Source organism: Carica papaya, chromosome 7 (genome assembly GCF_054855325.1).
Source record: "Carica papaya isolate Zhongbai chromosome 7, ASM5485532v1, whole genome shotgun sequence".
NCBI lineage: Eukaryota > Viridiplantae > Streptophyta > Magnoliopsida > Brassicales > Caricaceae > Carica > Carica papaya.
The window spans coordinates 2359605-2423405 of record NC_142315.1 but is presented as its reverse complement, the minus strand read 5'-3'; the positions used below and the strand labels follow the sequence as shown (position 1 = coordinate 2423405).

Below are 63801 nucleotides of genomic sequence, written 5' to 3'. Positions count from 1 at the left end.
CACCTACAAACTCGTGGGAGAGGTAGGTCGCTGGTGGCAGCTTAAGTAAGCTACCCTGCCCATTCTAGTCACTTTAGAACAGTTCCTGATGGCCTTCAATACAGAGTACCTCTCAAAGTACCTCCGGTATTCGAAGGAAATGGTGTTTGCACAACTAGTCCAGAGTGACATGATTGTGTCAGAGTATGCCCGGAAGTTCTTAGAACTTGGCTGACATTCACCCGAGAGTATGATGGATGAAGGCAGAAAGGCAAGAAAATTCGAGTGGGGCCTCCATTTGGAGATCAAATAACAGTTGTACGTATTTGAGTTCAGCACCTACTCAACTATTTTGGCCAAGGCACAACTAGTAGAGAAGAACATCCGTATCTTCCCTCCAGTAGTAGGGAATCCCAGACCCCCAGTCTCACACCGCATACTAACACCCACAATACTGGTTCAGCAGAATAAGATGTCTAGGCCAGCAACTCAGGCTCCTCCTTTAGCTCTAGCAACAGGACGCAGTAGGACTTGTCAGCACTATGGTAAGAATTATGGGGATCGATCCTGCTATCATCTCAATAATACCTGCCACATATGTGGGAGTGCCCAATATTACGCGAGAGAGTGCCCACAAAATTAGAATAAGGTTATACCTTCTATCCAGGGTAGAGCTTACAATCTCACCCAGCAAGATGTTGAAGCCAACCCGGAAGTGATACAGGGTACATACACTATTTGTAATCATCTTGCACATATTTTGATTTATATTGGTGTTTTACATTCATTTATTTCACATATTTTTGCATAAAACTTGAATGTATTATTCGATAAACTTGATTCTGAACTGTTTGTGACTACCCCTAGGAGTAAGATACTACTATGGGAGGTTATATACCAAGCTTGTATCATAGACATAGCAGATAAAAAACTGAGTGTAGACTTGATAGAGATTGGCATGGGGGACTTTGATGTAATTCTGGGAATGAACTGGTTAGCGACATATCACACCACCGTAGATTATTTCCACAAGAAACTTGTATTCAACCCTCCTAACGAAGTGTCATTTACAAGTTAATAAAAGTTTTAAAAATTATTCCTTCATGGAAATTTTCTTATTACATAGCACTTTAACTCGGTTGTCTTCTCTATATAGGTAAACCTAATAAAGAAGTTTGCATTCAAGAGATCCCGTTGGTTTGAGACTTTTCGAATGTATCTTCCGATGAACTACCCAGATTATTAGTGGATAGAGAAGTTGAGTTCACCATAAATCTTTAACCTGACACCCAGCCTATCTCGGTTGCCCCTTACCGTATGAGTCATATTGAGATAGAAGAGCTGAGAAAATATATCAATGAATTACAGGATAGTGGATTCATCTGACATGATATGTCTTTTTGGGGTGCTAGAATCACATTTGGAAGGAAAGGGGATGAGATATTAAGATTATATATAGACTACAAGAGATTGAACAAAGTCACGTTCAAGAATAAGTACCCCCTCCCCAAAACTGATGACTTTTTTGACCAGTTGTAGGGTGTTCAGGTCTTCTCCAAAATAGACTTACGTTCGGGTTACCATCAGGTAAAGATCATAACAGAGGACATTCCCAAGACAACCTTCATAAACATATACTAACACTACGAGTACTTGGTCATACCATTTGGATGCACCAGTCATTTTTATGGACTTGATGAACGTGATTTTCAGATAATTTCTGGATCAATTCATTATTGTGTTTATCAATGATATTCTGGTCTATTCAAAGAGTATAGAGAAATACGCTCACTACCTAACTTAGGTTTTGTAGGTTCTCAGGAAAGGGAAATTATATGCAAAATTGAGCAAGTATGGATTCTGACTCGAGCAGATTATTTTCGTAGTATCAAAATGTGGGACCCCAATTTTGGTGGAGTGAGATGAAAAAAAAGATAGCTCACTTTGCTCTAGGTGTCTGGTATGTTAACAGATTAAGGTAGAGCATCAACGCCCAAGCGGGGTACTTTAGCCATTACCGATCCCAAAGTGAAAGTGGGAATATATCACAATAGATTTCGTGACAGGGTTACCTAAGACACGTTCAGGGCATAATGATATATGGGCAATTGTCAGTAGGTTTGGCAACAGGGAAAAGTTAAATCCCCAGTTCATTTGGCTCTTTGAAATTTTAGATAGGATTGGTATGTCCACCTACAGACTAGCACTACCTTCAAAGCTATCTAGCGTCCATAATGTGTTTCATGTGTCCATGCTACGCAAGTATAACTCGAACCCCTCACGCATCTTGTCCCCCAAGCCCCTTTTACTCCAAGAAGATCTATCCAATGATGAGGTACTGGTAGACATTATGAACTGGAATAGCAAAGTGCTTCGCAATAGAGAGATTTCTTTCATCAAAGTCTTATGGCAGAATCACATGCAGGGAAATGCCACTTGGGAACTAGAATTAGACTTCAAAGCACAGTACCCCCACTTATTTAATTAAGAGAGAATGTGACAAATTTGAGGGACCAAATTTTCTTAAAGAATGGAGAGTTGTAATACCCGGACCTGAAAATCAGCACGAGATAATCTTTTTTATTTATAAAAATTATATAAATAATTAATGTAATTTTATTTCAATATAATTTTGTTGAATTTTGAGGAAAAAAATAGATTATTGACAAAATTGAAAATAATTTTAGAAAAAATGGGCAAAATTTTAAATCTGAGGGCATTTTTGAAAGAAAATTTAAAAACAAGGGGCTGAATAATAAAAAGAAAAAGTTTGGCTGTGTGGGACAATCTAGTCAGAAACCCAAGGGAAGTAGAGCATACAGCGTGACAGACAGTTTGACATCGGCTCCACGCGTGCCTAGGCGATCCGACGACCCAGATCGCATCCTGGGCATGCGAACGGCCTAGATGCATTCCCTCTTTAGATGCGATCCGACGAACGAGATTGATCGCGCTGGACGGTCCAGATTCGTCCACACAATCAGCCTAAATAAGAAATCATCGAGCGAGCCCCCTCTTTCCACGTCCCCGAACGGATGGTCAAAATCGACACGGGATGGTATTTAAACATCACATCATTGGAGAGCCTAACCCTGGCCAACCAGCCCGTATCGAAAAAGAAAAACCAGATGCCGGAGAAGGAGGCTGATCTCTGACCACTGACGCACCGGAGCCACCGCCGAATATCAAAAAGGTAAATTTTTCCCTCCCTATGGCCATATCAGAGCAAAAAGGACGGTGGATGAACCAAAAACTGTTGTCAAAGCGCGACGGACCCGCCACAGCCGAAACACTAAACTGTCTCCAATGAACCCCTTCCTGTTTTCCGTTTCACAATATTTTTCAACCATTGTATTCACTGTCCTTTTCTATGCAAGTTAGCTGAAGAAGAAACCCCATCTGCGAAGGAGAACCGGCGGAGCCGCCGCACCTGGAGCGCCCCCCCCCCCCCCCCGCGGTATGCCGCCATTATGGTACTTTTGTCGTAATTTAAAAAATTTTATTTATGAGATATATATAAATTTATAGTAATCATAATTAATAACTTAGGTTTATTTTACCGTAAGAAATTATTTTTTACCAATTAAATCCAAAGAGCAAACAGGTTTACCAAGTAAATACAAAGTCTATTTATGAAATGACTCAGCTTTCAAATATAACGCATGCAAAACAACATTGGTGTTACTTGCTTATCTCGATCTACCACTACCTGCCACATCAGCGCGTTGCTGATTCTTGGAATTTTATAATGATTATTTACTCCAGAAAAGACAAAACCAGCAGTAGAATTTTGTATCCCTAAGAGCTTAAAAAAAAATTTCAAAAAACATTAAATTTTATTTCGTAACCGGTGTAGTAGATGATGGAGATAAATATATATCGCATGTAGTACCCCTTTTGTGATTCCTCACATTTTCTCTTCTTGCTAAATCTAAGTATATCTAGTAGAATTTTTGTAATATTCACCTAAGAAAAAATAAAAATAAAATAATAAAATTAGAGTTTGGATGTAAATGAAAAAAAAAATTAAAATTTGGGGCTTTTAATTAATTTCAGAGATATAAATGAAAGTGGGTAAGAAAAAAAAAGTAAAAACATAAATAAAGAGAAGTGGAAAGGGGGGGGGAATCAAGAGAATGGACGACCCATATCGAACCACTTGAGGAGATCGGATTGAGGAGATTTAAAAGAAAGCAAATGGCCCAGATCAAGTCATGAAAATCCAACAGTTGAGGGAACAGGTATAAAACGGAAAGAGATAAAGGTTTTTTTCATTTTGAGAGAAGCTAAAAAGAGGGAGGGAGAAAAAGAGAGAGACGTGATCAAGGAGAGGAGGAAGTCGCACGAGGGAACCGAGAGATAGAAAAGAGAGAGGAAAGAAGAGAGAAGCCAGAAGGGAAGAAGGGAAGGGAAAATAAAGGAGAGAAAAGGGAAAAGAAAGGGAGTGGCCAAGCAGAAGGAAGGGAAGCTGAGAACGGCCACGTAAAGGGAGATGAGAGAGAGAGAATTGTGGAGGAGGAAGAAGAAAAAAGGGAATTACGGCCGAAGAGCACCGTGTGACGAAAAAATTTAAAACCGAGGCTTTTCGGGTTTTCAAGCACTGTACTCCAGTTAAGTGTATACCGTTTCTTCTTTCGATTTATGTTTTTGACCAAACGAGTGTTCATGTGTGTGAGTGTGCAGGTTTGGGAAATGAAGGATTGCGGAGTGACCAAGAAGACACGATCGGGAGCCAAGTCGAGGCCAAATTGCCCACACCAAAAGGTAAAAAGTTTTTTTCACATTTTAGGGTGGTTGAGCGATGGTGGGGCGGGGCTGGTGTCGGGTTGGTCATGGTGGCTCAGCCAGGCCACCCACTTACACGGGAACCGAGGAGATTTCCCTGAGAATGGGGAAAATTGATCCATTCAGGAAACCAAAAGGTCTTCCCCGAGCATGGGAACCTGATCCACCATTTTGAGGTTCTGATTTTTCGTTCGGAAAGCTGATAAGTCTTCCTCGAAAAATGGAAATCTAATTTACTGTCCAGGAAGCTAAAAAGTTTTTCTCAAAAAATGAGAATCTGATTCGTTGAACAGGGAGCCAAAAGGTTTTCTGGATATGGATCTCGATAATTTTGAGTATTTCGTTGGGTGGTCGTTGGAACCTGTAATTTGATTAAATTAATTTTTAGTATTTTAATTAATTATGTCGTGTGTAGACGAAATTTTGGACATTCAAGTGGATCCAGGAATATACATAGCAGTGTGAGTATTTCTAAATCTCAATTGGGTTTGAATTTCAAAAAGTGCATTCATTTTATAAAAATTATGAATTTTAAAATTTGAACGAAAATTGTCTTAATTTCGATGGAAAAACAGAACCCAAATTATGATCACTAAACCTAAGCAATTGGAACCCTATGAAGAGATGAAATCAAAAAATAGATCTAATAGACTGAGAGTTATTTGAACTGAGTTATTTGGATTGATGAAATATGAAATTGAAAAGGAAAATTTCTAATTAAGGAAAAATTAAAAAAGAAAAAGATGTAAAATAAAAAGGTAAAAATATAAAGGAAAATAAATAATTAAGGTTAAGAAATAATCATTTAAATAAATTAAGAATTTTGGAATGAAAGGGTAAGAGTGAATAGGGCAGGGACCCTAAATACCTTTTTGTTTAGTCTGAATCGAGGAGGGGAGTGTGTGTGTGTGGCTGAAGTTTAGCGAGCATGATGAACCTGCACATGGCTAGAGTCTGAAACCTAATCCATATGTTGATAGGCATTTGTGTGATTGTAGGTCACCAGCAAACATACATGTTGTGGCCATTGTGCGATATGTGTGTGTGTGCTATCTATGCGGTGGGGGGATCCATTTCATATTTTCTCAATGATGATATAAACGACATCGCACGATAAAACTATAGAAATGACCTTTCGAGTATATTTATGATCTTTTGTATATGTGTGATTATATTTCGAGATGATGAATGATATTCGAGTGTATCTGACTTTTGAGAGTATGAAAATATACATTTGATGTTTGTATATAATATTCGAGAGAATTCATAAGATCGATCAGGAACATCTGAAATAGTAAAAATAAGAACATGAATTTTGCACTGAAACATTTTTATTGCTTTTATTTCTTATCACGTATTTTGCATGAAATTTTATTTGGGTTGAGAGAACAAAAATACTTATTGAGTTGATAAAGCTCATTAAATTTTACCCTGATATTTTTCAGAGGAGAATGAAGAGTCATCACTGCTGTTAGACAAGTAAAACCTATAAAAAGGGTTCTTGTTTTTTGTATATTTTGTGCATATTCGAAAAATTTTATTTTGTTCTGTTAGACTCTAAATTCTGATCTCATGTTTTGTATATATAGTTACTGTATATATCACATGGGATGGTAGGTTGCATTATATTTTTTTGACCTACGCATGTATATATTTTATGGGTCCACTGAATGAAATGGTATGAGCAGGAATTACGCCTCATATCCCTTGTGCATGAGGTTTTAGAGTTTAAATATAATATTTTGTAACTATTTGGGTGTTGAAAAGTAGGAAATGTTATTTTGAAATGTTCTAATTCATTCTTTTCTAAATGAATGGTTGTAAGATGAGACGTGGATGGACTCCACCAGAGTAACCTCCTGATTACATGTCCTTACAAGAGCATGTTGACCAGTTATACCACATGGTAGAGGAGCTTGTTAACCAGCCTAGAGAAGGGATACCTAGCCCTCCTCTAGTACCGACTCCACACAATTCAGAACCAGTCATTATGGATCTAGACTGTCACAGAAAGTTCCTAAGACTCCATCCTCCTACATTTGTTGGTACCAAGAATTTTATTGAAGCTGAAGGATGGTTGAAAGAAATTGAAAAGGCATTCCAAGTTTTGGGAGTGACTTCTGAATAGAAAGTGATTCTGGTTACATACCTGCTTGTGGGTGAATATGACCGTTGGTGGGAATTTAGACAGACCATTTTACCTATTCCCCTCACTTGGGAGAGATTTCTAGGGGCGTTCAATGTCGATTACTTTCCAGCGTGACTCCAACACCAAAAAGAGTTGGAGTTCATATAACTCACTCAAGGGAACCTGTAAGTCGTTGAAAATGCTCGAAGATTCACTGAGTTAACCTATTTTGCTCCAATCATTTTGACTAATGAAGGGTTGAGGGCGAGAAAATTCTAGTGGGGGCTACACCCAGAGATCTAGGATGCTCTTACAGTTCTTGAATTGAAGACCTATGATGAGGTTTTGGTGAAAGTAGAAATAGTAAAAAGTAGACTAAGGGGTTCATCCTTCGAAGCATGCAATTCTAGACCCCCAATACCTCCAAGAAGACATATTCCAGGGTTTAGTTCACAAGATAAGAGGCCCAGAATGGTAACAGAGGTATCTCCTAGACCACCATCAACTCCTGGTAGGGCATCAACCTACTGTACTTGTGGAAAGAATCATGGTAATCAGTCATGCCATCGTGTCACTCGATCTTATTTTAAGTGTGGTAGTCACATTTTGATCCATAATTGCCCACTTATAAAGGAACAGTTAGAAGCTCAAAGATGAGGACGAGTGTACACACTTATTGCAACAGATGTTGAAGCAAACCCAGATGTAGTTCAAGATATATATCCTATCTCAATGAACCTATCTAAGGTATTTGTAGATCCTGGTTTCGTACACTCATTCGTGTCACACATTTTTGCACCACGATTAGGTGTTACACCTATTTATTTGGGGCATATCTTGATGATATCCACACCAAACATGAAGGTATTACTTTCTGATGTTATCTATAAAAATTATATAATAGAGATAACTGGTAGGGAATTAAAAATAGATTTGGTACTTTTAGATGTGGGAGATTTTGATGTAATTATAGGAACGGACTGGTTAGTAGCTCATTATGCGACTTTAGATTGTCGTAACAAGAATGTTGTATTTAATATCCCTAATAAAGAAACTTTTACTTCATAATTAAACGGTGTTATTTATCATATAGTATGGTTATTTAAGTTATATAATTTATTGAGTCTAACATGTAAAGGTTGACGTGGTAGATGATAAAGATAAGAAGATTGATTTTTAGGATGTGTTGGTAATCTGTGAGTATGCAGATGTATTCCCTAACGAACTTCCATGATTACCTCCGGATTGTGAAATAGAATTTTTCATTGATTTACAACCAGGCACCCAACCAATCTCCATTGCTCCTTACAGACTGGTGAGAGTTGAAATGGAAGAATTAAAGAAGCAATTAACATAACTCCAAGAGGAAAGATTTATTCACCTTAGTGTTTCTCCTTGGGGTGCTCCTGTAAAATTTATCAATAAGAAAGATGAAATCAAGCAAATGTGTATTGATTATAGATAACTAAATCGAGTTACCATCAAGAATAAATATCATTTGCCCAGAATTGATGACCTATTTGAACAATTACAAGGGATGTAGATCTTTTCCAATATCGATTTATGATTCGGTTACCATTAGGTGAAGATTAAACCCGATGATATTTTAAAGACTACCTTTAGAACCGGGTATGACCATTATAAATTCTTAGTCTTACCTTTTGGATTGACAAATGCCCCAGCAGTATTTATGGACTTGATGAATCAGATGTTTGAGCCTTGGTTAGATCAATTTTTTATTGTGTTCATTTATGATATATTGATTTACTCAAAGAGTCGAGAAAAACATGTTGAACACTTAAGGCAAGTTTTGGAAACTCTCAGAAAAGAAGAGTTGTATATAAAATGAAGTGTGCATTCTGCCTCAAACAGATCACTTTTTTGGGTCATGTAGTTTTTAAAGACGGAGTATCTGTAGATCCAATAAAAGTTGAGTCTATCATGGGATTGGAAAATCCCACTATGGTAAAAGGTGTCCGAAAATTTTTGGATATGGTTGGGTACTATCGCTGATTTGTGAAAGAATTCTCTAAGATTGTAACCCCTCTTACCAAACTTACTAAGAAGGATGTTAAGTTTGAATGGACCCCCAGACTGTGAAAATAACTTTAGAGAACTCAAAGATCGACTTATGACGGCTCCAATCCTAACACAACCAAGTGGATCAAGGGGTTATGTAGTATATACTAATGCGTCAGGTCAGGGTTTAGGATGTGTGTTAATGCAAAATTATAGAGTCATCACCTACGGGTCCAGACAATTAAAGAATCATGAATGAAATTACCTTACCCATGACTTAAAATTAGTTGCAATTGTACATGCCCTTAAGATCTAGCGTCATTATCGGTATGGAGAGACATTTGAGATCTATACTGATCACAAGAGTCTTAAATATCTCTTCACGCGAAATGAACTGAACATGCACCAGCGTAGATGGATGAATCTTCTTAAGGACTATGATTACAAAATATCCTACCATCTGGTGAAAAGAAATGTGGTGGCTGATACACTGAGTCGCAGTACCCTAGCACGATTATAAAACTAGTAGCTTTTGAATGTAAGACTTTAGAGACCTTACAAGAATTACAATGGAGTATTCATAAACGGGGAATGTATATAGCCAGCTTGAGAATCGACCCAATATTAATTCAGAAAATTAAAGATGCTCAAGAAACTGACATTGCTATAGGGATGTAACGAAAGAAACTGAACAGGGTTTAAGGTTTGACTTCAGAGTTCACGATGATGGGTTGGTTCGATTCAGAAGAAGATTGTGTGTTCTTGATGACCCTAACTTGAAGAGACTCACATTAGAGGAAGTACATAATTCTATGTTTACCATACACCCAGGCATCACCAAAATGTATCAGATTTTACAACCTCGGTATTGGTGGATTGGGATGAAGAAAGATATCTCCGAATTTGTTAGTAAATGTCTCACATGTCAGAGGATTAAAGTCGAACACCAAAAGCCAGGGGGATTACTCCGGCCTCAACCAATTCCAGAGTGGAAGTGGAAACACATCAGTATGGACTTTGTGATGGGTTTGCCTAAAACTAGATTGAACCACGATATTATTTCGGTGATAGTTAACCGATTAATGAAATCAGCTCACTTCCTACCAATATAAGCTACAGATCCTCTAAATAAACTTTTCAGATTATATATTAAGGAAGTTATTAAACTTCATAGAATCCTGGTATCAGTAGTTTCATATCAAGATATTCGTTTCATCTCTAGGTTTTGGACGAGCCTTCAACAAGCCTTAGGCACCACTTTATCATTCAGCACAGTTTTTCACTCACAAACGGATGACCAAACAAAGAGAACCATCCAGACATTAGAAGATATGTGTAGGGCTTGTGCGCTAAAGATGGGAGGAAATTGGGACAACCATCTACCATTGATTGAATTCGCATATAATAATAGCTATCAGTCCAGTATTACTGCAGCTCCATATGAAGTACTTTATGGTAGACCCTATAGATCTCCTGTGTGTTAGGAAGAAATTGGAGAAAGGAAATTAATTGGACCCGAATTAATTAAAAAAACTACCTCCAAGATTGTCCTAATTAAGAAAAACCTTCAAACCGGCCAAAGTAGACATAAGAGTTATGTAGATAACCATAGAAGGAATTTGAAATTTGAAACAAGAAATCATGTGTTCTTGAAAGTGTCACCAATGAAGGGCATTATGGAATTTAGGAAGAAAAGCAAATTGAACCCTCTCTTCATTGGACCATTCAAAATACTGGAGACAATTGGATCTACTGCTTACCGATTGACATTGCCACTAGAGTTGGCTAACATTCACGATGTATTTCATGTATCCATGTTACGTAAATACCATCCTGATCCATCACATATAATTCAGTATGAAGAGGTTCCTATTGAAGAAGATATGTCTTATAAGGAAACCCATAAAAATATTGGACAAACAGGAGCGAGTATTGAGGAATAAGACTATTCTGATAGTTAAGGTACTCTAACGACACCATTCACCAACAGAAGTTACTTGAAAAACTGAAGATTCGATACGAGCTCAATTTCCTTACTTGCTTTAGAGACATATCAAATTTGAAGGACCAAATTTTTATAAGGATGGGAGAATTATAATATCCACATAAAAAATAAATAAAATAAAACTTGAGTTTGGATGTGAATGAAAGGAATTTTTAAAATTTGGGACTTTTAATTAATTTTAGGGACCTAAATGAAAGTGGGTAAACATAAATAAAGAGAAGTGGAAGGAGGCAAAGGAAATCAGGAGAATGGACGGCCTAGATCGAACTGCTTGAAGAGATCGAATGGAGGAGATTTAAAAAAACCAACAAACAGCCCAGATCGAGTCATAAAGATCCAACGGTTAAGGGAACGGGTATAAAAGGGGAAGATATTTGGGTTTTTTTTCATTTTAAGAGGAGAAGCCGAAAAGAAGAAAGGAGAAAGAAAGAGAGAGATCGAGGAGAGGAAGAAGAAGACATTCACGCAGGGAAGCAGAGAGAGAGAAAAGAGAAAGGAACGAAGAGAGAGGCCAAAAGGGAACATGGGAAGGGAAAAGAAAGGAGAGAAAAGGGAAGAGAAAAGGAGTGGTCAAGTGGGAGAAAGAAAAGTCGAGAACGGCCACGCAAAGGGAGAGGAGAGAGAGAATCGCGGAGGAGGAAGAAGAAGAAAGGGAATCGCAGTCGAGGACCGCTGTGTGGCGACGTAATCCAAAACTGAGGCTATTCAGGTTTTCGAGCACCGCACTCGAGTTAGTTCGTTCATTTTCTTCTTTCAGTTTGTGTTTTTGACCAAATGAGTGTTAATGTTGTGTGTGTGTGTGCAGGTTTGGGAGCTAAAAGACCGCGGAGTGAGCAAGGTGAGGCAAGCGAGAGCCAAGCTAAGGCTAAATCGCCCACCCCGAAAGGTCAAACGATTTTTTTTTAAGTTTTGGGGGTGGTTGAGCGGCGATGGGGCAGGGCTGGTGTCGGGTTGGCCGAGCCACCCACCCGTGCAGGAACTGGGGTTTCTTCAGGAATGGGGAAAATTGACCCATTTGGGAAGCCAAAGTGTCTTCCTCGAGCATGGGAACCCGATCCACCATTTTTGGAGTTCTGATTCACCGTTCATAAAGCTGAAAAGTCTTTCTTGGGAAATAAAAATTCGGTTTGCCATCTGAGAAACTAAAAAGTTTTTCTCGAAAAACAAGAATCTGATTTTCTAAACAGAGAGCTGAAAGGTTTTCAGATACGAATCCCGATAATTTCGGGTATTCCATTGGGTGGTTGTTGAAATGTGTAATTTGGTTAAATTAATTTTTAGTATTTTAAAATATTTTAATTAATTATGTCATGTGTACAAGAAAATTAGGACATTCAGACGGATCGGGGAAGACATGTAGGAGTGTAAGTATTTCTAAATCTCAACTGGGTTTGAATTTTGAAAAGTGCATTCATTTTATCAAAATTATGAATTTTGAAATTTGAACGTACATTGGCCAATTTTAATGGAAAAACAGAACCGAAATTATTATCAGTAAACCTAAGCAATTGGAACCCTATGAGGAGACGAAACTAGAAAATAGACCCAATAGACTGAGAGTTATTTGGACTAATGAAATATGAAATTGAAAAGAAAAATTTCTAATTAAGGAAAAATTAAAAAAGAAAAAGAAATAAAATAAAAAGATAAAAATAGAAAGAAAAAGAAATAATTAAGGTTAAGAAATGATCATTTAAATAAATTAAGAATTTTGGAATAAAAGAGTAGGAGCGAATAGGGTAGGGACCCTGAATACCTTCTCGCTTAGTCTGAATCGAGGAGGGGAGTGAGTGTGTGTGTGTGGCTGAAATTCAGCTGGCATAGTGAACCTTCACATGGATAGAGTCTGAAACCTAATTCAGACGTGGATCGGCATTTGTGTGAGTGTGGGTCACCTAGCAACCGTATCTATTGTGGCCATTGTGTGATGTGTGATGTGTGATGTGTGTGTGTGTGTGCTATCCATGAGGTGGGGGAATCCATTTTGCCTTTCTTCGATAATGACATAAACGGCATTGCGCGATAAAACTATAGAAATAACCTTTCGAGTGTATATGTAATCTTTTGTATGTGTAATTATGTTTCGAGATGATAAATGACATTCAAGTGTATCTATAACTTTCGAGAGTATGGGAATATACATTTGAGATTTGTATATGATATTCGAGAGAATTCATAAGATCGACGAAGAACTTATGAAATAGTGAAAATAAGAACATGAATTTTGCACTGAAACATTTTTATTATTATTTTTCTTATTGTGTGTTTGCATGAAATTTTATTTGGGTTAAGAGAAGATGAATACTTATTGAGTTGGTAAAACTCATTAAATTTCACCCTGATATTTTTTAGAGGAGAATGAAGAGTCAGCACCGCTGTCAGGCAAGTAGAACCTGTAACAAGGATTCTTATTTTTTGTATATTTTGTGCATATTCGAAAAATTTTATTTTATTCTATTATACTCTAAATTCTGATATCATGTTTTGTATATATAATTACTGTATATATCACATGAGATGTTAGGTTATACTATATTTTTTTTTTTACCTACGCATGTATATATTTTATGGGCTCACTGCATGAAATGGCATGAGCATGAATTGTGCCTTATATTGAGTATTGGGGTGTAACAATTTTCTTTTCTTTCTCCTGCAATTTTCATAAGAAAATTCTCAGTCCAATCTATCAATGGTAGCTGCGCAAGAAAGGAAGAGGAAAACGATGTCCGATCAGATAATAAATAATCATGGTGACAATAGTCTTATTAATCCAAATCAAAACTTAATGATTTCTTACAATATCCCTGGTGAAGTTGTAGAGACTATCTTCACTTTCTTACTAGTCAAACAAACAGCGAGATCAAGCCTCCTTGCATTGAAATTAAGAAATATTTGGAAGTACAATAAAAGCTTGATCTTTGATAAGGAATTCGCTCGAGGGTACAACTGTGGAGCACTTATCTCCATCATTGACCACATCTTTCGTCACCATGAAGGATTAAAAATCAAATCATTTCGTATTTTCCTAAATCCAAATGGACCCGTGATCCCAACCATTGAATCATGGATCAAACAAGCAATAGAAAAAGATGTTGAAGAGATTGAACTAAATTTTTCTAGTGTAGGCACCAGGCCAATCCTTTCTTCAGATTGAGTTAATTATGGAACAACTTTAACAAACCTGAAAATCGACAATTGTGAATTCAATCCGTACCTATCAGAGCTGAAAAATTGGTATCTCTTGAAGAATATTGTTCTAAAATATGTGGATGTGAGTATAGAATTCATTGGTATTTTATTCGATTATTGTCTTCTTCTGGAGAGCTTAGAATTAGTTTAATGGCATTCTCTTATTATTCTGTATATTAATGCGACGAAGCAGCAATAGTTTTGATGTATAATATGTAAAAATGGAACAAGAGGGTAAAAAAGGTGAAAGAAAAGATAGGGGAGAGGTTTTAAGACAAAAAAAACCCTAATATATCCTTCTATTTAACAAAATTAAACGATTGGATAAATTGTTATTTTAAGGAATTTGTTTAGTAGGGAGGGGGGGAAGAGATTGTGGGGTATAAAGCTAAATATAAACAAAATAAGTTTAAAACAATATTAGAGAATAAATTGGGCCAATAACTTCATTATTGTGTGGCCTTGAACTGTGTGTATATGTATATATACAATTCATATCTAAAATCTTTATCTATATCTTACTTTCCTAATTACTTAACTACTCCATTTTTATGATGTTTCATTATGCAGTAGTCTTTGCTTTCAATATATAATATTTTACTATAATCATCTTCTATTTTCTTGTTTAGAAAGTTGAGGTTTGTTTGGCAAAAAAGAAGAGATAGGTAACTAATGTAACACTATATTATAATAGGAGAGTGTGTATAAGAAGGGTGAAAGGGAAAATAGTGGAGACATGTATAAAAAAGCTTTAATATAATAATAATCTTTTTTATTTATAGTTACTACTAATAATTTAAATTTGAGTCTTTAATAAGTCTAAACAGATAGTTTAAAGGTGAAGTTTTATCCAAATGTTTGTACAGAAACCTAAAACATAAATGGAGAGATTACAATATTTATCGTACTTTGAAAAATTGTGATTGGTAAGCTGTATAGAAACTTACGTTAACTATAGTTAAGAACTTAAGTTTAATTTTTTAAGTTGATAATTTGAGTTCTATAGTATAGAGTTAATTTAGTAACTCAAGTTATAAAGAAAATTACTGGTTTAGTGTGATAGCTAAATTACCCTATTCTTGTTGTTTGGCTTCACTTTATTTTCTACCATTCAGTAACATGATAAATTATTAATGCTTCTGTGTTCTCTATTATTTTTTCATTTTATTTTTCTTGGATAGGCACCCACATATGTGTATAATTTGGTTTACATACATTTAGAGTTTTTTTTAATTATTTTATTATATCTTTATTGGGTTTGAAAAGATAGTAAGATATTGTTTTGTAAGGATTAGATTCTTCTTTACTTCATAAAACTTTTAGTTTTAGTTTTTTTAAGAATAATTTTTTTGTTTCGGATTTTATTTTATCAAATAAAACTTTTTGTAATTCAAAATTTTATCAAATAAGAGATCATTAATTAATAATAGAATCTTATCGAAATTTCTGGAATTATTAGTTCGCCGAATAAAATAAAATTATTAGCTGAATAGAAAATAAATTTATAATTATATTGTATTAATTAGTTTAAAATAAGAAATAATTTATTGACAAATAAAAATAATAAAATAAATTAAAAAGACGAAGAAACAAAATGAATAATTGATAACATAAACAAATGAACATTTTTGAAAATAAAAATAAAGAAGAAACAATGTAAACTAAAATCGATTGCTCAAGTAACTTATTTGTTAATCATTATCATACGACAACCATATGGTTAAAAATTAATGACATGACTATTTACAAATTAAATAAGGGAGAAATATAATATTTTAAACAAGAAAGAAGATAACATTTTTGTACTAATTAAAAAAAATGATTAGACAAGCCTTAAAATCGTCATTAATGAGAAATATTATCGTGTTTGTAGAACATTTTGAAACATTAGTTATATGAATTTAAACTTTTAATAATATTTTTTCTTATTATAAAAATTAAATTAATGCATATAAAAGTGAATTATAAGGAAGAAAATGGTATTTTGGTACTAATTAACTCTGACCAAAAATGGTTTTCAAAATTCAGTATATTAATTAATGTTAATTTTTTTAAGAACAATGAATCTGAAACTAGAAAAAAAAAGGAAATCAAAACTTAAATCTAATTAAACTTAATGTTGATTCAAAAGAAAATCCACCACCTCCTAAGAAAATACTTTGCATTATCTTTTTAGTGAATATGAAGAATCCAAAAAATCCAACTCATAGATGCTTAATCTGCCACCACCTTTTGAAAGCAGAAAATCACTGTAATTAAAATATAAAAAGTAATTTCCAAAAAAAATCAGATTGAAAAATGCAAATAAGGATATATAAAATAATTAATTGTTATTAAAATAAAATATCTATGAATTTTGTTACCATAAGAAATTTTTTCTTGCCAAATAATAAAAGTTGACTCATTAATATTTCTAGTTAAGGTAAAATATCTCTTATTTTTCTTACCATAATAACTTATTTTTGGTCAAGTATATCCAAAGGGTAAACAGGATTATTGGACAAATACAAAACCAGCTCATGAATCCGGTCGACTACGATCCGCCGCGTCAGCGCAATAATGGTTGTTTGTTCCAGAAAAGACAAAACCAGCAATGGGATTTTGTATTCTCAAGAGCCTAAAAAAATTTGTTTAAAAAGAATCAAATTTGTTTTAATGACCTTTATAATACATGACGGAGAGAAATATATATAATGGTATAGTGCCTTGTTTGTGATTCCTCACATTTTCTCTTCTCGCTAAATTGAAATATATCCATCAGAATTTCTTTCATGTCTCTTGTAATTTTATTAAGAAAATTCTGAATACAATCTATCAATGGTAGTTGCTCATGAAACAAAGAAGAAAACCATGTCCAATCAGAAAGCAAAAAGACACAAGCCTGACGAACATGGTAACGATAGTCTTGTTAACCCATATCAAAATTCGATGATTTCTTTTGATATACCCGGTGACATTGTGGAGACTATCATCACTTTCTTTCCAGTCAAACAAGCAGCGAGATCAAGTCTTCTTGCATCGAGATTCAGAAATACTTTGAAGTACATCAAAAGCTTGATCTTTGATAAGGAATTCGCTCGAGGGTACCACCGTGGAGCACTTGTCTCCATCATCGACCAAATCTTTCGTCACCATGAAGGATCAAAAATCAAATCATTTCGTCTTTTCATATATCCAACTGAATCCATCATTCCAACCATTGAATCATGGATCAAACAAGCGATAGCAAAAGATGTTGAAGAGATTGAACTGGATTTTTCCAGTGTAAGCACCATTCCAGTCCTCTCTTCAGATTGGGTTGATTCTGGAATAACTGTAACAAGTTTGACAATCAACAATTGTGAATTCAATCCGCACTTATCAGAGCTTAAAAACTGGCATCTCTTGAAGAATGTTGTTCTGAAATGTGTGGATGTGAATATACAATTCATTGGGGCTTTATTCGACTGTTGTATTCTTCTGGAGAACCTGGAAATAATTCACTGCTATTCTCTTAATATTGTGTATATTAATGCGACGAAGCAGAAATGGCTTAGAGTACTGAAATTTGGGGATTGTGAAAACTTGGTGGATCTTGAAATTAATGCCCCATCTCTGAAATCATTTTACTACATTGGAAACCCTATTTACCTCAAACTTAATAACGTCGCCAAGTTGGAAGATTTTCTGCTCACTATGAATTCAGCAAAACATCTTACGCAACCTTTTAAACTGATCGGGCTTGTTTATGATCTATCTTATCTTAAGGTTCTCTCTACCACCAGTATATTTCTTGAGGTATGGCTATGTGCACATATATATTTAAAATCTTTATCTTAAAAATTTTCTTACTTGAATGCATTTTTTTATTATAATGTTTTATGATATATTATCGTACTTTTTTATTTTTTTTATGAACAATATTTTGCTATAGTTATCTTATCATGTAGTGTTGCTTTCTTGTTCTGAATTTTGTTTGGGAGAGAGGAACAGAAGTCATGGGAGCACAATTTACATATATATACACACACACGCACGCATACATAAATACATATGACTTTTTACGAATGATATGTATGATTAACTTCATGACATTCATGCTGGTTTGATCTTCTTTGTTTATATCTTAGTTTCTTACTTAATTGTATTTTTTTTATTAATATAACACTTTGCTCTATATTTATATACACCCACATATATGCATATTAAAGTTTTGTTCTTGATGAATGGTGTTTTGCTATAGTTATCTTTATACTGCTAGTTACATGTTTCTGAGGTATTTGAAAAAGAAAGAGAGAGAAAGATAAGTAGTGGAACAAGATATATACACATATGTACATATGTGAGAGTGTATATTTGATATTTTTCAGCTATGATATAAGAAAACGAAATACGAGAATATAAAACTTCATGACCTTCATACTGATTTGACCTTCTTCGTTTATATTTTAGTTGCCTACTTAACTACATTTTTTATTATACTCTTTTACTATTATATATATTGTAGTTTTTGTTTTTGATGAACCTTGTTTTGCTATAGTTATCTTTATATTCTTAGTTTCATGTTTCTGATGTGTGTTTGGGAGAGGGGTGAAGAAGGGTAAGGTATGGGCAATAAATATATATATACATATATTTATGGATATACACACAAATAAATATATTGTATATATTTATATATTAGATCTTTTAAGGTATAATATGTGAAAATGAAACAAGAGTGTAAAAAGAGTAAACGAGAAGATAGTTGAAGAGGTTTTAAGATACTGAAAAACTCTAGCATATTTTTTTCTCTAACAAAAATATAATATTCGGTCAGGTTAAGATTTTAAAAATGAATCTATTTATGATGTTCATAAGATAATAGCTTTTGCTTTTGATATATAATAGTTTATTATAGTCATCTTCAATATTGTTATTTTCGAAAGTTGTGATTTGTTTGATAAAGAAGAAGAGAGAGATAAGTAATATAATCCAATATATTATATGTATTATATATAGGAGTGTATATATAAGAAGGGTGAAAGAGAAGAATGGTGGAGATTTATATGCAACAAAGTTTTAATATGATAATAGTTTTTTTTTTTTGTATATATAGTTCCTACTAATAATTTAATTGGAGTTATTAATAAGTTTAAGAAAAAAATTTAAGGTGACATTTCGTTAAGGTGCTCATGAAGAAACTTGAAACCTAAAATATCACTCTTCCCATAAAATATTAATACTCTTGTGTTTTCTATTAGCTTCCATTTCATTTTCCTCTCTCTAATACATAACTTTAGTTTTCTTGACTAGGCACCCATATATATATATATATATATAATTTGGTCTTTATATATATTTAGAGTTTTTTAAAATTATTTCATTTTCTGTTAATTGGGTTTGAAGAGATAATAAGATATTGTTTTGAAAAGATAAGATTTTGCTTTGCTTCATGAAATTAATTCATCGGATATGCATATACATAATTAATTGAATATAACTTTTTTTCTTGTCTGATTTTATATGTATTACAATTTAATGGTTTGGGTTCTATATATATATACACATTTATGTTCGCAGGGTCTAAGCAGGAGAATTATATCTGGAGAATTGAGTGCACCACAATTTATTTTTTCTAGGTTGAAGGAATATCAGCTGTTCATGCATGGCTTTAGCTTTATTAATCTTTTCGATATTGCTACCTTTCTGACATCTTGCCCTAACCTGGAAAGATTCTTCATTGATGTAAGTACTTTCACTACATATACCCTACAACTCGACTTAATTATATGTATATATATAATAACGTCTGGTTCTGAATGTATATATATTTGTGATATATTTTTAGATATATTTGGTGGTTTTTTTTTTTTATAAACTACTAATTATATGAATAAAATAAAATTATCATTGCAGCTGAATAGCTTCAACTTCGTCCGCACAACTTATTGGGAGCTTCATCAAAAGAATGAACTTGATAGACTTGTTCCGAATCTATATACGATCAAGTTTATCAAGATATTAGGTTATAAATTTGATGAACATGAAATAGAATTAGTGTTGTTTTTTCTGAGGAAGACAATCAACTTGGAGAATTTAGTTCTTGTAACTCCTAAGAAAGATGCTCTGAAAATTGATGTCAATCGTGCATACTATTACCGCAGGCTTTTTTATTTCTCGAGAGTATCGAAACAAGCTCGAATACTTCTTTACGAGTCTTCCAACGATGTTGAAACTCCTCGTCCGATGCATACAAAAACTTGGTTTCACTCACTTTGGGCTTCCAAGTAACTGAAAACTTCGATCGATCTTCATGAAACCGAAGCCTAGCCTAGCTACCTCCTTATATTTCAATATACATATCATGGATCTTGTGTTTAATACTCTTTAATTTGTCTTTTGAGTGATTAAGACAATTTTCTTTTGTATGTTGTTTTTTTTTTTTTTTTTGGATTTAATGGATTTTATGTGTTAAAGTTATGACTTGAATAAAAACCTTTATTGTTATCTTCATGGATTAAATTTTATATATTTTTTGTAATGATTTGAATTTATGCCAATTAGAGAAACTTATAACTCTATGCATATTAGAAAAATTATATCCGGTAGAAGTAAAAATGAATTAGAAGATTTCATAAATGTAATTCGTATATTTTATTTATTTTTATAAAAATTAAAATAAACCAATTAGATTTATAAAGTTTGTAAAAATAACATAAAGTGATTATTATGCTAGAAAGTGATTGAGTGATTGTGATCTTAATAAAAAGTTGTGATTTCTAAGTATATTGATAGAGAATATCAATCACTATTTAGATATTATTTTATATTATGTAATCATTGATATATATATACTATTTAATTAATGAATAAATTAATTATTTTGATATAATTGATTTAGTTATTTCACTAAATTTTAAAAACATATTAGTTTATTTAATTAATTAGAAATTTTAGTACAACAGATACCATTGGTGTTGCAGAGGAGATTAAAATTATCTGTTTAAATTTCTTTAAAACCCTAAAAAAAATTATTAACTTTTATTTGTACCCTCAATTTTGATATAATATAACTTTTAACTTTTTATTACTCGCGTTATTACTGTTATTTAAAATCCATCCAATTTTAATATTCAATTCGGCCGAATAAAAAGCCTAGGCCCAACTAAAAAGGCCCAGCCTAAGCCCAGTTACTTTTTAAGATAAACGACGCCGTTTTCAGAGTCTGCCTTGTTCTTCCTCCTCCGTGTAGAGAGAGAATGGTTAGGTTTTGAAAAATGAAAGAAAAAACAGAGTGCAGGTGAAAGCAAGAAGTGCGGAGAAAACAAAAAAACGGATAATTTGAAGAGTGAAAAAGAAAAAGACAAGAAGGGTCCGCGCTGAGTAAAAAGAGTAGGAAGAGAAGAATTTGAAGGTTGAGAAATCGAAAAGGGAAACGGAGGAGGAAACAGAAGAGAAGAGTGATAGATGATTGCTAGATAATAAGGATGAGGACTTTGTAAGAAGAATTCTGGTAAAATTGTTCTCTTTCCTCCTCAATTCCATTTTGATTTTGCTTTCACAGTCTTCTATTGTGGAGTATGAATGAAATGGGATTGTAAACCTATTTGGTCTCTTGTTATCTTCTTCTTTGTGTGCCTCGATTCCTTTGTTTCTTATGACCAGTGAGTTGCGTTTGAATAGATTAACCTGCATTCATTCTACACGTCTATGATTTGGTACACCTTTTGATCTAATATATCTGGTTAGGATGCTTTGAGGAAATTATTGAATCACCATTCCCGGGTGTTGCTACCATAAAAAGGAGTTTTCATGCAGGAGTAGATTTAATTCTAAGCCACTTGTATTTTGACGTTAACCGGTTTTTGTTTAGATATTTGTAAGCCATAATTAATTAGTCTATACTACAAGGTCTGTGCCTAATACCTTCCTTCCTCGCAACATTTTGAGATAGAATTTCGGTTAGAGATCAGTATATATTTTGGCGTCTGATGCTGCAATTTCGGTTAGAGATCAGTATATATTTTGGCGTCTGATGCTGCCTATAACACAATTAGTAACAACTCCTTATATTTTGAAAAGAATATTGTGAGAGAGTTTTGTTTTGCATAATTATTGTGAGTTCTAGTAAATCAAAGCTTGCAAAATTTATATATCATTCCCTCTCCCATTTTGTTATTTGCCTGATCATGTTTGCTGTTTGAGCAACTTAGGGAGTTGCCTCTAGAAAGTCAACATTATCATATTTCTACATGGGACACCTGATTGGATATAGGACAGAAGAAGCAGCTCTATTTATTTTTCAGATTTGGGAATATGAATATGGCTGCTCCTTTTGCTTTTGTGTAGCTATTTCTTTGCTCATGACATATCTCACGGTTGGTGTGATGCAGGATGCTTTGATATTTAGCTCATGAATTCAACACTAGTACCTATCAACACTTGTGGAAATCGTTAACCATCTTAGCAACAACCTTAGTTATCAATATATAGTAGTTATTTGTCATGGCTTCATGTACAAATGAACCATCACCTAAAGATGGAAATCCTGATTATCAAAATGTTACCCCTCCTACCATTGAAATTCCATCCAAACCTGATAATTATGTTGACGAGGAGGCAGAAGATGAAGAAGATGAGGAAGAAGATGTGGATTTCAACCCCTTTTTAAAGGAAACACCTTCACCTGAAGCTTCTTCGAGTTTGAGCTCTGATGTTGAAGGTTTGGATGGAGTTGTTGACAGTAAGGGAGGTAATTATTATGCTGTAGGTGATTCGTTGAAGCTAACTGGTAAGTTGCAAAATTGTGATGATGGAGATCTTGAGCATGGTGAGGAGGAAGTATTGATGCAAAGCAATCTTTCATCTGAAGGAGCAAGTGAGAAAGGTCGGCAGGAAGTGTTTCTGAGAAATCGAAAGAGGAACAGATCTGATCTTATATTGCAGACAGAAATTGAAAGTTCAAGAGAAAAGGAGGATGAGACGAGCTGTGGAGTTCATGCAAATGTTGGAGCAGTAGGAGAATTGAGTAATACAACAAAATCTGAAAGGGACATAACAAATTTAGGTGATGAGGATGCTATTTGCATGCGCACTAGGGCTCGTTATTCACTGGCAAGTTTTACACTTGACGAGCTTGAGGCATTTCTTCAAGAAACAGATGACGATGATGACCTTCAAAATGCTGATGATGAAGAAGAATACAGAAAATTTCTTTCAGCTGTTTTACAGGGTGGCAACAACAATGAACAATTAGCTCAAGACAATTATAATGGTGATGATGATGAGGATAATGATGCGGATTTTGAAATAGAACTTGAAGAAGCACTTGAGAGTGATTATGACGGAGGTATAACAGATAAGACCAGAACTAGTAAATATGAGCGAACGGGACGTAGGCCAGAGACTAGGCAGAATAGACAGCAAAAATCCAGTGCACATTGTAAAAGAAAACTTTTAGCACATGCAAAAAGGCCATTGCGTCCCCTCTTACCAATCTTGCCTAACAGACCAATTGCACCCATTCCTACTAGCAATGCTAAGGCTTTGGTTCCCAATATTGCTCCAACGAGAGAAGATGGTTTAAGAAATGGATTCACCCCTAATCAAATTGGCCAGTTGTATTGTTTGATACATGAGCACGTGCAACTTCTTATTCAGATATTTTCTCTTTGTGTTCTTGATCCTTCTCGACAGTACATTGCAACCCAAGTTCAGGGATTGATATTCGAGATGCTTTGCAAACGCAAAGAATTAGTAGCATGCAGAAGTGAAGCACATCCTGATTTTTGCTTTTCTCATCCGTATATTTGCTCATCAGTGCTGAGTGAAGTACCCCAAGTTTCCCCAGTTCAATGTGTGTCTGGATCATCTTCAAAATTTGATTCACAGGGTGTTGTCTCTCCAAACACCCAGATACCAACGCCTCAAAACATTTTCACTTCTGAGGGAAGATATGATCAACATTTTAATGGGACTGCTTTTCAAGCAGTTGGGTGCTGGATACCTGTTATAAATGGTCCTGTATTTTCTGTTATGGATGTAGCTGCATTGAATTTAGTTGGAAAATATATGGATGATGTTTGTACTGGTATGCCAACAAGAAGGCCTTAGAAAGTGCTTTTTCAATTATTTAGTTCTTCTGGATATATTTTATTTTTTATATTAACGGGTCTATTTTGACAGCTGTTCAGGAATATCATCGGCGTCATGTGGAATCCAGTTGTGATAATTACTATGAAAGAGAGCCTTTATTTCCTCTTCCTTGTTTATTGCCATTGGCTGAGGCAAATAGTTTTAGAGGAAGCAGTCCTCCAACTGCCAATCCAGGGGCATCTTCTTCCAGCCAACAACCTAGGAAGACACTGGCTGCTACACTTGTTGAAAGTTCCAAGAAGCAGTCTGTTGCTTTAGTCCCAAAGGAAATTGCCAAGTTAGCACAGAGATTTTTTCCACTGTTTAATCCATCACTATTTCCACATAAGCCACCGCCTGCTGCTGTTGCAAATCGAGTGCTTTTTACTGATTCTGAAGATGAGTGAGTTGCATTGTTTGTTTTCCTTTTATTTGTCAGATATCTTGGCCTTCATTAATTTGTAGTGTTTCTCAAATGAAACATAGAATTTAAATGCTTTAGGATTCTGGTTTGAAATATAGAAATTAGGGTGTATGCTTTGACCCAGAACTAATTCTACAGTTTATTTCTTACCCTCATGTTTTGACTTCATCCTTATGAATTTTCTCATATAATGAACAATGATCATGTTAATTCATCTAGTTGAAAGAAAACTAGAATTTTTCTTTTATATCATATCTATGCTTATGTTATACAATTTTCTATATCATGAACATGTTCTCCAACTTTGTATCTGTGGCTATGTTTTCTTATGATTTGCTAGACAGGTCTGTGAAGTTTAGCTAATCCTATTGGTCTTTATTGCAGGTTATTAGCTCTAGGACTGATGGAGTATAATTCAGATTGGAAGGCTATTCAACAGCGATATCTTCCTTGCAAATCAAAGCATCAGGTAATTTATTGTTCCAAATAGCAAGAACATTTCTTGGTGATTGTTGTTGGAGCGAAGCTACAAGTTTAGTTATATTGTTGGTATGTCTTTAATAGTTATATTGGTGATTGTTGTTAATTGATTTATGTTCCCCTGTTATTAATATCATAATATGAATCAATCACGACACTGCTTATATTTCTGGGTACTTACCTAATACCCCCATAAATAGATCCTAGTTATAAAAGATACCTTATGTTTTATACAATTGGTGACATATGAGCCTGTTTGGAAATCTTTTATGAGGTACTTTTATATCCTCACTCTTAACTGGAAGTATTGGGCTTGCTGTGCAATTTTCAATATTTTTCTTTGGTATGTCTAGGTTTTTTGCAAAAAGTACACCAAAGATTGTCTCTGCTATCTGTTTCTGGGGTCGAGTTCTCACAGTGACTCACCTCATTTGTTTGCTTGCGAGGTTTGGAATCTCGTGAGATCAGGGCTGAACTATTGATGCAGTCAGGTTCTAGTATAACTCCTCTTCTACACTCTTCTGCTGTTACGATGGAAATTACTTCATTGTGGGATGAAATTTTCTCTTTTCCCAAAATTTGCGCTCGTACATGATCATAGGATTTAGTCATGCTAGAAATTAATAAGCACGATCTTTTTCTACAAACTTCTTGACATGGGTTGCATCTCTACTGCAGTCCTTGGCAAGACTGTGATACTGATTCAATTCTTGCCACCAGTTTTTTTAACAGGTTAGAATAATCATTTACTAATCTATTCTCTAGTTTGATTGACAATGTCTCAACTGTCAGATCATAAATTTACGCGATGTCCTTGACTTTAAAGTAGATGATACTGATCATATCTGTCAAGAGACCATTTCTGTCTACTACAGACGGAAGGGGCAAAAAGGTAATTTCACCCACAGAGGGCAAAATAATCAAACCACCTGAACGGATTAGGGTTAGGGTTGACTGTTGTTACCTGCAGATCCCATGCCCGCCGCTGCAACCGAAACAGCTGAATGATTTCTGCCTCCATCACTGTCATGCCTTTAAACACTCTTAAACTATAAATAGGCTAATTTGTATGAATGAAAAGTATCGGAAAAAAAACAAAGAAATTTACCTCAAAATCTCTCTTTTCCAGTATTCTTTCTCTTTTCTTTCTCTCTTTCTTTTCTCAGATCCGAAGCCATGAGTAAGGCTTCTGACAACAGCCCACACTGCCTTTGCTGCAGGCAGGAACAACATGGTCTTGCTTATTTTTAGAGTCATAGACCTCTATAACTCTGTCATGATTATAGAATCTTTTTTCTCCCAAGCATCAAATATGGAGTCTTCGGTTTTTGGTCCAATACCCAAAAGATGAATGAGTTTGTCTTCACTCTTGAGGGTGGTCTGGATTAATTGGGACCAACTAAAATAATCTTTTCGTGTAAAGTGATAGGCTGTCTGACTTGGTTGAAATTCACCAACTGGATTTCCTATATGGAAATGTATTCCAGTATTTTGGGATGTTATCTCCAACATCCTTTAAAGAGTTGTATGGTAGTTAAAAGTAGAATAAAAAAGAAATTCCATGAGGGATCTTACCACAAATACTGGTGGTTGTGGCTGGACTTGGGCTCAGGGCTCAAAGAGCGGCTACTGCACAACTAGTCAGTTCGCAATTGGTCTGTGTGCGACTGGCCCATGCAGCTGGTTGCATGGCAGATCTGTGCACTACTGGCAGTGAAGGCTGGCTAGTGTTGTGTGGTTCTATGCAACTGATGTGGTTCTGTGCAATTGATGGAGCACAAAGGAGGCCATGCACAGAGGTCCGGCAACATGGACCATGTTTGTGCTGCTAACCACGTTGGGAGTAGCTTGGGCTTCGCATCTAGTCAGATGCGCGATAAGGGGCAGAAGCGCTACTATGTGCAATTGCAGGAAGCGAAAGCTAAGGGCGGCCCGGTGGTTGGAGCAGAGAGTGGCACGGAGGGGGCCTTTTGACACATGAGGTTGCATCAGGATAACAGGCCCGAATATAGCCGCATCGCGTCTCAGCTGTGCGGTCATGACAGAGAAGGTCACATCTGGTCGTGGTTGCATCTGGTGGTGCTGTCATGGCAAAGAAGCTCTGTCTGGTGGTGCAGTTGCAGCCGCATCTATGGCAGAAACGTCCACAACTGCATACAAAGAGGGTGGTGCGCGACTAGATGCTTGGCTGAAGGGTTTTAGCATCGATTATGAAGGCCAGTTTGGCTGCTCCTGGTAGCTGTTGGCGATGGCTGGCGGCTAGTCTACAATGCCCAACTATGAAGGCTGGCTTTACCTTTTTAGGATTTTTTTCTTTTCTATTTCAACGATGAAGTTCGAATAAAGTCTGTAATTGAGGATAGGCTTTTTTTTAATCTAGTATTCGGATATCATGTTAAAAATGATTTAATGTGTATTTTATTGAATATTACAATTCTATATATATGGATTTATAAGACAAAAAAAGAAATAAACAATTAATTACATGGTATAATTTATTTTAATACCTTTTAACCTATACCATTGTTTTCAGAGAATGTTGTTTGATCGTCCAAGGGACTTTTTTAGTTAGTTCTTGGGCATAGACTAGTTCTGATAGCAAGTCTATCAGCATCAAATTGGAGTGAACGTTTATATTTGTTTGCTTACATGAATTTAGACCATCCCCTAAGCTACATGGAAATTTGAGGGGTTATGATTGGGTAAATTAAAGTGGCAGGAATTGTATGATCTTCTCACCAATTATAGCAGTAAATTTTCTCACCCACTGGCTTGTGGAATATATTGTATTTCAAATTGGAATCCTCAACAGTGTGATTGTCTTGAAGTAGTTGACATTAAGTCGTACATTTTAGGCCAATCAATGATATATACCCAACCAGTTCCTGGGTATTCTGCAAACACATCCATTGCTTGCAAGTTTCTCTGTACCTGGTTTTCTTGAGTTCTGTGACATTGATTTTAGGCTTTTGACTTAGTTACGCACATCAATGAGACAAACATGGATGACCTCAATCAGAACTTCCAAAGAACTGTTATTGCCGAAACCTATATAAAATTTTTTCTATTAATACTTGTGTTCTTTTCTGATTGCATAGAGATAGTTGATTTCCAGTAAGAAGACAGTGGATCCATTGAGAGATGAAAGAGAATAACACTCATTTGATAGTTTCTATTCCTTACTTAAAAAACTTGAATAACGAGGATAAGAGGGAACGTAAATTAATTAATGTTGACTTTTTTTTATTTTTTCAAAACGTTGGCTGAAAAAGTAAGTGTTAGGTTATTTATGCAATTGTTTAAAAAAGAGAGTATCTTTGTAGTTAAGGAATATTTAAGTGGTAATTTACCCTTTATATTTTCCGATCTCCTGTTGAAGCCAATGGTTCTTTCGAGGGTTTTCTTTAGCTACTCTGCAGAAGGATTGGGGTGCTTTTTGTACTGAAAGATCTTCATTTTTCTGCTCTATCTTGCTTTAGTAGAATGATATGTTATCCTCCTCTGTACTCTTTTTCTCCTCCTAATAATACTCTTTATATAAAACTCCTTTACCATTATGTATGCTACTGAATTTATTTAATTGATCACTGGATTCCACCACTTATGAAGTCAAGTAAAGTGTTCTTATTGTACTGAGTCAAGTATCATATTTGCACAGTTTTGCCATTTATAATGGATGCTGATATTTAAAAAGAAAAAAAAAGCATCTGCATGTGTACTGAGATATTTATGTGTGCTACTAGATATGCAGACACGCTCTTCCTCATCTGTATCTGTGTGCATGTTAACATGGCTGGCCTTTTGCTACATTTTCCATTAAGCTTATAATCGGATATGTTGTTTGCTTTTTAAAGCTTTAGAGCCTATGAACTGTATCTCCGCCTTGTTGGACAGTTGTACATTTTCTGTAGGTAAATAGTTGTCTGATGAAATGGCTATTGGTCTTTTGTTGTGATTAAAAGATTGTAACCTATAAAATATGCACCCTTTCTTTTCTCTTCTATTTTAAATTTTCTAAGGTTCCAAAATTATTATTAATGTGAACCATTTTTGTTTCAGATTTTTGTTAGGCAGAAAAATCGATGCTCATCTAAAGCGTCAGAAAATCCCATAAAGGTTTGTTCTCAGCTTGAGTTTATCTATGCTTATTGTTGCTCTGGACCTGTGTAATTTTTATTTTTCAGAGAATCGTATCAATAAGTTGAGGTTCTGCTTCTCCCCTTCTTATTTTCTTTTCAAACAAGATGATGCAAGAAGGTGGTCATTTTTTTAATCACATATTTGTAACAACTGGAGGTATAGGGACTCGAAAATGATTGCAGTTTTATTTGAGAGTTGCCACTGATCTATTAAGGGCAGAATCAGACATCAAAAACATGCATATATGCTAATTCAATATTGCCTGCTTAGTTACCTAAATAAACATGCAATGGTTATGAATTGATAGATTTGTGGTATAGAGATATTCTAGAATATACGCTACACCATGCAGAATAGGAAGACAATAGAACAGAAAAATTACAATATTAAGAAATATGCCAAAAGGATTATGTAAATTTTTGCATTTTGAGGAACATCTTACTATATATTAAATGGTCTAGTAGATTTAAGAATTATGTCAGAAATCTACTTGGTCTCTCTTGCAACTTGGTCTCCTATTATGAATTCATATTAAGTTCTGTTAGGTACTTTTCTTTCGATTTTGGATTTTTTTTTGGGGGGATAGGAAAAGAATTTATTAGTAAGAGGAGACAAAGGGACAATGACAGAGGATAAGAAATCCTCCTAAAAGATAAAGCAAAAAAGAAGGTAAAAGTACATAAAAATCAATGGAACACTGCATCCTGTTAAGTAGCGAAAGAGATATACCTGAAAACACCTTGATCCTTGGCCCACAAAGAAACAAGGAAGATCAATCTGACCTAAAGGAAAGAAGGAAGTGAGAAAGTTTAGCATCACTCTCCAACGACAACCACCACAAACCAATAAAGAGAGTTCCTCTCGAAAGCACCCTACCTTTCTTTTTAAACCTACCGCTCTTGACATAAAAAAAACCCTGAAGGGAAGGGGACAACCCATGAAAGCAAAGAGTACCTAAAACCCTGGAATATGCCTCCAAATCATCTCAGGATGCAAAAGAAGAAAAAACAATGGCTGTGGGACTCGACCTCCTTAAGCACACAACACACACATCCAGTAAATGGTACAATTAGCTTTGCAAACTTGCAACAGATTATTGCTATTGAGGCTGCTTAGGATTGCAGTCTAGACAAAAGCCTTAACTTTTGGGGGAATGGTGGCCTTCCTAAACACGCTAGTGAAAACCTCTTTGTGGAAACTGGAGATGGATGAGATGGGTAAAGATGGAGTTACAACTTTATACACTTGAAGAGTCCAAGTCCAAGTTTTGCTTTTAGGTTGTGGAGGGAGATAAAAAAATCTCAAGGTCATTAAGCAGAGAAATCATATATTTGGATTCCCAGTAATTGATCCCTGAAGAAAAGTTCCAGGAGGTATGTGATGCAGAACCATCTAAAGCCTGAATAAGAAGATGGATTTTATGAATTTATGGAAGATGTCTTGTTATTCTTCTAGAGGAAATAGTACTTTTTTGGGAAATTTGAGTTTCTTTGTTTAATTATTTAATAACTTTTGGAAACTTTGGATTTGTTTGTTGTTCTTTGTTTTCCTTATAAATTAAGAATATGATCTATATAATCAACAACTTATGTTAAGCTTGGACCACACTATATGAAAATAGTTATTATGTCACCCCCAAAGTCACCATCTCCCTTGACGGAGCAAGTATATACATAAAAATGTAATATCAAATTACAACAACAAGAACCACACAACATAATATAGGGCTGAGAAAGACCAGAAGGCAAAAGGCTGTCTAGATGACAGTTTCCTCATCTAGGTGTTTCTTGTGTATTTTAGGACAATTTTTTACTTGGTGTTCTCCGAAGATTGTGAAGAATGTAGCAGCTGAGTGAAAATGGAAGGATTTTAGAATGTCAATCGTGCTTTCTCGTATGGAGGCTTAGTTGCTGGTTAAGATGTTGAAGAACTTTTGGTGGGAGAAGGGAGAGGCTTCTTGGGTAAGAAGCATGGTAGGAAAGAGCCGTGCTTTGTGGGTGGCATTGGGTGTTGACAGAGGAGGGGGATATTTAGCAGTAACGGGAAGAACACATGAGGTAAGGAGGAGGATCTATATACCGAATGACATGGAAGCAGCGGGTTGGTGGAAGTTTTTGGAGGCTATTGGAGTATTAATGGGAAGAAAGCTTGTTCCATCATAGAAGGTTAGGGCACAAGAGGCGAGAGAGAAAATAACCCAAAGTAAAGCAAAGTAAGGGAGGGAAAGAGGCTGGGGTATGTAATCTAGCATGCTTGTGGTGTGAGTTAGTGCTCAGAATGTCGCTGGAGGTAGTCAAGAAGGGAGAGGGGAGCAAAACATTCGCAGAGAAACTTGTAGGAAGCCGAGTAGAGAAGGGATTTGGTTTAGTTGCGGGTTGAGTCAATTTTAAATCAAAATTTACCCAGTCTAGACCTATTCACCAAACAGGCTTAAACAAGGCTGTTATACAGAATAAAGCCGGCCCAAGAAGGAAGTTACCCAAGCCCATTGTTTAATAGAGAAGCAACATCCAGGGCAAGAGGAAGCTGATTTTTCGGGTTCGGCAGGTGGAAGGAGAAGAGGAAATCAGAGAAAAGGAGAGGGCCCTCATGGCCATGTAGGAGGTTGGTTGAATTTCTGACAGTCTCTGTCAGCAATCTCGAGGTGGAAAGAGGAGTGGCTATCATGGAGAAGGACAGAGTGAAGTCGCACGAAGAGGACCATGAGGCTGGGCTTCTAGCCATATCTTCTAGTAAGGCATGTGCAGGGGAAAGGGGAAGTAGGTGACCTGTTTTTGGCCCCTTAACTCTGGAAGATGTTGTAAACATTATAGATAAATGGATTAGCTCTATTTTGCTTAGTCATGACATGAGAGACTTAGAAGAGATTGGGATGATTATTGACTACTTGATAGATATGTAATTATTTTGTATACAGGCAATACCTCTTTAGTACCTTGTTTATAATAATATACTTATTTTATTTATAAAAAAAAATTGGGGGAAAGCAGCAAGGTGGGCTGAATAGGGAGTATGGAGTGGTTTCTATTACTGTGCTGCCGGGAAGTTCTGGGATAAAAGGAGGGAAGATTGTCTGTCAATCTATGAGGTTGTCCAGAAATGATAAAACCTCTATCTATAGTAAAATATGGAGAAGAAAGAAAAGAGGAAGAAAGGAAAAGGAGGGGTCAATGAGAAGGAGAGTTGGCTACAATGGGGGTGGAGAAAGATGAAGAGGAGAGAGGTGAAGTTTCAAAATGGGCCTTCAATAATATCTGAAGAATTAGTAAACTTTGGCAATGAGTTTTGCGGGGTTGAAGGACCAAGTTCTAAACTTATTTAGGCCTCTAGAAGGTAAAAGAAGGGAGAAGGCAAGTAATACAGCTCTAGCGACACTAATGGGGAAGAGACCAGTGCTGGACAGGGGGAGCTAAGGAGACTACATTCCTCGATATATTATGAAAAAATCAACGAGGAACGGAATGGGGATAAGGGTGGAGCAATCATCAAAATTACGATGATTAGTAGAATAATTTCATGAACTAGGGGATTAAATGAAGGTGAGAAGCGAGTAGCAATTAGAGGGTGCTTGTCAAGGTGGAAACAATATGTAGTTTGTCTTCACAAGACAAATATAGAGGCTTAATTAATCTGGTACAAAGTACAGAAATTTAGAGAGGTGGGTTGGAGGGGATTATCAGCTAATAGGGTGGCAGGTGGCACTGTTGTCATGTGGAATGATAAAGAAAGAAAACGAATTCAGAGGCAAATGACAATTTCACGTGTATTCGAAGTTAGATCAGATGGGTGTTACGAGAATTTATGTAAAAAGGGAGGAAAGGGTGCTGGGACTTCTGTGAAGGGATCTTGAAGAATGGCAGAAGTAGATGGGATATCTCATGGGTGATAGGAGGTGACTTCAATATGATTCTCAATTCTCATGAAAGATCGAGAGAAAATTTCTTGAGAGCTTGTATGAAGGAGTTTAAAACAATTATGGATAGATGTGATCTAATGGATTTGCCGGTAATTGGTGGCAAATAGACTTGGTTAAACTCTCAGGAGTGTCCAGGTTTCTCTAGAATTCGCCAATTCTTAGTATCAAACTCTTTGCAGCACACTTAACCAAACATGGTCCGTAAGCTACTACATCGAGTCACGTCAAGTCACTTTTCTAAATTGTTGGAGCAAAATAGTATTGCTTGGTGGTTGTGCCCCTTTAGATTTGGAAATAAATGGTTCAAGTGGTCAGACTTCCAAGACAAAGTAAAGGAGTGGTGGGATGAGACAGTTGTAGAGACATTCAAGTTATAGAGTTGCAAAAGGTTGAGCTATTTGAAGTCAAAGATTAAACAATGGAGTAAAGCTTAGCTTGAGGGGACTTTAACCAGAAGGGATTTCTTGCTTGGAGACTTGGAAAGGCTAGATCAAGTAGAAGGATGGACAGGTTAACACAAGAAGAGAAAGAAAGAAGGCTACCTTTCGACTAGAGGTGGCAAACTTTTTCTTGATGGAAGAGATTGAATGGAGGTAGAAATCAAAGGATTGTGGATGAAAGAAGGTTACAGGAAGGCCAGATTCAGGTGATAGAACACCAGATTCTTTCACAACATAGCCAGTCATCGACAAAGATGTAATTATATAGCACTCGATAAAAGGAAGAGAAGAACGAATCAAAAAATCCTATTAATCAATATTGTAATGCACGCATTATTTTATTGTATTAGATCCAAAGGTCTTTTTCTTTACTTAACTATAAAGATGAGTTTTTATACTTTATATAAAATTTGGATATATAATCTGGAAAGACAAAAAAATTTAGAAAGGCAAAAGATAAAAAAAATTCCTAATTACTTTAATTTTAAATTTCAAAAATCTTATTAAAATAAAGACTTAATTTTTTTGAGTGATCTCATCATGCAATACCCTTTTTTCTTCTCATTCGAGATATTATATGAATGAACCTATTAGAAGAATATACAAAAAGAACTTAGTTGTATGAATTGAAAACTCAACGTTACTATTATAGGAATTGAAAATCCTCGTGAGCACCCTAATATTCTTGCAGAATTTATGGTCGAACAGTTAAAGAATAGAGTTTCGTTTCACAAAGCAATGAAAAAAGCTATTGAATTAACCAAGTAGGTGAATACATAAATCTCACTTCCTGATGAATTTTTCTTGACTCGTGATTTTTTAACTCAACTTTATCCAAGTTTTGCAACAAAAAGACCATCCTAAGATGATCATCTCATGGCTGTTAATAATGAATCAAATCAGATGGTTCTATTTCTCAATCTTTCTAACTTGTTCCTACGAATCCATGATTGTTCTATCTATCAATAACTACATGTATTGCACGATGGATCTAAAGAAGTAGACCATTATTTCAGCAACAATGGAAATAAGGAATGAACAAATCATGGATGAATTCAAGCAACTCTTTCCTAAATCCAAGTGGTCTTTTTGTAGGCATTTGCCTTGGCTTGGACTCACTCTCCGTGGATGAACCTTGCAGAGGAAGCCTTGGGTTTTTGGAGCCTTGGATTCTCACCAATGTTTTAGTTTCCTAAGCCGACGTTCTCGTTTCCACTTTGTTCACCCCTGCTCGCGCGATTACTTCTTCCTAAGGCGTAATGTTCCCCTACTGATGCCTTGTTATTGTGTTCATACCATCATATTGGATGATCCCAACCATTTACTTTCTGTTCCCATAATGCGTACAACTTTAGTTGTTGGTTGTACCGGTTTTATGACTTTATATGAATTAGTAATTTTTTATCTCTCTGCCCCATTCTTGATCCAATGTGGAGAAAAAGTATGTTCGTTATACCTTTCATGACTCATTTAGGAATAAGTAACTCATGGGACAGTTGGAGTAATAAGTATCTTCATTATTGAGAATTTCAATTTATAAAAGTCAAGTTCTAAATAGAATAGATTTTTGACTGTTTAGAAATAAGTACTAGAAACCTTGTTTGGAAAGAGGTACTAGAAATAGGTCAATTGAATTAAATTATTAAATTAATATACAACTTAAATAATTAATTTATGGATCAAGTTGGTTATTGGGCGATCAAAATTGTAATAGGTGTATCAAAAGTTATTCCTACTATATTCACCCTTGATAGAGTTATTATACGAAAGTAGTTGTATGAACTCTTGTTCTCTTATTTTAGTTAAGTTAGTTTTAAGTCTAACGAGAATAATATTCTACGGTACGTAATTTATTTGTTTCCAACCTGACCCATTTTGATTGACTAATCATTCATATTGGAATGTGTGAAGAGTTAAATGGTTTGACAATTCCTGGAGATTAGTTGTATGGGAAATTCAAAGCTGAGGGAGAAAGCCAGGAATATTTTAACAAATTATAAATTGAGGAGGCTCACTTTGGATGGTCTAGATTTTGATAAGTAAGAAGAGCATGAGAGAACATGGTTGGAGCCTCCTTCTGAGGAAGAAATTCTAAGAGCTCTCAAGAGTTGCAACAAGGAAAAAGTTCCACGACTGGATGGATTTAACATGAGGTTTGTCAAACAAAATTCAGACTCACTAAGTTTGTCACCTCCAACCCACCTAGTTTGTGTCACCTATTTACTCCCCTTACTCGTATTAATAGGAGATGGTTCAAGAGTTCTTTTCTGGGAGGATCACTGGAAGGGAGACAGTCCATTTAGCTAATTCCTCTTTTGTACAACATATCATCAAACCATGACATCACAACTTACCGTTTTCTTCATCACAATGATGACAATGTAACCTGAAATTTCTATTGCCTTATAAACCCAAATCCCCAAGAGACAAACAAGCTGCTAATCCTATTAAGTTTGCTAGAACCCTTTAAATATTCCCAGTAGCGCAGTAGCAGAATGTGAACTTTAGACCCCTTGGTAGCATACACTTGTACATATTCCTTTGATTACATAACCTAAAACCTCATTTACTAACATAGTTCTTTTGCCAAGGTGTTTTGGAAAGCTAAGGTTCCTTCAAAGTCAATGGACCACAATCCTAAAGTGGTTAAACACCAATGAGGTGCTGCAAGTACACAGGCCTAATCAAGCTCTTTAACCGAACATAAATATTGTATGTCATAGCAAAAGGGAGACGCATTGTTGGAAAGTTTGAACAGAATTGATGGACATTTGGTCTGACTTGGATTATGCCTCCTTCTCTGGTGTTCTTTTCCGAATTCTAATCTTCATCACAAGGGGTGGAAAAGTAGCTAAGGTTTTTCGGCAAGGTATTTTGTTTGCGAGTTTATGGACAATATGGATAAAAAGGAATTAAACAATTTTTAGAAAAGCCTCGATTCAATTTTTGTGGGAGAAAGATGTCATTCTTGGCCTTCTTTTGGTCAAAGACTCATGGGAAATTTTCTGACATCTTTAACCGCGTTTATAGAAATTAGGTAATATTTTAATTTTGGGGGTTCCATCGTAACCAAATTTTCTTTGAGTTCTTTTTGTGAAGGCTCCAGAAGGATATATTATTCTCCATCATTGTACATACCTCTTCTCATTCCTAGCAATATTTATTATTCTATTACAAAAAACACAATATATGAGATGCATGGGTAAAAAATGATCCACCTTTCTCAGCAAAAGTAGAGAAGGACTTGGTTTCAATTCTGAGTCTCCTTATTCCTTCCATGGTGTAACAAAGAAACTACCAAAAATAAAAGCAAACACTAAAGAAACAAGGAAACTGACTAATCTGAAAGAAATCTGACCAACAATTAGAAATGATTAAACATTGTTCAATATCATTTGCCAAAGATGAGGCTCCATTCCCATTAAATCCCTTTGTGTTCTCTAGCTATCCTCTTTCGAATACCACCAACTAATAAACGATGCTTTGCACACTGCTCATCATTCTTAAAAGACTATATTGGAGTGGAAGAGGTAATCTTACTGTGGATGGCTGAAGGTCTCTTGGACCATGAAAAACATGAAAAGCAAGTAGAAGATGTGAGAAGAGGTTATTTTGGAATTTTGATTTTCTCTTTTTGTTTTTAGATTAGGAAAAGTTCATTATATATATATTTTTTTTAAATAAAAGTGTGAAAGGACGAGTTCATATATGAAGAAACTCTAATTAGCTTAGATGGAATTGATATTGTCAATGGTCTCCCGATGGAGTTTTCGCAATGGGTTTCTCAGAATATTCAAAAGTTCAGCAAATTAATGGGGATTTCTATGAAATGTATGGAAGCTCAAACCTTTCTATCTTTTTCTAAAATAGAAAATAGAAGAAGGAAAAAAAAAGAATAAGGGGCATCATGCTGTCCAAGGGGAAGAAAAAAGGTGTTGAGGATATATCGAGAGAACTGAAAAGACTTGAATCTACTGTCAACTATGAAGGGAAGAGAAGAGGTACAAAAAATTCTGATTTTAATGATAGGTAAAATTATATTTTGTAATGTTAGGGGTGTCAATAACCGAGGTAAGAGACTCATTATTAAAGGTTGTTTGGCAAAATGGAAGTCGGATATTGTTTGTCTACAAGAGTCTAAATTGGATCAATGTTCGGAATAGATTATTCGCAGCATGTGGAGAGAGAAAGAGGTAGGATGGCATTGTATTCCAGCGAGTGGTACTGTTGGTGGTATTATCCTCATGTGGAATGAAGAGAGTGTTAAATATCTTGAGGTGTGCAAAGGGGAGACTACATTATCCTGCCTTTTCGAGAACTATAAGTTGAATTGTGAATGGACTTTTACAGGTGTATAGTGTCGGGGTAATAATGAAGAGAGAGAGATTCTTGGGAGGGAACTTGAAGATAACAAGAGGAAATGCGGAGATTTCTGGATTGTTGGGGAGGAGATTTCAATACGACATTGAATTGTGATGACAAAAACAGCAACAATGCAAGGTGGCAGATGCTAATCAGTATAGAGCGTTGATGGATAGGCTGGAACTAGTTGATCTTCCTCTCTTAGGAGGACGATGGACTTGGACAAATATGAGGCAGCAACCTGTGTGCTCTAGAATTGACAGATTCTTGGTTTCTCCTGCGTTGGTATCTCAAATTCCTGGTGTAATTTAGAAAACTCTTCAAAGGCCAACGTCGAATTATTTCCCTATTTGCCTTCAGACAGATGGAATTCATTGGGGGGCCAATCCCTTTCCAACTTGATAATAGATGGTTGTCAGATGTGAGATTTGCTATGTTGGTGGAAGAGGCTTGGAAAAATACTATAATACATGGCAAAGTTAGTTTCAGAGTTGCTGGAAAATTGAAAGAGGTTAAAAATTTAATAAAGGTGTGGGCTAAAGATGAAAAAGTGAGGATTGGGGATTTCTTCACTAGCATCATGCAAGAAATCAATGATTTAGATTAGCTGGAGGGGACTGGTTTACCGGATGAGACCATGATGGGCAGGAGAAATACTCTGAAAATGGATTTAGCTAATTTTTGTAAGGCTGGTGAGATATCTTAGAAGCAAAAGTCTAGAGAAAGGTAAGTTAAGGATGGCGATCAGAATATGAAGTATTTTCACATTAAGGTCAGTAATAGGAGAAGAAATAACTACATTCCTGAAATCTTGGTTGATGACAGCAAAATTATGGCCAATCAAGAGATCAGAAAAGCAGCCAAAGACTCTTTTGCCAACTTGTACCATGAAGAACATATGATAAGGCCCACTTTGGATGATATTAATTTTAGACGACTTTCTGAGGACAATAAATTAATGCTGGAAAAGGAATTCACTAAGGATAAGATTAAAGAGAGTTTGGATCTGTGTAATGGGGATAAAGCTCTGGGTGCAGATGGTTTTAATAGGAATTTCTGCAGAAATTCTGATGTTATCAAGGATGATTTAATGGAAATGTTTAGGAAGCTGCATAAATTTGGAAAATTTGTGAAAGCTTTCAATTCTACCTTTCTACTCTTATTCCTAAAAAGAAGGAGGTTAAAGAATTTGGTGACTTCAGGACGATTAGTTTGGTGGGCTGTGTTTATAAACTTATTGCTTAAGTTTTGGCTAGAAGACTTTCTGGAGTTCTTAGGGATATTATTAGTGACAGTCAAAACGCTTTTGTGGATGGTAGGCAAATTCTTGATGCTGTTATGGTAGCTAATGAGATAGTCGACGATATTGTCACTAATAGAAAGGAAGGGAGCATTTATAAACGTGATATAGAAAAGGCATATGACCATGTTAGTTGGAGGTTTGGTTTTGGGACAAAATGGAGACTTCGGATGCATACTTGCTTGACTACCACTTCTTTTGTTGTTCTCATTAATGGTAGTCCTTTGGAATTCTTGACGGCCTGTAGGCGTTCAAGGTAAGGTGACCCACTCTCTCCTTTGTTATTTATTTTGGTTATGGAAACATTGGATGGGTTGATGACCAAGGCCATAGATCTGCAACTTTTTTTGGGTGTTAGTGTGGGTCGTGGAAGTAGTACACTGGATGTTTCTCATCTTTTGTTTGTTAATGATACCTTAATCTTTTGTCACCCTGATGTGAGAAACCTTTTCCATTTGAGGTGTATCCTTTTATGCTTTCAAGGGGTATTGGGTTTGAAGATCAATCTCCAAAAATCTGAATTGGTTAAGTTGGGTGGCGTTGGAGATGGGAGTCTCTATGCAGCGGTACTGGAGTGTAGGGAAGTTACTTTACCGATCAAATATCTTGGTTTGCCTTTGGGGGCTAGGTATAAGAGTAGCTCCTCATGGGATTTTGTTTTGGAAATGTGTGAGAATAGGTTGGCTGGTTGGAAGAGAAAGTTACTGTCAAAAGGGGAGAAACTTACATTGATAAAAAGCACCATGGCTAACCTTCCAATCTATTATTTGTCAACTATAACGATTCATGTGAATGTTGTGAGAAAGCTGAAAATTTTACAATGCAATTTTCTCTGGGGTGATGATGAGGAGACACATAGATTTCATTTGGTAAAATGGCATGAAATAAAAAAACCATTAAAGTATGGGGGGTTGGGTGTCAGATCTATTGTCTAGTTAAATGTGGCCTTGCAGGGGAAATGGTTGTGGCGTTTTTTACATGAGGAGGACAGATTGTGGAAGTAGATTGTCTAAATTCATTGGGGTGATCTTGTGTGGGATGACAGTGGGGTAACAAGGCTCAGAAGAACCCATGGCAAGAGTTTATGGAGGAAAATTCTGATGCAATGACCATTGTTTAAGGAAAATTTGCAGTGGAAGGCTGGTAGGGGCAACAAAATCAGATTTTGGAAGGATGCCTAGATTGATAATGTGTCTTTGTTGAACAGGTTTTCTAGAATTTATTCTATTGCGCAGGCACAAAATATACTGCTTCAGGATGCATATATTTCAAGCTCCAGTAGTGTTGTTTGACTGATCAATGTTACTAGAAATTTGTAGGACTTGGAACTCAGAGAATTTGAAAATCTGTTATGTTTATTGTCTGCCCAACAGTTGATTGATGGTGAGGACAAGGTGCGTGGAAGGCGGATAAAAGTGGGGTTTTTTCTGTCAAATCTTACTACAAGCACTTAATTAACAGAAAATAATGCCAGGAGCTTAATTCTCCCTACTAGACAGATTTGGAAGGCTAATGTCCCTCCTAGAGTTTTTTTTTTTTTGCGTTGGAAGCGAGTAGAAAATGCATATTGACAATTGATAACTTAATTGCACAGGGGCTGTTTATTCCCAACAGATGTTATTTATGTATGGCTGATGCAGAAAGTTGCAGGCATGTTTTGTTGTGGTGTCCGATGGCGTTTGGTTTGTGGAGTACCATTTATAGGTTGATTGTATAGGTTGAAAGATATGTGAATGCATTATTTTGAATTTTTATTATTAGGGCATGACATGATTAGTGATGTAGATTTTGGTCATGTCATAAACTCACTAACTATATTGTAAAATTTTATGTATAGGGGCGGTACCTCCGGTTTTATGGTACCATGATAATATGGTTCATACTTTTTATTTCAAAAGAAAAAGAAACTCTAATTAGCTTTAGGCACAGTTCTCCTGATTATTAATTTGATAAATTTGAAGCTGATGCTGTTTGTTTTATATCTTTTTTCTCGTATTTGTTTCATTCTCTCCTTGTTCTACATCTTTAGGTTTTATCTTCTATGGATTAGATTTTCTGGTTGAAAAGCCACATCATCTTTGGGCGCATTTTGACTTTGATGTCACTACTCTTTCTTATGAATTGATAACCTTAATGCCTCTTGCAGGCAGTTCGGAGGATGAAAACTTCTCCACTGACTGCAGAGGAGATTGGTCGTATTCAGGAGGTAATTTTATTAATAATCATTGTAATTTTATATTTGGCTTTTTGCTTTCCTTTCGACTAAAAGCTGTCCTATTCTTACAAGGACTTAAACATGCCCAGGGACTTGGGGTTTTTAAACTTGATTGGATGTCTGTATGGAAATTCATTGTGCCATATAGAGACCCATCCCTATTACCCAGGCAGTGGCGCATAGCCCTTGGAACTCAGAAGTCATATAAACAAGACGCAGCCAAGAAGGAGAAGCGACGGGTCTATGAATCAAGAAAGAGGAAGTCAAAAGCTACATTGGCGAATTGGCAACTTGCATCAGACAAAGAGGTGTATTTTCATCTTTACAATTAGATAACTGTATTGCTATCAAAATGCTTTAGGTCATATATGCACACACTGACTTGCTCGGATGTCAGATCTCAATGGTAAATGGGATGATACCATGAGTTGTCTGGCTTTTGCCTTGGCTTTATTCAGGCTCTTCACGTTTTAAGGTTTTACAGCATCATTGAATATAACAGAACATTTGCTCCAGATTATTGATTCTTAAACTATGAGATAAAACAAGTCATTCCTGGAAATGTAAACCATGTTCGTTTATTAATCATTTAAACCACTTGCCTGGTTTGGATAATTACTCAGATAGTCTCTTTTAAGAGCATGGCTGTAGTAATCCCCAGTGTGTATTCTCATCTGTCTAGTGATAGACATTTCATATTGAATAATTCTGTCTGTTCTATTGAGTAATAGTATGGATGCATGAATGCATGTAACTTTTCTTGGTAGAGAAATGCGTGTGCATGCAAGTTGAGCACACTTCAGTAACTACACTATTTTTGTGCTGGTTTTACTAGCCTCCTAATTTAGAGGATGGTGATGAGTAATTGGGGGTTCCTTCTCATGGAGAATCTTTTAACTTAACACATTATCTCTGTTAATTGCAGGATTACCAGGCTGAAATTCCTGGGGCAGAAAATTATAGTGGAGACGATAATGCAGAAATTGCAGGGGATGCATATGTCCATGAAGCATTCTTGGCAGATTGGAGGCCTGGCATGTCCTATCTCATTTCTTCTGCAAATACTTGCACTAACAACAGAGAACAAGACCTTTCTAATGATACACCACCTGGAGTTGATACTGATCTCAGAGAACAACCAGAAACTCATGTGTCTGGAGAAGCTCAACCGTCCGTTGGTAATATGCACAGGATCCCGTGTGGGTTAAACTATTCTGTGCAACCTTCATCTCATATAAGTCATGATAGGCAGACTGCGACAATCAACATGCTATCAAATCATCTGGGTTCTGGGATAACATCAGGTACCTCAAAACCTCAAATCTTTTTGCGGCCATATCGAGCTCGTAGATCAACCAATCAACATCTAGTGAGATTAGCGCCTGACTTACCCCCAGTAAATCTTCCACCAACCGTTCGTGTGATTTCACAATCAGTTTTCAAGAGCAATCAGTTAGATGCATCTACAAAGCCTTCTGTTGCCCAAGGCAGCATTGGTGATGGTGGAGGGGAAAATACAGCTCTACTTCCTCATGTTGTAAAATCAGGAGCTGCATCTTCAGTTAAAGCCAAAACTGATACAGATAATCCTGTAAGAGAACATATGACAAATTCATGCCAAGACCTAGAAGAATCTGGACATGTGAAGGAGAAACATGTTCAGGACAAAAGAGGCACTGATCCTGAGTTTCAGATGCATCCCTTACTTTTCCAGTCCACAGGTGATAGACATCTGCGATATCACTCTTTGGACCGTAACCTAGATGGATCTAGTTCTTTCAGTTTCTTTTCTGAAAATCGGCCCCAACTTAATTTAAGTCTTTTTCATAATTCAAACCAAACCACTCAAGTTGTTGATTGCTTAAATAAGGCTATGAAGATAAGGGAATCCAATGCAGCATCAGTTGGTGTGGACTTTCATCCACTTCTGCAAAGAAATGATAATAAAAACAGCAACTTGTTGAGTACATGTACATCTCCACACCCATATGTTCAATTGGAAGGCAGATCCAGTCAACTTCACAGTCCTGATGCTGTCAAGAAGTTTCCAGTCAGTTGTCCATTTACCATTGGCTCTAAGCATTCCAGTCCTAATGTGAGAGCTAATGACCTGGATTTGGAGATCCATCTAAGTTCTGCATCCATTAAGGAGAAAGACACACTGGAGATTCAAAAAACTTGCCATCTATCTCACCCGCACACTGACAGTAGCCCTGCAGCCTGCAGTAAGCTCCTACCAGGGATCACTGGATCGGTTGCACCTAGCAATGATGTTGGGAGATGCAACATGGAGGATGTAAGTGACCAGTCTCATTTAGAGATTGTAATGGAACAAGAAGAGTTAAGTGATTCTGATGAAGAAATTGAAGAACATGTGGAGTTTGAATGTGAGGAGATGGCTGATTCTGAAGGGGAGAGTGGTTCAGGCTGTGAGCAAATAGATGATGCCCAAAATAAGGTGCCTGTGCTCTTCCTTCTTTTTTCTTTTCCCTAGTATTCAGTTCCGGCTAAAAAGAAAAAGATCATCTTTGAACAGGACATTTCCATAAGTTTTGACTCTCTACTTTGACCTCTGTGTAGGAGGTTCCTGATGCTACAGCTGAAAAAGCTGGAAGTGGTGCAGATTCTGATGGTGGGCAACAAGAACCAGGAATCCTCAGTCAGCCTCAAGGCAATACTCCTGCCCTAGGAAATGGTGGCCGTCTAAGGTTAGGGTTGACGGAGCTAGGAAAAGATCCCACAAACCACTCATGGCTGAGTTTGGACCCATGTGCTGCAGCTCATGTGTTATGCAAAAAGACAGAGCATGAAAATAATGTGACCGTCAAAGATTCTGCTATGAAAAACTTGGTCTCTTGTCGTGCTAGCAGATCTTGCAAGAAGACACCGCTAAGCACAAAGAAAGTTGCAGCATCAAAGCAAGTCACGGAGATGGCACTAAGCCTGGGCCCTCTTGCAAGTTTGAGGAAGCGAAAAAAGCGTGCTTCCCGAGCTAATGCAAGCTTGAATTCTGGAATGTATCCAGAGAGCAAAGATAAGTATGTTTGATGTGAGTCTCTATCGTAATACATACCAATTTAGTTATCCCTTACCTGACAGGGAACTGGTGCTAGATCTCAAGTAGTTCAAGGAGGGGAAGGTCTTTTCTCCAGTTTTCCCAGCCTTCCTCTTTCCCCTTTTTGTTGTAAGTATGTTTTCTGAGATTGCCCTTGATCAAATCTCATTTGTTGTTGTACCTGCTTCCAGTTTCATGTATTGTACAGAGATTTTGCTTTGTAAATTTGTATTAGTTATTTTACTTTATATCTTTTTGTGCATATGAAGAATTATAAATGTAGTATTTACATTTGTTTTATATTAGAGTAAGAAGACCATTCAAAATGAAATTGTACACAGTAGTAATGAAACGGAAAGGAGATGGAACAAGTGAATAAAGTTGAACAATACGAAATGAACCAATGTGATAAGACTGCATCAGAATACAAGAAATGATATTTTATAAACATAGTGGTGCATAATGAAGTGGCAAGAAGGGTGATGAAATATAATGTTTTGATACAAAGTAAAATCAAACTGAATGCGATAACACTAAATAGAATGAATTGATATAATATGAAATAATACTGACACTGAAAAAAATAATAAAACAATAGAAGATGAAAATACATTAAATGTCATAATATGCAATTACGTGATATGATATGAGACAAACTATGTAAAATAACACATCATAATTAGCATGTTGCATAAAAAAAATATAATACGATAAAACATGTCATATTATAAAAAAAATAATATAAAATAATACAATACATAATAAAATATAATACAAAAAATAATAATGTTATACGAATGGCATAATACAATATAATATAAAAGAAAAAACATAACAAACTATAACATAAAAATAAATAACACGAAACAATATGAAATAAAATTATCTAAATAGTTAGAAATTAAAAACCCTAATCTACAGCAATTAGGATTTCTTATTGCGATATATCACCCAGTTTATGAGTCGCTAAAAGTGATCATAGTACGTGAATTTTGTAATTACAACAAATCATCTACTTGGTGAATTTATAGCAGTTCCTTTTGCTTCTTGAGAGCGGTGGTGCCCGGTGAATGACCTCCGTTTCCTCTACTTAAACGGTGTCGTTTATTGCTCTTAGCTAATGGGCTTTTGAGATTCATTTATGCAGGCCAAGCCATCTAGGCTTCCTTTGTCTAGGCTACGTACTTGGAGGCCCTTTTATGTAATAAGATAATAAAACTTGGGCTTCCTAAAATAGCCCAAGTTTTCAACAAGATCCAATTAACATTTTACTTTTTATCTCCTTTTTCCTTTTTTTTTTTTCCATTACTTTTATGTAATTTTTATATATTTTATCCAAAAAAAAAAGAAATTGGAGTATGATAGGTATAATTTTATTAAATAATAAGTTGTAACTAATTTTTTAATTTTAAAATTTTTATATATGTATCATATCTAAATAAATCTCATATTATCAATTCAAAATATATATTTTATCTGATACAAATTTTTATAATATATGTAGAGTTTATTTATAATCTAGTTCCATGTTATAATACAAGTTACTACTATAATATCTAGTTCCACGGTGTTGTTATGGACTCAATTATAATCTCAAAATTAAATAACTAATTTAATATCTGAAAGTTGTTTTATAATTTTGATTTATCTAAAGACTCAAAAGTTACCACAATATTTTAATGTCGTCCTAAGAATTGATATGATAAAATTGTATCTTCTTAATAGTTATTGAGTTATCAAGATTTAGATGTACTTTTAAACTTTAAACTATTATTACAACTTAAATGTATTCTCATATCAAAACATATCCATACCAAACCTAATTATAATAGACGTACATCGCTCAGCATGTTTCCATAAATCGAATGTATTCTTAAGATCTAAATGTTATAAACATTCAATGTATTCTCATATCAAAATATATTCTTACTGAACGTAATTACAATAAAAGTACATCGCTCAGCGTGTTTTCATATTCATAATATCTAAATGTTATAAATATTCAATTTTTTATATTTGAGTAGTTGATAGAATTTTGACCACTTTGATAATTCAATTAGCTTTAATTGTTAATTCTAGTCTTAGAACTTTGACAAATTTCTCTTAGCACGAATGTATATTTGAAGTCAATATTTGTATAAGATGTAAACCAATTATAAAAACTCAAGCTAGGTATAGGGATCCCAAAATGATGTAAAGATGTGAGTGCTTCCTTGAGTCCTTGTTGCCTCTTAATCTCATTATCCGAACTCCCTTTTGATACCTTAGCATAAACCTATATATAATGGAGTCCCAAATTGATATATAATTTTATTACCATAATATGTCCTTAATGTATACAACATATATTATACATGAAAGAAAAAATAATGTTACTTCCCTAAAAGTATTATACACATCTTATTATAATCATTTCTTATAATTTTATAAATGTTATCATAATTTTTGGAATCAATATCGTCAATCTATTTAATTTTTTTATCAACAATAAAAAATAAGAAGGGTCGGTCACCATAGTCAAACATTTTTATATATAGTTATAAAAATCTTCATATGCCGAATGATATATAATTTGAACAATAATTATTATTCTTAAAATAAATTTGTCACGCTAATTAAGCATTAGAAAAAAATTATATATATTTAGAAATTAAAAATAAAAATGAGGACCTTATCACGAGCACTATCATTTCGAGAGTCGTGTATCTATATAATTTATTGGCTTCTAATTATTGTATTAGATGTGTGGCTTAAATTAATCATATCTAACGGTAGATATCTATTTATGTATATGCTCCATTTATATAAAATAATCAACCGCATAGGAAGTAAATCAAGACTTGCCAGGGGAATCATATTATTGTATGTGATATCTTGATATGCCAAAAGGGTATATCATATTATATATAGTTATATAATATATATATATATATATGTATGTATGTATGTATATCTTGATAATATGAACCTAATCCACTGCTCACATGTAAAATATGGACTCCTTGATTATAATAAATCCGCTGGTTTTGCAAAACCATGGTTCAGGAATTCTCAAATACAAGAGGGGAGAAAAGAGAATAAGAGGGTGGTTTACTTAATACCCATCTGAGTTTGACTTTCATAAGCAGCAATATATAAATTTATAAACTCAACTCCTTATAAACCTATACGTATTTGATATATAAGTGTGTGTGTGTATGTATATATATATATATATATATATATTATAACCATAAAAACATATAGATAATTCAATAGACTTTCTTCATCATAATTACTATCCTAATTTCGTAAACTTCTTAATTCATCTGTTTTTTTTTTCCTTTTACTACTAGAATTGATGGATATCCAATTCTTATTCCCAAAATTTATTATCAATATTTATTAAAGTATACGTATGGGACAATTATATTAACTTCTTAATAAATTAAATTTTTTACCATAACTAAAGTTAATATATCTCTCGATAACCTAATTTTTTCTATCTTTTAGATTTTCGAACTACCAACTAAATCAACGTTATGTTTAATTCGATTAGAACAGAAATTTAGATATGTAGCACCCGGAAAGGAGGAGGGAAAAAAAAAAAAAAAAAAAAAAAAAAAAAAAGGGGGGGCCACGTCAGCAGCCACGGTCAGCAGTCCCGGCCAACCAGGGCCTGCCACGTGGCAAGATCGCGTCACTCCGAAAGGAGCCACGTTGGCGATCCGCGTGGGTGCGATCCGACGGCCCAGATCAATCGCGCGATCGGACGGCCCAGATTCAAACGCACGGACGGCCCAGATTCAATAAAAAACGAACGGCTCAGATTAAAACGAAATGAACGGCTGTGATCAAAAGGCAAGGGGTTATAAATAGAACCCCCACACCAGACCAAAAACCCTAGCCGCCAGCCGCTCGCCGGAGAAGACGAACCAGAGGCCGACCGCCGCCACCCGCCGCCACTCGCCGCCGCACCGGGGAAATTTCCGACCGCCGATCGAGGTAAATTTCATACCCCCGACTCGTTTTTCCCCACTGATTCCTCCTATGGCCAAATCGAAGCCGAAATCCCGGCCAAACGGCCGGAATACGCGGCCGAAGCCCAGCGGCGCCGCCGCGCCCCCTCTCGGTTTTTGCCTCCGACGAGGCCCTTCCCGGCCTCCGTTCGATGCAATTTTTATATCACCGTGATCACCATTCTTTTCTCTACAGGTTGACTGAAGCCAAATCACCAAAACACGAACCTCGCCGGAGAGTCGCCGTACCCGAGAGCGCCGCCGCCGGTAAGCTCCGCTTTTCCGTGATTTTTTGGCCCCCCGAGGGCCCTAGGGTTGTTTTCTGACAAGGACCAATGCGAGTGTGGCCGAATTCGGCCGAAAACGGCCGAAAACAGTCAACCCGAGGCGACTCGCCGTCGCCGGAGCACGGCGGAGCCGCCGTGCCGGAGTTGCGATTTGGGCCGAAAGAGGCCCTGGGCCTAATTTGGATTTTTTTTGGAACACGTGCAGGTACTGTTAGTGTGTTTCAGTTCCCCGGGAAAAATTCAGGGAAAATTAGGGACAGCCTGCAGGCGCACTGTGAATCGTATTCGGATCCCGAAAACAAGTAAGGACCCCTCACCCTATTTCCTATCACGGTATTAAAGTTCAAAATGATAAAACAGTATTTCTTGAATTAACGAATGTGTGAAATTGCTTAAGGTAGCTAATGGAGCCCGAGTCTAGTGTGATTGGTGGTTTACTGTTATTTGGCCTGTTTACAGCTTTAAATGCAAAATGAGGTTTGATGTGTTTATTTTACAGATTTGTGTGCATTTACTACGTTTTTATTAATCATGGGTTGAATGACTGAAAAACCGATACTGTATGTTGTCTGTTTGGCATGAACTACTGTTTGCTTGTTTGTATGTGAATTGATGATGCTTATTGAGGAAAAGGAAAATGAAAGATTGTGTAGACTGATAATTGTATGATGGGGTTAGCCTGACTAGATATCCTGGGAGATGGTGGACGGACCGGGTCCGTAGGGAACCCTACCGGGATTGTGGTCTCACATGCCGGACGGGGTATGGAGATCTTATGGTTTTGGCGCCCATACCGGACGGGGTATGGGGACGGCCCGTTTCACCCTCATACCGGACGGGGTATTGAGGTTTATAGTTTTGGCGCCCATACCGGACGGGGTATGGGGACGGCCCGTTTCACCCTCATACCGGACGGGGTATTGAGGTTCATGGTTTTGGCGCCCATACCGGACGGGGTATGGGGACGGCCCTGGAAACTGATTATGAATGTTAAAGATTAACGGGTAGTGGAACCCCTATGGACCCCCACGGATACTAGTAGGCTGGTAAATGAGAAAAGAGATATGTTGTACAATGATTGAATTACAAGAGGCGTGATAAGTGTTATGTTTTACAGCTTAGATTATTCAATGATTATGATGATGTTATTGTTTTTCTCATATTGTTTTCATAAATTCCACCAAGGTAAGTGGATGGTAAAGGTTTTCATGTTAATAAACGAGTTTGTTGTAAATTATGCTCCATTGGTCTTTTTGTGGTTTTCTACCCACCTTTATCTCCGTGACGGTGAGATATCGTGATGTTCTTACTGGGCTAGTGTAGCTCACTCCTTAATTAACCATTTCAGATCAGGAAGACATGGTTCCCGAGCCCGTTCCGCAGGAGGACGACGAAGGGGATGCCTAGAGACTCTGTAGTCATACGCATAGTTTATTTTCGAGTTTTCTTTCTTAGTTAGTTTAACCTTTTATATTTTAAGTACGTTTTTTTTGGTTTTTCGTGTAAGGGATGTTAACTGAAATTTTGATCTCGCTTCCGCATTCGATATATTTAAATACTCATTTCTTTTTTAATATTTTCTGGGGCCGTTACAGTTGGTATCAGAGCCGCATTTCCTCGGACCCATCCCTTACACTATAGTCCTTTAAAGAAATACTCACCGATTGGTCGTTACTCAACCATTCCTTGTAAATGCAGGTACACAGAAATGAGGAGAGGAAGGCCCCCACTAAACCGAGCGGCCCAAGATAATTCGCTTCGGGAGGATTTGGACAGATTATATGAGATGGTGGAAGCTCTCGTAGCTGCCCAGCGAAGGCAAGAGGAGAGAAGGGAGTTACCCGGACCTCCTCCGCTAGCGCAGGTTGAGCCCCCGTTACAGCAGGCTGATCCCGAGCCACCCCGGCAGGAGCCTGTTCCTCCACAGTACCACCCGGCACCACAGCCGCGGTACGACCCGGTACCACAGCCACAGTACCAACAGGTACCGCCACAGCATATTCCAGTGCCCCCACCCCATCAGCAGGCGCCACCACAGGGTCCCCCAGTTCACCCTCAGCCGGCCCCAGTCCCTTTACCTCGGGACCCCGCTCCCTCCTTGATCGACCCCGGCTTCATAGAGAGGTACAGGAGACTGAACTCTTCTACTTTTTCAGGGGGATCCTCTTTCGAAGAGGCCCAATACTGGCTGGCGGAGACTGAGAGAGCCTTTGAGACCTTGGGAGTAATTCCTGAGCAGAGGGCTGCCATTGCCTCCTACATGCTGGTAGGGGAAGCAGTACGCTGGTGGGAGCTCAAGCGGGCCACCCTGCCTGTACCAGTTACTTGGGAGCAGTTCCTAGCGGCTTTCCATGCGGAGTATCTCCCTAAGCACATCCAACATTTAAAAGAAATGGAATTTGCTCAGTTGGTCCAGGGTAATATGACAGTGTCGGAGTATGCCCGCAAGTTCCTGGAGCTGGGCCGACATGCCCCGGAGACATTGTTGGATGAGGGCCGAAAGGCCAGGAAATTCCAGTGGGGTCTCCGCCCGGCGATCAGACAGCACTTGTTGGTGATGGAGCTCGAGACATATTCGGCAGTCCTGGCAAAGGCGCAGATCATAGAAAGGAGCTTCGACACCCGCCCTCAGCTAACGGGAAGTTCCCGACCTTCAGCCCCGCTCCGCAGGCCAGCGCCTACCATGCCTGTCCAACCCAGTAAGAGACCCAGGCCTGCCGTTCAGGGCCCTCCTCAGGCTATGGGGGCAGCTCGTGGGAAGATCTGCCAGTACTGCGGCAGGGATCATGGGGACCGACCCTGCTACCGCCTCAACAACACCTGTCGCATATGCGGCAGTGCCCAGCACTATGCGAGGGAGTGCCCTAGGAACCAGAATCAAGGGAGGCCTCCAATCCAGGGCAGAGTTTACAACCTTACCCAGAAGGATGCCGATGCAGACCCGGACGTGGTACATGGTATGTATACTATCTCTGGCCACATTGCTCATATTTTGTTTGATACTGGTGCATCACATTCTTTTATTTCACATGTTCTTGCTTCCAAAATTTGTGTATCACCTGATGGACTTGATTCACTATTGTTGGTATCTACCACTGGGGGGGAGACATTACTAGGAGAGGTTGTCTACAGGGCATGTGCCGTGGAGATAGCAGATAAGAAATTGAGGGTAGACCTGATAGGGTTAGACACAGGGGATTTTGATGTAATCCTAGGAATGGATTGGCTGGCGGCGTATCACGCCACCATAGACTGCTTTAATAAAAAGATTGTATTTAATCCTCCCAACGAGGAGCCATTTACAAGTTAATAAAATTATTCGGTACTGATTTTCCCTAATGACAAATTCTTTTCTTCTTAATTCCCAGTGCGTTGATATTGTATTTTCCCTAACTAGGTAAACCCAAGAAGGAAGTTTGTATCCAAGAGATTCCAGTAGTCCGAGACTTTCCAGACGTATTTCCGGATGAACTGCCCGGTCTACCAGGGGACAGAGAGGTCGAGTTCACCATAGACTTACAGCCAGGAACCCAACCCATCTCGGTAGCTCCTTACCGAATGAGCCGCATCGAGATGGAAGAGCTAAGGAAACAAATCACTGAGCTACAAAACAGTGGCTTCATTAGACACAGCATTTCCCCATGGGGTGCCGGGGTTACTTTTGCAAAGAAAGGAGATGGAACGTTGAGACTGTGTATTGATTATAGAAGGATAAACAATGTAACAATTAAAAACAAGTACCCTCTCCCCCGGATTGATGACCTTTTCGATCAGTTGCAGGGTGCACAGGTCTTTTCTAAAATAGATCTACGATCAGGTTACCATCAGGTAAAAGTGAGAGCAGAAGACATCCCCAAGACGGCATTCCGAACCAGGTACGGACACTATGAGTTCCTGGTTATGCCGTTTGGGCTAACCAACGCCCCGGCCATCTTTATGGATCTAATGAACAGAATCTTCAGAGAGTTTTTGGATAAATTTGTCATCGTGTTCATCGATGATATCTTAGTCTACTCAAAAAGTAGAGAAGAACATGTTCATCATCTTGCCCAAGTCCTCCAGGTACTCAGGGAAAAGAAGTTGTATGCAAAGTTGAGCAAGTGTGGATTTTGGCTCGAGCAAACCGCCTTCCTAGGACATGTTATATCGAAGGAAGGGGTGTCGGTGAACCCCGAAAAGGTTGAAGCGGTACTTGGTTGGGAAAGGCTGACAACAGTTAAGGAAATTCGCAGTTTCCTAGGGATGGCGGGTTATTACCGCCGGTTTGTCGAAGGGTTCTCCAGTCTAGCGGCCCCTCTAACCCGACTCACAAAGAAGAATGCAAAGTTTGATTGGAATGAGAACTGCGAAAGGAGTTTTTCAGAATTGAAGAAGCGACTGACTACTGCACCCGTGCTGGCTCTACCGAGTGGGTCAGGAGGGTATACAGTTTATAGTGATGCCTCCTATCTGGGCCTGGGTTGTGTCCTGATGCAGCATGGAAAGGTTATAGCATATGGGTCTAGACAGCTAAAGAATCATGAGAAGAACTATCCTACCCATGATTTGGAGCTTGCCGCAATCATACACGCCTTGAAAATCTGGCGCCATTATTTGTATGGAGAGACCTTTCAGATCTACACCGATCATAAGAGCTTGAAGCACATCTTCACTCAGAAGGATCTCAACATGCGTCAGAGAAGGTGGATGGAACTCCTCAAGGACTATGATTGTGACATCCTATACCATCCAGGTAAGGGCAACGTAGTAGCCGATGCCCTCAGTAGGAAGAGTGCAGGCACCCTAGCCCATCTGATGGTTTCAGAATGCAGGTCCATTGGGGCTACGCAGCAGGTTCGACTGCAAGATCTGAAGAGGGCCACATGTTTGAGCCACCTAGCAGTCCAACCCGAGTTAATCCAAAGAATAAAGGAAGCCCAGTCAATCGACCCCGCCCTAGTAAACCGCAAGAAGGATGCAGAACAGGGAGTGAACTCAGAATTTCAGATTTCTGCCGACGGATTGATTCGTTTCAAGGACAGAATGTGTGTCCCAGACGACAATGAATTAAAAAGAGACATCATGACAGAGTCCCATAGTTCAAGGTTCGCCATGCATCCAGGAAGTACAAAAATGTACCAAACTATGCGACCCCGATTCTGGTGGAATGGGATGAAGAGAGATATAGCCGACTTCGTATCAAAGTGCTTGGTATGTTAGCAGGTCAAAGCAGAACATCAACGCCCAGGGGGGTTGCTTCAGCCCTTACCGATTCCAGAATGGAAGTGGGAACACATCACCATGGACTTCGTATCGGGACTACCCAAGGCACGATCGGGACACGATGTCATATGGGTAATTGTTGACCGACTCACTAAGTCTTCCCACTTCCTGGCCATCAGAATGACTGATTCGTTGGACAAATTGGCAAGGATGTATGTCCGGGAAATAGTCAGACTGCATGGGGTCCCAGTAACAGTGGTATCCGACAGGGATCCCAGATTCACTTCTCGGTTTTGGAATAGTCTCCAGCAAGCTATGGGAACAAAGCTGTCCCTTAGTACTGCCTTCCACCCCCAAACTGATGGACAATCAGAGAGGACAATCCGTACGCTGGAGGATATGCTCCGAGCTTGTGTCCTTGACTCCGGAGGCCATTGGGACGACCATCTACCCCTGATAGAGTTTGCCTACAACAACAGTTACCAAGCAAGCATCGGCATGGCCCCATACGAGGCGCTATACGGTCGTCCGTGCAGGTCACCGATTTGTTGGGAGGAAGTGGGCGATAGAAGATTGTTTGGCCCGGATTTGGTGGAAGAAACCACGTCCAAGATAGTTAAGATCAAGAAGAACATCCAGGCGGCTCAGAGTAGGCAAAAGAGCTATGCTGATACCCGGAGGAGAGACCTGGCCTTTGAGAAAGGTGACCGGGTGTTTCTTAAAGTCACCCCCTTCAAGGGAATTAGTAGGTTCGGCAGAAGGGGAAAATTAAACCCCAGGTACATTGGACCCTTTGAAATCTTAGACAAGATTGGTACCACTGCCTACAGACTTGCACTGCCCCCTAAGCTCTCCCGGGTTCACAATGTGTTTCATGTATCTATGCTGCGCAAGTACAATCCGGACCCTTCTCATGTCGTGGCTCATGAACCGCTTTCACTTCGAGAGGACTTGTCTTATGAAGAAGTACCGGTCAGTATCACGGACCGAGAAAGCAGAATACTCCGTAACCGGGAAATATCATTTGTAAAAGTCTTGTGGCAGAACCACACGCCTAGGGAGGCGACTTGGGAGCTGGAATCAGAATTTAGGGCCCAATATCCTCATCTGTTTGATCAAGAGTAATGAGGCAAATTTGGGGACCAAATTTCTTTATGGGGGGGAGAGTTGTAGCACCCGGAAAGGAGGAGGGAAAAAAAAAAAAAAAAAAAAGGGGGGGCCACGTCAGCAGCCACGTCAGCAGGCCCGGTCAGCAGTCCCGGCCAACCAGGGCCTGCCACGTGGCAAGATCGCGTCACTCCGAAAGGAGCCACGTTGGCGATCCGCGTGGGTGCGATCCGACGGCCCAGATCAATCGCGCGATCGGACGGCCCAGATTCAAACGCACGGACGGCCCAGATTCAATCAAAAACGAACGGCCCAGATTAAAACGAAATGAACGGCTGTGATCAAAAGGCAAGGGGTTATAAATAGAACCCCCACACCAGACCAAAAACCCTAGCCGCCAGCCGCTCGCCGGAGAAGACGAACCAGAGGCCGACCGCCGCCACCCGCCGCCACTCGCCGCCGCACCGGGGAAATTTCCGACCGCCGATCGAGGTAAATTTCATACCCCCGACTCGTTTTTCCCCACTGATTCCTCCTATGGCCAAATCGAAGCCGAAATCCCGGCCAAACGGCCGGAATACGCGGCCGAAGCCCAGCGGCGCCGCCGCGCCCCCTCTCGGTTTTTGCCTCCGACGAGGCCCTTCCCGGCCTCCGTTCGATGCAATTTTTATATCACCGTGATCACCATTCTTTTCTCTACAGGTTGACCGAAGCCAAATCACCAAAACACGAACCTCACCGGAGAGTCGCCGTACCCGAGAGCGCCGCCGCCGGTAAGCTCCGCTTTTCCGTGATTTTTTGGCCCCCCGAGGGCCCTAGGGTTGTTTTCTGACAAGGACCAATGCGAGTGTGGCCGAATTCGGCCGAAAACGGCCGAAAACAGTCAACCCGAGGCGACTCGCCGTCGCCGGAGCACGGCGGAGCCGCCGTGCCGGAGTTGCGATTTGGGCCGAAAGAGGCCCTGGGCCTAATTTGGATTTTTTTTGGAACACGTGCAGGTACTGTTAGTGTGTTTCAGTTCCCCGGGAAAAATTCAGGGAAAATTAGGGACAGCCTGCAGGCGCACTGTGAATCGTATTCGGATCCCGAAAACAAGTAAGGACCCCTCACCCTATTTCCTATCACGGTATTAAAGTTCAAAATGATAAAACAGTATTTCTTGAATTAACGAATGTGTGAAATTGCTTAAGGTAGCTAATGGAGCCCGAGTCTAGTGTGATTGGTGGTTTACTGTTATTTGGCCTGTTTACAGCTTTAAATGCAAAATGAGGTTTGATGTGTTTATTTTACAGATTTGTGTGCATTTACTACGTTTTTATTAATCATGGGTTGAATGACTGAAAAACCGATACTGTATGTTGTCTGTTTGGCATGAACTACTGTTTGCTTGTTTGTATGTGAATTGATGATGCTTATTGAGGAAAAGGAAAATGAAAGATTGTGTAGACTGATAATTGTATGATGGGGTTAGCCTGACTAGATATCTTGGGAGATGGTGGACGGACCGGGTCCGTAGGGAACCCTACCGGGATTGTGGTCTCACATGCCGGACGGGGTATGGAGATCTTATGGTTTTGGCGCCCATACCGGACGGGGTATGGGGACGGCCCGTTTCACCCTCATACCGGACGGGGTATTGAGGTTTATGGTTTTGGCGCCCATACCGGACGGGGTATGGGGACGGCCCGTTTCACCCTCATACCGGACGGGGTATTGAGGTTCATGGTTTTGGCGCCCATACCGGACGGGGTATGGGGACGGCCCTGGAAACTGATTATGAATGTTAAAGATTAACGGGTAGCGGAACCCCTATGGACCCCCACGGATACTAGTAGGCTGGTAAATGAGAAAAGAGATATGTTGTACAATGATTGAATTACAAGAGGCGTGATAAGTGTTATGTTTTACAGCTTAGATTATTCAATGATTATGATGATGTTATTGTTTTTCTCATATTGTTTTCATAAATTCCACCAAGGTAAGTGGATGGTAAAGGTTTTCATGTTAATAAACGAGTTTGTTGTAAATTATGCTCCATTGGTCTTTTTGTGGTTTTCTACCCACCTTTATCTCCGTGACGGTGAGATATCGTGATGTTCTTACTGGGCTAGTGTAGCTCACTCCTTAATTAACCATTTCAGATCAGGAAGACATGGTTCCCGAGCCCGTTCCGCAGGAGGACGACGAAGGGGATGCCTAGAGACTCTGTAGTCATACGCATAGTTTATTTTCGAGTTTTCTTTCTTAGTTAGTTTAACCTTTTATATTTTAAGTACGTTTTTTTTTTGTTTTTCGTGTAAGGGATGTTAACTGAAATTTTGATCTCGCTTCCGCATTCGATATATTTAAATACTCATTTCTTTTTTAATATTTTCCGGGGCCGTTACAAGATATATCTATAAAATAGAGCATAATCATCATGATAATTTAATCTCACATCTAAAATATATATGATACAAACAATATATAAGAATTTAAATTGCATATTACTACTAACTTGAACTTCAAATTTTAATAATAAATTATTTGAGTTTAAAATATTTTTTTGCAACTAATTTAGAGTCGTGGCATTGAAGTACATATAAATGAGTTTATATTTATATAATATTTAACTCTATGTACCTCTAAATTTGTGATTGTATTATATGATTTTGATAAAAAATGAAGATATAATTGGTGGAGACTATAATATTTTTATCTTATATTAAAAATATAAAATTTAATCGATGTAGCTTTATTAAATAAGAAATTTTATCTCCGTAATTAATATTTATCCTACCTATCATACCAATATTAAATAAAACCAAATAGAGAATGTATTTTTCATTTAGTTTAATTTTTATTCTATTTTAATCTTTTTTTCTTATTTAATTAATAATGAATGTAGAATATTTGTATTATATTCTTTTGATATTTGAAAATCTATATTGGATAAAAAAAATTTGATTCTTATTTCTCTAAATATGTTTTGCATTTCGACATCTAAAGAATTTAAGATCAAATTAAAAGTAAAAACAATTTAAAGAACAAAAATTATCATGTAATTGTTACGTATAAGACTAGTATAATACTTAAGGGAAAAAAAAAAGAGATAAAAATAGAATTAAAATTGAAAAATTAATATAATAATAGAGTGTCATACTCTCTCTCTCTCTCTCGTATAAATATTATTTTAATATTATTTATTTTTTTAAGATCTATCTTTTTATACCAAAGGAGTTACACTATATAAATTTGTTAATAATAGATATTGTATTCATTATATATGTTGTTAGAGCAAAGGGCAAGACACCCATGACCCCATGCTCCACCAATAAATGATACTATAGCTATTAAAAATTATAAAATTAAAAATTTTAATTATTTAATAATTGAATTTACATTTGCAAATATAATCAAGAATTATAGGTTTATATTAATATTATAAATTTTTAGACAAAATTTGAAAGTAAATAAAAAATAAAAAAAAAATTATAGTCAATTTCAAAGTGTTATATAGAAAAGTCATAATTGGATATAGTCAAATATTTATGGTTAGTGCAACAAAATCTAAAAAATAATAATAAAGTAAATCCAATAGATGAATTAAAACTCACTTTGGGTGTCTCTAATAATTTAATTAAGTGGAAAATTAGCTTTTCTTTAATTAATAAATTGAAAATTAAAATGATTTTTTTAATTAAAAATATTCTATATGTGAACTAATGATAGATTTTTTTCTAAGATAAACACAATTTGACCCGAATAAAAATACAAAAAAAAAAAAGTGATTATTGATAATTACTCAAAGCAAATCATAGAAGAATATATAAAAGTATCATTATCATTAATCACATCTGTTTAATGACTCTAATCTCATAATTTAAATTACTAATCATAAAATTAAAAGGATTATAATTATAAAAGAGCCGTGTTGTCGGTGCGTTTGACATGGCTTTGACACCTCGAATAGAGCCGTGAAACAGCCGTCAGCCTCCAAATTAGAATCTTTGGTCAAACAAAGTATTGGCCGCCATTAGATCTATCCATCTTCTTCTCATGTGTACCTTCACACCAGATCAGAACCGTTCGCAGAATTGTATTCGACACGTGGCGGAATCTTAAATCCCGGTTACGGCATTACATCTGGCTCCGCATGTCACGGTAGTAAAATCTCCAGCGGAAAAACAAAAAATCGTGTTTAAGAAGCCGTGTGCTACCCGGGCCGACAAAGCCGACTTGGACCGACCAACGACCACGTCACCCAGTGCACTACCCACGTTGCTTCCTACCTCCGCTCATTTTCCGCCACGTGTCCACTTTTAACGGCTAGTTTTTTTTCTTTTGATACAATTAACAAATCCCCAGCTCACACGAGGGCAAACCAGAAAAAAACAAACAACATACATTGGAAACCTCTAGTACTTTCTCGTTAAGTAAATAAAAAAATAATTAAAAAATAAAAACGCGGTAGATATATTACAATTTATTTTTTATATTTATTTAAATTAATATTTACTCCCACTGGCATCTTTTTTTTTTTTAAAAAAAAAAAAAAAAGAAAGTGATATCTTTTTTTACGATATATGAGGAGATAAATTTACAATATTTAAAAGCAACTCTTATACTCCTACTACCTGCAAAGGCGGTTTCTTTTGTTTCCATTTTGCCGCACAAAGCGTTTTCCAAGAATCATTAACAGTTCTCTCAAATTTAGGGTTTATCTTCTATAGGTTCCTGCTCTATCTCCGGTAAGATTGCGTATTATATTCTTTACTTAATCTCCGTAGATCTCTGTTTTACTTGTACAGAGAATGATTAGTTGTCTGCAAGTTGATAGCTGTTTTACATTTTTGATGTTGATGCAGATTTGAGGAAGAAGGAAGAAGGAACAAGTATTTGTGATCAAAAATGGCGTTGGGGAGGAAATGCAGTGCAGTGAAATCGAGGCGTGGTGGTGCGAATGCTGAGCAAGAGGTATTGGAATTGGGAGTTGTGAAGTACACGCGCGGTTTAGGGAGGAAGAGGATTGTGATCTCAAATGTGGAGGAATCATCGTTATCACCTCTTGATTCTGTGATTAGGACTCCATTGAAGAGGCAGTGTAGTGGGAGAATGATTTTCGGATTCGAGAAGTCTCCTCTTGAAGCTCTGCCGCAAGATATTCTGGTTAGTATTAATGTAGTACGAAATGATAAATGTGAAGTTTTTAGGGTTCTTCTTTAATTCTCTGGCTTTAGTGGGAGTAAATCGTTTGTTTTTTATTTGCAGATTAGGATTCTATGTGGAGTGGATCATGAAGATTTGAAGCAGCTTTTTCATGTCTCTAAGGCGATCAGAGAAGCTGTAAGTAACACCATAAATGTCTTGGATTGGATCTAACTGGCTTAATTTGCTTGTGTAGTCAAAGTGATTGATTTGGTTTCATCTTTGGTTCTTGTTTACAGACTTTGTTCGCGAAGAAATCTCATTTCGCCTATACAACACCAAGGAAGACGGCAGTTTTCCGAACCCCAATTGATTTCGACGATTCCAATGAGTTAGATGACATTGAAGCTCCAAATGCTCCAAGACAAGAAAGAAACTACAGGTCCCGGCTCACAGGGAGGAGCCTTGCTTCCATTTCAGTTGCATTGTTTGGTTAATTCAAACCAGGAGAGCTCTTGGAGGAGTAACACGAGGTGTAAATAAGTTAGGTTTTGTTGGTTGTTCTTGTTGTTGTTGTTGTTGTTGTTGTAGATTCAGTTGATAGATTAGGTTTAGGAAAAAGAAAAAAGGAGGACTTTTCGAGATCTGCTTATCAGATCTTTGTACATGGCGAGAATCTTTACAAGCCCATTTCTTCAAAATGTTTCATTGAAGATGATTCAGGCTTGTTCTGTATCATTGTGTACATGGATTAGAAAAAAGAGGGGGAGAAACATATTCCAGGATTTGATTTGTTGGGGGGGTAAGCTTTGCCCTCCTGTTTCAAGATAAAGTTGAGGAGGGTGTGAGAAGAGTGTACAGTGCTGATTTCTGCATACTCTGCTTCTTAATAAGATTGTGAATCACGTTTCCTCATATTCAAGTTTGTTTCTTTATACCAAATTTTCCTTTCTTCGTAGATCTTCCCTGTAATGTTTAATTTCAAGATCTAATTTTTTTTTTGATGTCTTATGAATAAATAACAAAAAAAAAGAAAACCAATTGGTTTTTCATCTCTGATTCTATTGCTTTCATGGGTTAACTAATAATTCTTTGGTTAAAACCAAAATCTTCACGTGGTCCTGCTGCAATTTTAGGAAATGGTTTGATTGATCTTCACCAATTCCTGCAATTTTGGTTTCTTTACTTCAATCTCTTAACTGAGGATCATATTAGAATATCTTGGTGGCATTAATTTGCAAAGTAACTGCATTGGCTCTCAGAAAATTTAGCAAAAATTCCAGGAAAATGATTAGGGAAAGTTAACAAGATTTAAGGAGTAATAAATGGGTGTGATTTAGAATTAAAAGATAAAACAATTAAGATTACACTTGGTATGTTTCTGATTCCAGGATGTTGGAGACAGCATCTGGTGAGATAAAAACTTACTAATTTATAGACAGCTGTTTTAGGGATTTTAAGCTTGTTTTGCTTGCAGTCCGGGTAAAGTTTAATACCAGCTGTATACAACAAAATACTAAAAAAAGAAAGCCTTAATTGTGGGGTTTTAATTTTTTAAGAAAACAAAACATATCTTCTGTATGTGGGAAGAAAGAATGTTACAGATTTTTCTAGTTTCCATATTGATTTTCATTGGTTTCAAGACCTGCTTTTTCAGTTTCCTGTTCCAAGTGTTTTCCATGTTACAACTACAACTTGATATTTGTGGACTTATATCCTCTTTTGAGTATGGAACTTCTGAGGTGATTTGGAAGGAAATCAATTGAACAATGCCCTTTACCTTATTAATATTAAAATTTTGAGATTGTTGGATAACAAATTTAAAACTAGCAGATATAATCTCTTATAAGTCTTATAAGTGTGTGTATATATAGTAATAAAAATTAGGGTATCATGTTTTAATAACTTCAATTTTTTGCTGTTTATTTTTAGTAACTCATAACGTAAAATTATAATATGAATAAGATATATCAGATTTTTTGAAAATAAATATCTTGTATTTTAAAATTTTAATAATTCCTATATACCATCATTTTTTTTAATAATTTCAGTATTTATGTTAGTCGAATAACATCGTAATATTAATTTTTTTAAAAAAAAATAATGTTAGTTTGAACACATGAACAATATATTATTTATAAATAGATTCGAATTATCAGTTAATTTATATGAATATATAAATGAAAGAGTTTAATTTGTATGTTCAATAAAAGAAAATATTTTCTCATGTAAAAATATTAAGAAAAGAAGGGGGAAAAAAAGATCAAGTGAGGAAATAGAAGATGAATTGGGATTCATACATAAAAAAAAAAAAAAAAGTAAAATGGAGTAAAAGCTCATTACTTGAGTTAATTCGAATTTTTAATGACGAGTTGCATGGCAAACACGTGTATTTCTATATGTTTAGAACTTTTTATTCATAATTTATCTTTAATAACAATTATTTAACTATTGTTTTTGTTATCAGATATTATTTTTTATTTATTTATTTTTTTTTTACACATTACATTTCAATTTAACTAAATTTTTTAGAATAAAATCTTTTAAATCTATTACATATGAAATAATCTTAAAGTAGTATGTTTTAAGTTATAAATATCAAATTTTTTTGTCTCTCCTTCGTCGTTCTTAAACCATTGATAGAAAATATTACTCACTTTCAATCATCAATAACTATTAACGGATTTAATAATAGGAGGAAAAAAATCATTATCATCACTTACGTGATTACATCTAAAGATATTTCTTGCATTGTACTTAAAGAAATTTCGAGATAAAAAATTGTATATAGGATTTAAATTCTTTTAGAAAAAAAAAAAAGACTGGAGAACAATTTTAAGACTCAAAAATGATAATAAAATTCATATGCAACTTCAAATAGTTTATAGTAGTCTTGAAACTCAATAAATCTTAAAATTTAAAAAAAAAAATCTCATAATAAATATAATTTAGGTACTAATATAATATTAAGATACTGAATTTATTTAAAAAATTTATTATTATTATTATGAGACGTCATAACTATTTTAAAAATACAAAATTACTCTAAAACTTTAATGTTATACCTAGATTCAAATATTATTTGAATGTCAACATTATCTTAAAACTCCAATTTGGTCGAAGCATTTAAAGATAATATATATTACTTTTTTAAAATGATATTTATTGTTAGGCTACAACTTGTAGTCTTGAGTAGAGATGAGCATATGGGTTACGCTATCCCGTCAAGTAAAAATCAATAATTAGCAAGAGAAAGAATGGGTACGAGTAAAATATTTATAAACATGAAATTAGTATGAAACGGAGTAAGAATTTAGTGATATATTTATAATAAGTTATATTTATGACTAATAAAATTTAATACACTCCAATATTTTTACTCATAAATATTTAACTTTTTATGTTTATAATGTTATTTTATATTTATTATTGAATGCATTATACTTCCATATTGTTCTAAATTATATTTTGTTTTGATAAACATTTAAGATTTTTTAATTAAATGTTAATTAATTATTTAAATATCTTATAAGACTTCTTAAAAATGG

The 63801-nt window shown here is 36.6% G+C and overlaps 3 protein-coding genes across 3 annotated transcripts; all 3 read left to right on the top strand.

Annotated features, from left to right (window-relative positions):
* The first annotated feature begins 16922 nt into the window (after positions 1-16922).
* On the top strand, positions 16923-22483 carry LOC110817869 (putative FBD-associated F-box protein At1g61330). Its single transcript, XM_088207772.1, has 4 exons — positions 16923-17882; positions 19647-19811; positions 19983-20294; positions 22280-22483. Exons 1-4 carry the CDS (start codon positions 16923-16925, stop codon positions 22481-22483), a joined length of 1641 nt encoding a protein of 546 aa, XP_088063898.1.
* On the top strand, positions 21319-44794 carry DUO3 (Homeodomain-like superfamily protein). The gene is made up of 9 exons (XM_088208556.1): positions 21319-21579; positions 22460-24156; positions 24252-24603; positions 25009-25093; positions 29164-29220; positions 41409-41468; positions 41567-41785; positions 42403-43935; positions 44058-44794. Exons 2-9 carry the CDS (start codon positions 22572-22574, stop codon positions 44523-44525), a joined length of 4359 nt encoding a protein of 1452 aa, XP_088064682.1. The 5' UTR covers positions 21319-21579; positions 22460-22571; the 3' UTR covers positions 44526-44794.
* A 14890-nt stretch (positions 44795-59684) lies between these two features.
* Positions 59685-61046, top strand: LOC110806480 (F-box protein At1g61340-like). Its single transcript, XM_022031364.2, has 4 exons — positions 59685-59856; positions 59974-60274; positions 60377-60451; positions 60553-61046. The coding sequence occupies exons 2-4, from the start codon at positions 60017-60019 to the stop codon at positions 60748-60750; spliced, it is 531 nt and encodes a 176-aa protein (XP_021887056.2). The 5' UTR covers positions 59685-59856; positions 59974-60016; the 3' UTR covers positions 60751-61046.
* Positions 61047-63801: the final 2755 nt, after the last annotated feature.

Bases quoted from the DNA above. Each gene is read 5' to 3' on its own strand.
- LOC110806480 (XM_022031364.2), top strand. From the start codon at position 60,017: ATGGCGTTGGGGAGGAAATGCAGTGCAGTGAAATCGAGGCGTGGTGGT. The intron at 60,275-60,376 runs GTTAGTATTAAT...TTTTATTTGCAG, and splicing joins CTCTGCCGCAAGATATTCTG to ATTAGGATTCTATGTGGAGT. The intron at 60,452-60,552 runs GTAAGTAACACC...TCTTGTTTACAG, and splicing joins CTAAGGCGATCAGAGAAGCT to ACTTTGTTCGCGAAGAAATC.
- LOC110817869 (XM_088207772.1), top strand. From the start codon at position 16,923: ATGGTAGTTGCTCATGAAACAAAGAAGAAAACCATGTCCAATCAGAAA. The intron at 19,812-19,982 runs GTAAGTACTTTC...TTATCATTGCAG, and splicing joins TGGAAAGATTCTTCATTGAT to CTGAATAGCTTCAACTTCGT. The intron at 20,295-22,279 runs GTTGAAACTCCT...TGAGCAACTTAG, and splicing joins TTTACGAGTCTTCCAACGAT to GGAGTTGCCTCTAGAAAGTC.
- DUO3 (XM_088208556.1), top strand. From the start codon at position 22,572: ATGGCTTCATGTACAAATGAACCATCACCTAAAGATGGAAATCCTGAT. The intron at 41,469-41,566 runs GTAATTTTATTA...AAACATGCCCAG, and splicing joins AGATTGGTCGTATTCAGGAG to GGACTTGGGGTTTTTAAACT. The intron at 41,786-42,402 runs GTGTATTTTCAT...TGTTAATTGCAG, and splicing joins AACTTGCATCAGACAAAGAG to GATTACCAGGCTGAAATTCC.